Below are 71,751 nucleotides of genomic sequence, written 5' to 3' on the forward strand. Positions count from 1 at the left end.
CGACTCACAGCTTTGGCGACGGATTGCCCAGCTCTGCTGTCTTGTTAAAAACCAATAGCTTCAATGATTTGGTGAAGAGAGCCCCTCAGCCTCCAAGGGAAGTTTGTGTGTACTTCAATGAATGCTATTTAGTGACATCTTTTTTTTTTTAAATTGTACAACTCTTAGATCTTTCCTATTGAGTTTGAAATATCAAGTAACCACAGCTGTTATGTTTGAGTCCCGATTAAAGGCTTTTTTTGGTCACGCTACATGACATGCAGGTAGGTAACCGAAGAACCCAAACTCGAGCTCAGCTTTGTAAGTGAAACTTTCAATAATGAATGGAAAACTGTTATTCTTGAAACCTGATGTGTTTGCTGTTTTCATGAAATATATTTAACTGGAAAGCAGCAAGCAAATTGTGAACCTTCTAAACCATAATTTCAGGATTGCTCCCTCTATACACAGTAGCTGTTACCAAGTGTGAATTGAGTGTTGTCATTCTGATGTGACTGACGACACCTTACAGAGAAGCAAAAACCTTCATGTTTGTCGAGAGTGACAAGGCCACACAAGCTTACATGCAAAGCCAGACACTATAACTACAAAAACCCTTTTAACGTCCTTTCACCTTGTCACCTTCTCAAAAGGGGTTGCCTCATCAGACAGTGTTAACAGTAGGGGAGAAAAATATTATTAATAAGAAGCAAGAGTAAACATGACATTGCAAAAGTGCATTTTTTTGTTTTGTATTCTACATGCTTATTTAAAAGCAAAGCCAAAGTCATGAATAATTCCAGTTTCTGACGCATAGGCGGCATCAAGGCCTTTGCGAGCTGTTAATAGTGCATGCAGCCTCATTTCAGTTCATCTGCAAGAATGTTCCCCGTCACACACAGCAGAGCATTATCAGAGTCCCCTCAAATCAGGTTAGCTTGTCAAATCAGGTTAGCACCTCCTTAGTGGCAAAAACACTTTTAATTTAATGCGGCGCCTCATCCGCATCTGTAGTGTCGGCATCCTTATAGTTGTCAATGCTTCGTTGCTGAGCCGCATCCATCAGGTGTGTGTATGTGCGTGTGACTAAAGAGACATTTTAACAGTCAGTGACAACGTGGCAGTCCTTCACGCTGGCACGTGTGTTTAATGGCACACAGCCCATTGTCGCCCCTGTGACCTGACGCTGTCACAAAGGGTCGAGGATGTGACGAAGTGCTGCTGTTTGTGCAGCGGAGGAGCGCGCTTTGTTGAGTGTGGGTGGGTGGTGGCAAGGACAAGGGTGCTTTGAGAAGAGGATGGTCCTAAGGATGTGTCCAGAGTTCCAGTTACTGTGATGCATGCAACCGCATCGCATACAACCAGTCAATTTAATTTTCCAAACTGACCAGGGTTATAATTACAATCCATAGATATTTTTGCATAGGCTTTATATAGTTTTTGCTCAGGCTAATAACATAACCTAGCTAATGCCTAACTATTTTTTTTTTATTTCCTCATTTTGAAATCTGGTAGAAGTGAATAACTTGACATTTTGACAGACAAAATAAAATTGTTTTGTGTAACAGAAATTCCGATCGTTCATGAAAATTAACAATTTTTTTGTAACATTTGCATTGGATAATCATGAGTTATTGTCACGGTTCGGCATGATGGCGAGCAATGGTGGACCCAAAGGCAGGGAATCGGGAAGCAAGTTGTACTCAAAAATATCGGATTTAATGAAAGGGAGGACCAAAAATCAAAGTAGCAACAGAAGGGTGGCAACCCGAAGGACATGAATGACTAAAGCAGCAGACGGGGGCAGGCTCGAAGAGGGAAACATGAAACTAAGGCGAACAGAGACAAGAACTTAACTAAGCGCCGCGGGGCGGGAAAACTTGGCTATGGGTTCGGATGAGGAGCAAAACGACAATCTGACATGGACAATGACCTGACACGAACTGAAAGCAAACTCAGACTTAAATAGACTAGGGACTCGACAAGGAAACGGGAAAAAGCTGGGGAGAAACAAAAGGCAGAGGAAGATGATTAGGTGGCACAAGAAGGGCGAGTACACAGGTGGAAACAAATCATGCTAACGTGGATTGACACGAGGGGAACCAAATGAGAGCAAGACACAAGAACTAAAAGAACTCACTACTTGAAAAAAACAAAATCCCCAAATCAGAAATCCTAGCCCAAAACCACAATAGAAACATGACACTTATTTTCTGCAAAAATGCGACTGGCACAAAAAAAAATGTTGGATAATTATGTTATTAGCATGATGTTGTTCTTTAATTTGGGGTATTTCTCATGTGCAACATTTATTTAAATGGACAGAAAAAAATGGGTACATAATAAATGGATGATTAGATTAGGACAGGACACAATATAATGATGAATCTAGCACCCATTGATGTTAAAAACATCATAATTGAAGCAAAACAGCCAAACGGCATGGCATGCGTGTGTGCGCAAGTTCCCAATATTTTTAAAAGTTCCCCGAACTAAGCATGTGACTTTTGCTGCAAGCATGTGACATGATGTGAGTCTGCCTTACCTGACACTATGACACCCCAGTTGGAGCTTACTATAAAACTAAAAAAAAAAAAAAAAAAAATATGCAAGACAAAGGATTACACTCATTGCACATTGGAATAAATGAAGCGCTTTGTTTTGAATACATCGCCAGTGATAATGCTAAAGTCTTTGTAAAATCCCATTGACATATTAACTGAAAATTAGCATTGAATTTTTGGAGGGATACTGTCACGTTTGCTGTTCATCATTCATGTGCTTTCTTTTTCTTTGAGGCGGAGCTCTCGCTACCATCCACGAGGGGGCGAAGTCACCAGTCACGCATCTCTTTCCCATCTGTCATTAGGGGACTTCTTAAGTGCGGCCGTAGCAGAATGACACAAGGTTATTCCTCACCATCCATTGCATTGCCTTTACGAGTTTTCCAGACAATGTTTTTCTTAGTTGTATCCTGCTTAATAGATTTTGGTTTATACTTTGATGTTCCGAGTAATTGACCTTGTGGTTTGTGTATTTCAGTTCTTTTCAGTCCGGGAGCACAAACTCTGGGACCACGTTGCGGTCGGGCCATGACCAGCTCGCACTCCAAGAACCCACAATCCCCCACTCTACTTGCTGGGCACAAACTCGGAACGTTCGGACAGTTTATCCACCAATGCACCCTGGTATTTGGCCAGCAGCCGCTAACCTACAGAAATGATCGAACCAGGACAACCTTTATCACAAGGCTGTTGACTGACAAGGCTGCAGCATGGGCAATGGCGTTGAGTGTCTCTAATCTGAACTTTTGAAACTCACTTGCTATATTCCTCCAGGAGTATGAGAATGTGGTGGACCATCTGGTGCAAGGGCAAGAAGTGGGTGACCAACTCCTTGAAATGACGCAGGGACGGACCCGGGAAGTTCACCACAGAACCTGCACTCATCGTTCCAGAGGGGCCAGGCAGAGGTGAGGCAATGCAGCTTGGCGATGGAGTGCTTACGCCCACCAAACGGGAACGTTTCATCATCGACTTCGACCACAAGAACTCGGCATATCTACGCACCGCTCACTGCCCTAACCCAAGAGAAGCCAGGTAGGCCCTAGTCCTTACCCGATTTCACTATATAATAGCTTTCAGACCCAGTTCCAAGTATGTTAAGACTGACGCATTAGCCCGAGCACACAAGGAGGATTCCTCAGAAAACCCCATTGATACCATCATCCCCGAAAACTGATTGGTTGGAGCCCTATGTTGGTCACTGGAGGAGCAAGTAGAGAGGGCGGCCGGACAAGAACAAGGACATGTGAACATTCCTGTAGGAAAATTGTATGTGATTCCACAACTTTGATTGTTACAATGGGCACACAGTTCCAAGCTCGCATGCCATCCTGGTAGAAGCCGGACTGTTTTTCTAGCCAGCCGCCGGTTTTGGTAGCCCAGTTTTTGCCGAGATGTTATAGACTTTGTTTCAGCTTGTCCAGAGTGTGCAAAGGGCAAGGTCCCCATCAACAACTAGCAGGGTATCTTCATCCTCTCCCTGTGCCATCCAGATTATGGTCCCACGTGGCGCTGGACTTTATCACGGGACTCCCTATCTCTAGGCGAAAAACTGTGGTCATGACCATAGTTGATCACATCTCTAAAATGGCCCACTTTGTCCCTCTCAATGGATTGTCATCCGTTCTTGAGACTATCTGACTCATGGTGCAACATGTTTTTCATCTCCATGGCATCCCTTTGTTCATTGTTTCCAAGTGGAGAGCCCAATTCATCCCTAAAGCGTGGAAGGCTTTCGGATGGGCTATGGAGGCCTCTATCAGCCTGGCTACCATCCCCTGTCTGACAGAGAGACCTAAAGAACCAACCAGGCCCTGGAAGCCACACTACATTGCATCTGTCAGCAGAATCCTTCCTTCCTCTTGGGCTTTTCATCTTCCCTGGGTAAAGTGCGTTCATAATGCCAACATCTCTTAGGCTACAGGCAAGTCGCTGTTCCATGTAGTTTTTGGCTACCTACCCCGGGTTTTTCCATCCCAGGAAAGGGAGGTTGCTGTTCCTTCCATCCAATGTCACCAACAAAGGTCCCAGAAGGTCTGGAAAGATACCAGCTGTTACAGTGGGCCCAAACAGTGGAACAGAATCGACAGTTGGTGAAGTGGTGGAGAACCGACGTGCCAGATTATCGCCCCGGTCAGGAGGTAAGGTTATTGACCCGAGACTTACACTTAGCCTGGGCGTCGAAGAAGTTGGACCCATAATCCATTGGCCTGTTTCAAATCCAAGCCATTATCAACCCCGCAGCTGTGACACTTACCCTGCCTCTGCCCACGAATATCCAAGAGTGAGAAGAGGGGTGTACAATAACTGGTCAATTGGGAGGGTTACGGTTCGTGGGTTTCTTGTTCTTGGGTTATAGACCCAACTCAAATGATCAGGCAGTTCCATGTGACTTTTTGACTTGAGGGCCACACAAGGTTCTAAAATTTCACAAAAAGTCCAAGGAGTCGCAGGACGTAGTGTTTTAATAATCCACCTCATAATAGAAACACATGCAGCATATTTAAATAGAAAATTACCTGAGGCATTACAACAGTGGTATTCAAGTCCCATTTATTTAATTATTTCTTGAAATGACTCTTACAACTGAAAATTCAATGAACAAAACGACGCTTTTTCTTGTGCTGACAGTTACTATTTTAAAGCACTAATAGTTTCACTATACTTCAAGATATTTTCATTATTATTCTCCTCCTGACTGATCATTTTTCCAAGTTTGCAGGCCAGATTAAAAAGCTTAAAGGGCCGCATATGGCCCCCGGGCCGTAGTTTGCCCATACATAAGGGGGAGACAGTTTGACATATTATTTCTGTTTCCATTATTTCCTGCGGGAAAAAGTGTCTCTCATCCTGAAACAGATTGCATCCAACGTTAAAGGCTCTGCTTTGTATAGACAAAAAAAAAATCTCTCATGCACTGCGTTTTGTTACATATTCAATAAATGCAGTCTCCTAAGATTCTCTAATAACGTCCCTTCGCCAAAAACATATTGATGTCTTTCCCTGCTCCATTTTTCTGAATTTTGAGGACCAAGCTGATGCACGACGTCCATATGAAACAATTACACTCCTGAGCAAGAAGTGAGAATGAAGGTCATTGTGACTCATATGCATGCTGGGAGGTGGAGTCAGCCAGTCTAAGTGTCTGAGGCTAATAACAGTAGAGTGGGAGGACGAGGTGCACCGAGTTAAAAAGGCTGAAAAGACTTAGGTTAGCTGTAGGTGGATGTCTGTGTGTGTCTAAACAAGTACATACCACTCAATGTAAACTTGGCTCTGACAAATGTGTGGTGTGGTGTGTTCATTGTATGACAGCACTGAAGGTCATTGGAGATCAACTTTCTGTCTGTGTCTCCCCACTTTATTCATCTATATTACTCAACTTGTGAATTAACATCGGAATTAAAACGTGTTTCTTTAAAAAGTGACTGCGGCGGCTATACACAACACCAGAGAGAACCTAGGGTTTATAAATGTTTTTTTTTGTTTGTTTTATTTGTTTCTTTTTAAACCCATTTCTCATTGCTTGCTCGTCTCAAGAATAAAGTCTGGTCTTCTTGGCTGCAACAGTAAGGGAGTAAAACAAAAGTGCTGTTTGTAGTTGACGCCACTACTATTGAAAACACAATCCAGAAAATTGTGCATGAAATGTTTGATGACATTCTCACCGGAGCCACCCTTATTGTCCATTGTCCACACGCGTTCACTGACATCACTGAACAGATGATTAAAGTGGAAGCATAAGAGAAAAATGCATTTCTCCACCTATTTTTGCATTTTATAAAAACAACAAAAAACTACTATTTCACACATATTGATTTTCATGTTTTTTCTGTCAATGTTTCAAGACTTTCCTGTGAAAATGTGATAGTAACAAAGTCAGTTCTTTGGGGTGTCTCAGAATTCCTCTTAAAAGTTATTACCAGACAAATTTAACCCATGTACAGTTTCACTGTGTGAAGATCACCAGGTTTATGAGATTTTCCTTGATACTTTCTTTAATAGACATGATTCAGTCCTTAGCACGATTACAAAATAATGCAGTGTTATAAAAATATTGTTTATGTTTATGTTTAATCATTTAGATCTTTCACTGCTGCCAAACAACAAAATGGTTCCAAATCATATTAGGGCTAGTCCTAAATATGATTGAAAATACAACATAGTGCTACAAATAATGGATTAAAATTCTCAGTCCAGACTCAGTTATGAAAACCAAAAGAAAACATACTCACAATGCCTGATTCATGATTTGAACTAGCTGTTCTATTATAATGTGCAAAACTGCAAAGTGTCAACAAAAATTAACAAATGTACAAAGCACGGTGACACAAACGTGTTACAAAAGTCATTTTTCCACGAGAAGTGATGAGAAACACAGAGCTGGAATCAAATAAAGTGTGCACAATAAGAAGAACAGGCTGAGTATGACGAGGCAGACACAAAATAGAGTGTGTGTTTTTTCGTACAGGAGTTTCTCTGGGATAATTGTCAAGATGAGCTGTTTGCAAGATGACTGACAAAAGCAGAGCAACGGCAGTGAAATCTGTTGCAGAAACATGAAAACGTGTCACACATTCATCACAAAAAGAAATGCAATATTTATGAATCAACCCGGAAAACTCTGTCTTGCTGACACACACGCACGCACACACGCACACGCACACGCGCGCGCGCACACACACACACACACACACACACACACACACACAGATTGTTTAAGTATTCTGAGCCTCTCGTCACAAATCTTTTCCCACATCTTCATGCGTCTCCCTATAGCGTTCCCTCATAAAGAGATTAACATGCAGAAAGGCCCGTTAACATAACAATGATAAAAGTGTTTAAAAATCCATATTTTAAAGTGTGAATGTAATAATCACCGTGTGAAAGTGACTGTACATCACAGTTGCCTGCTCAATAGTGATGATGAGAATCCCGAAATGCCCCCCTCATTTTTTCATGGTTGTCATAGTAAATATAATTTGGATTTGAAAAACACACTTGAATAGCTAATTTTATATGTAGTCGCTAGTTGCAACATTTTGTATGAACAATTTATTAATTACAAGGGTTGTACAAAATATTTGGCCTTTACATGAAAAAAAATTGAAAATAGTGCTCGAATTAATTATGGTAATTTGCTCAGGGGCAGAATTGCACAACATTAGTATAGCTGTTATATAGTTTCCCCTAATGTGTTTCTTTAAAATGGGTTTATTTAAAAAACATGTTTTCTTCACATTGATTAAAACAGTCATGACCTCACAGTTATATGGTGCATTATAAATATTTGTTTATTTAAAAAAATCTCATTTCTCTAATTCTATTTACCACGCAGTCTGAGGAACAACAGCCAATCAGTGACTAAGGGTGTGACTTAAGTTATTTACTGCACACTGACTTAGCAGCAAACACCAAAATTAAAATTGATAACCTTTACAGTAATAACACATTTCTGAGGTGTAGCAAGGTTACAGGTCAGCAAGCTCCAACCTTAGATTCTCTCTTGGAATTTTTAGGCAAACAAAATAGGCACTCCATTAATTATGTATTGATGGTGAATATGAAAAGCAGAAAAAATAAGTAACTAAAATTTTCAAGACCGAATTTCTCCTTTAAGCAATACCATGCTCAAATGTGTCTTTTGCAGGAAATCACAGACATTGTTCTTTTTTTTGACAATTCAGTCTTGAAAAACAAACAGAAAATTCAATGACAATAAAGGCTCCCGTTCTATTGCTATTCTAGTCTAATGGACTGAGGAATTGGTGGGTGAGTGTTTATATAATATTTCGCATTACATATCACACGGACTTAACAAAGACGAGCACCTGTGCTGTCTCTTCTAATTGGAAGGGAACGCCTGAAAGTAAAAAGATATTACACAGTTCGAGCAAGGCTGCGATTAATTGGAACTATCTGTTTGAAAACCTCCTGCTACGGTTAGACAACCACTCCTTCGTCTTGAATCAGGCACACACACACACATGCTCAGAGGGCTACTAAGAAAACAAAGCCCCGCTAATCATTTGAAGCCTGTTCTTTGTAGGTGGGACTCCATCATTATCAGACGGCAGCAGTGTGGGGTTTTGTTGGTTTTAGCTTTGCATCCTCATCAATGGCTCACAGGAAGAGCTTTAATCAGCCTTCTAATGCAGCTGTACAAGAGGTGGGCCGGCCTATTGTCTGGCCCTGAAAGGCCGATCTGGGGGGAGTCCTCTCGCGTTTCTTTACATTCACCTGCTGGGCCCTATTGGCTCTCTTTCGGGGAGAAAAGAACAAGGGGGAATGAATAAAAAAAACACGGCTAAAGTGTGGCTCCGCTCGGTCAGCCTTTGGGCTCATCAAGGAGCGCCTTGTCATCTCCGCAATTTGGTCGGTCGAGCCTCAGCCGTTTCTTTCCCAGGCCGATTCAGATGCTCCGAGGAGCCGGGCGGCGGGCAACAACGGCGAGCCACAACACGGCCATGAGCTAATGATATGCTAATGGAGCAAGTACTGACATTATGTTACATTAACAAATACTAAAATAACACGGAAGCACTTGCTGAAGTCGGCAGAGAACAAATAACACTCAGAGTACTGCATAAAAAAGAAGCTGAGTTGAAAAGTAATTTTTAGGGGCGAAAAACGATGGAAATGATTTATGTTAGTCATTTCCGTGCAGTACTTGGATGCAAGCAGCAGAGGCACTCTTGATACAGTCACAAATAGAACGTAAACTGACAGCTATGCATCATTGAATGTGTTTAAAAAAATCACTACAATCTGTAATAATTGCTACAAATGATTTTCAAATAAGTTTTAAAATTGTTATTGACATTTTATTTGGAAATAAATTAATTCTATTGTAGCTATACCAAATGTTACATGACAACCACAACAATAATAATAATGATTGAATGATTGTTTGACAAAAGAAACATATATGCCCTTTGTATGTTAACCAAACACGCACTGCGATTTCTAAAACTAATAAACTTTTTCAGTTAAATGATCTCACATGGTCCGGGTCAATGCGCATGATGTCCAAGAATCATACCGGTGTGCCAAAAAAAAACAAAAAAACCGAAGCCTATATAGAATGGTCTTGCCCCATCTAGTGAAGAGCGAGAGTAGTTCATTCGTGTGTGTGACTGTGTGCGTGTGCGTGTGAGTGTGCGTGTGCGCGCGCGCGCATGCAGAGTCCGTTAAAGTAATCCTTTGCAATTCATTTCAAATTAAAATAAAATACATAAAGTTGTGGTCAAAATTAATCATCAGGTGGAATTCACAAATATTGTTTAACTTGAAGAGTGCTTAATATTGATTTCCTCGAAACCAGAATGATTTGAAGAATTGGAGAAAACTGTTTAGTTACGCCTAAGAATGATCATTCCGTGTGTTACGACTAAGCATAGTATCACACGAAGATTTAGCAATGTTAATTTCATGGCAGTATCAGTGAACTATTCATAATTGCTATTTATAACATATCACCACGTGTTATCCTTTACCTTATTCTAAATGTACTGTAATGCTCATGACATTTCAGGATTTTACAAATGCATGCAATTTGTGTGGCACACAGAGTGCTTTGGAATTACGAGGGCGCTATAAACGTCACATTTGATAGACACAATGAAAAATAGTAGCGCTATTGGCCGCGACCACCTGACGGGGCTTTTGTGGGGCGTCCACACGAAGTCCACAGGAGGCCCGAGGAGAGCAAAGAGGGAAACAAAGAGTGGGAGGGTGCAAGAGATTACGCAAGAATGAGAGCAGCAACACAATAAATGAATGAGTGTGTTTTCTTTTAAACCCCGATATGTTGTCACGTCTGGTGTTACGTTTTGGAATTACTATTTATAATAGAAAATATATGCTGTATATGAATGCTACTAGCTGGAAAGGAAAATGTGTGTTTCGTTTTATCTGCTGCAGGGTACATATTTAAAACCCATCTTGTGTAATTTTCGGCGGTAGAGTGCGAATTTGACAGCCACTTGCTGGTGAAGGTCAGCTATTCACCTGTAAGTAGCAAAATTACCCCCGTCTAATTCCCGCTGTCCTTCAGGTGATGCCAGACAGCCTGCTTTGCATCTTAATGCCCACAATGATGATTAAATCTCTGAGGTTTTTTTTTTTTTGGTCTGAAAAAAATGATTTGGGTTGCCAGGCAACCAGACTTCATCAAGCAGGTCCCATGCCCCATTGTTGAACAACCTTATTTTATTCTTCTATATTAAAGCATGCTGTTCCTAATTAGAATTGAATGCATACAAATGAACAGTAGAGTTAACTGTTACATGGCACTATTTCATTATGGAAACCCTGGAAAATAAGTAAAAACCAAATGTATTTTTAGAACATAATGGCCAACCAGAATTATGCTACCTGTCTACTTTATATTTACTTGAACGTTAATCCACAAAATGGTTTCTTTTCCTATCGCAGTGTATGCTTTATGACAACAAGTTTCAAGAAATTATTATGTACTTATGTATCTAATGTCAAATTACTTATAAAACAATAAATAGAGTGTTCATGATATCCAACAATAGCTTTGTTTTATTCACATTGTGATATTATCGCATATCTATGAGACTTTAATATGAATGTGAAATGACTTACTATAATTAAGCTGCAGTAACACTAAATTATTTAAAGCAAAAAGTAACACCATTGAATACATATAGAGAATTACACATTCGCACACACAACAAAGGGTGATAAACAAAATGAATGTACGCATTGAGGACAAGCAAGCTGTGCACATCCATTTGACACAACTTTGAGAAAGTGACAGGATTTATAAACCGTATTTGTTCACTCAAAGGGCCGCAAGCATATGAAGTGTGCTCCCAACCCACTTCTTTGCATCCGCAGATGGTCATAGGAAATGACCAAAATGTAAAATCTCACTGACATGTCTTCTGTTTTTTTCATACCAAGAGCAACATCCGCAGCAACTCCTACAACAAGAGAAAACGTCATCATGTCCACAAATGTGCCTCGGGTGAAAATTGTCTTTTTTATTTATTTATTTATTTTCTTACATGAACGGTTGCCATTAAGCAGCCATTGTGCTGTTAAGTGTCTTTGGAGTGTATCAAAAATGCATGGCAATTGTGTTTCCTAAGTAAAACATCATGTGGAGCAGCCTCACTCATGGGTGTCAAACCATGGAAGATCGTAGCACTGACATTACACAAGAATAAACAGATCCTGTCGCTAGGCCCAGCTTGCTGGTATAAATTGAGGTTCGCCAACAACACACAAAATGGAAGACTGAATGTAACATTTCACCTCCATTATATGGTGCCTGCGTGTTATGTCAGAAAGCATGGCTGAATCCTAAGAATCACCGAAGTGCTTTCAAGAACCAACTACAACTACAACTTTGTATATGACGTGGGCAGATGTTGCCCTTTGAAAATAATCTTAGCAACCCTACCTATCATTTTCTAACACAGTCAGTGGAACTCAGATAAGTGTGACACTGTATATTGCAGCATTATATCTGTAATTAAGAAACACATGTAAAATATCTTTGACCTAAATTCACTAACTGCCAAACCCTAGGCCTTTATGAATGAGTGTTCTCAATAAAAGGTTTGACCAAGAAATGGTCTTTGATACACTGTTAAAATTCACAATCCTGCTATTGTATTTTTGAGAGTTTTTTTTAAAGTGACTGGAGAATCTGTCTGGAACTTGAACTCCTGTTTCAATGCCAATCCTATTGCAGAGATCAGTGATTCTCACAGTGTGGTATGGGTACCACATGTGGTACAAGGGCTCCCTCTAATGGTATTTAAAAGGAACTGCGCAAGTACTGTTCATTCAGTTGTGTTTAACTTTTAATTAAACCCAGCGGCACTGCTTATTTTGGAACGTTTGTTTTGGTACTATTTTACGTGCAGTACACCAATAAAATTATTATTTAATATTTCTATTATTATTCCCCCATATTTAACCACAGTGATAATGCTACTAACTGTGATTGCTTGTGTGAAGTACAATAAAATGAAAACCTATGCCTTGTTTTGTTGTTTTTCATTTTTTTATTTTATTTTATTTTTTACATACACAATAGCTTACTGCAAGACTTTTAATTTTGGTCATGATGGTGAAATTGGTGTTTTAAAGTGTGTGTTTCTTTTTTTTGGGTGATATTGGGTATTGAGAACACTTTTACATTTTAATGCTACATGTAAGGCAGGTGTCACACCTGAGACCTTTGCGTGAGTAGTTCATAACCATGTATGATGTTAACTACATTTTCAGTCTTTGCATCTGTTTTTTTTTATCCTAAAGACCCATCCTCGAATCATTTTATTACAGCCACATTAAAATAGTTTGTTGTAGTATTGTGAATCTAACTGAAATTAGGTTTGAAGGTGGGGAACATTTGTTTGTATGAGGGTTATTTCACTATGTGTTTTCTTTTAAAAAGGATTTTTCTATATGTATAACTTGATTTGGTTGACTGAGAATCACAGCGATTGAAAAAAAATAGTTCTTAGCAAACGTATCGGTAGTTTTTGTTTGTGATATTGTAACAGAAATGTAAAAATAACGTAAGCAGTACTAGTAGGTTAATACATTAGATTTCCTAGTGTTTACATTGTAGCATAGTGACTGAATGGAACTTTGATTGTCCTAAACAGTATAAATCCTAAAATTGCTGTCAGCACACATTTTACGACTCCTTCGCATAAACTTGACACGAAACGTTAGGGTGCATGTCTTTTCAGGTTGCTCTGCGTGAATGCATTGATTTGGTTTTGCTGTTCAACTTACAGATGCTTGTTGCATTTCTGGAAACATTGACAGGATGTGTCAGCTCCTTAGTATTCACGTCACGTAAAGTGGGTCTGTGTTCCTCATTTAGTTCCCTACTGTACAGCTGGGGAGCTGTCCGTGGTGCGGCAGTGGTATGCAAATGAGGCTGTGTTTGAATAGAGATGGAGGTAGACACAAAGCTCAATTAGAGGGCGAGGCGGGGGGGCGGGAGGGGATTGTTAAGTGTCTGCAAGGGAGGGGGAAGGGAGACTTAAAAAACAATGCCAACCACAGGAAACCAAATGTAGGGACAAATTCAAACCAATGTACGTGTAGTTCCACACACACACACTGCATGTATTAAATCAACATGCACTTCCTGCTTTGTTTCAAGCACAAACACACACTCCCCTATGCGGCAAAATATATGAGAGGGCGGTGGTGATTGGTGGTCATCTAGGTGTTGATGCCCAGCTTCAGTGCACATAACCCATGTGCCTGTATGAGTGTCCTTGGCGGTTGCTCTGATATCAAGCGCGGTTGCTACGGTAACAGCTGCACAAAAAGGAGTGGGGTGGGGGTACATGTTGTAATAGAGGGAAGCATAATTAATATGCACATCGGGGGATTTAGAATCAGGCTTTAATTGTATTTGTTGGTGCGTGACGATGGGCTGCTTAACAAAAATGAAGACCATCAAATGAGATTTAGTGAGCTCATTGGTCAGAGAAATCATTTGCATGGCTGCCAAGGTTATTTCCAAATGATTTTTCTTTTATAAGAGAGTGGAGCTTCGCACACGTGGGGCTAACTATTGTGTTACACTTCCTCCTCCGAGATGTGTACAGCCAAGGTGACAATGTACCAATCCATCAGTCAGTACTTGGATATCAGGTGACATTGTGTTCATAAATTGTAATCTTTTCACATTTTGTGCATGAAAAGGTTTTTCATATGCGAGCAAAGACACGATTCAAGGTGGAGGCTAACTTGATTAGAGAGCCACTAAAATCAAGTGTATGGCAGCAGGGGCAAGTAAACATAATTTTACCCTGCAAATAATATGTTTCAAAATAACTGTCCTTAATCATTTTTACAACATGGGGAAAAACTGTTGGAGACGATATTTTTAAGGAATAATCTATTGCTATTGGAGAATTTGCATTCCAACCGTATTTCCATTGATGTTCTATTTCACTGTTATGAATCACAGACAGGCCCAGAGTGAGTAATATGGAAGTTCTGGCGAATTCCCGCTGGGCTGGACTGGACTGCAACATACAGTACATTGTTTGGGCATCTGCTCGAGCCCGCCCATTAGATTTTTCCGCACAGGGATCTGTTTTGAAATTAGTAAATACGGTGCATCCAGTACACTTTTAATCCAATTCGATCTCATTGTGGTACAAAAGTACGATATCATACTGTATGTTGGACGAGTTGGTCACTTTTTTCTTTTTAACCAAGTCCCAAAAATTTCACACCAAAAGTACTAGGTAGCACTGCACCTATATTATTATCAAGAGCAAGCAACTAAGGCAGTGGATGTGTGTTTCCAAAAACATATAAAAATCACAATCTGGTCTAAAAAGCCCCAAAACATGAGCCCACAAACACTCATAGCACAGTGATAACAATAAACATTGGTTCAATTTCAATTCCCCCCCATCATTTAGTATGACCCTAAAAAGACTTTTACAACAACTGAAATGGTTCTAAGCCAGGGCTTGAAGATAGTATTATATCATGATAATAATAAAATACAGTACATCATAACTATATTTATCACCTGTGGTATTTTAGGGGTGATGAGATAGGGTTTAAATATGCCTGTGTCTTGCAAAATGATGACCGGCAATCACACACTTTCTCATAAAACATTGGCAAGAGTATAAAACACGCTCGCGAGCACACACACACACACACACACACACACACACACACACGAGGGCAAGCTTGCCATTAAGCAAAAACATGCAGTAGCTTGAGGCCTGAGATTTCCAAGGGCCCGTAAACGTCCCAACAAACCTGATTATTTTCTTTTAAAGCAAGAAATATTGTCCCAGTCTTAATTGACGTACTAAAAAAATGTTTGTTTTCATGATCGTTTTGAGTGCCTACCTTTCCTTTCTCATACAAAGTGTCGTACTTCTCCATCTTTTTACTGCTCAAAGAGCTTTCTTCACAACAAGCAGCAATTTAGCATCCATAACAAACCATACAAAGAAAAACCTTCAAGTTGTTGATCCCCACTCCCAAGCTAATTGTCAAACTAAACAAAAATTAAAGAAATTACCTTCTGCATACTTAAAACAACCACACAGCGTCGTGTTCATGTCTGTTAACTTAATGCTATTGCCTAATAGGAAACCTCAGACGTGGATGAAAGAACAGCATCAATAGTATGTGCAGTGTGTGCTGCAGGTGCTGCATTTACCATTGTCCAGAGCTATAACAAACATGGCCGCCTCCGGAGAAGTGCCACCCCTCATGTAATATAATTGAATGATAACTAGACCTACAATTATACAAAACATACTGTTGGTCATTAAGAACACCTTGGTTTGCAAGTTTTTGAAATATACAATCATTTAATTTATTCCTTTTTTTTTTAAAGGAAAACAGTCTAAATCTTACACACTGTTGCTTTAACACTAGCATGCATGATTTTACAGTACGATGGGGGCATAGGGCAAAATGGTCAACAGCAACAGTTATTTGAACACAAATGGTGCATCAACACATAGAGACACACAGCGTAACAATACTCACAAGCATGATATTGTATGCTTATGTGCTTTTGGATCGATACCCTTTACAAAAAAACAAAAACCAAACAAACAAACAAAAAACTTACATTACTGCCGTTAGATAACCCAATAGCCTAAAGGACTTTGAGGATTTAAGTCAACTCAGAGATGAGGCGTATTTAAAAAAGAAAAAAGCACAACTTTTAAGTTGAACTGATAACAATTATAATGAAAACCTTTACCGTGCAGATGTGGAGGGCCCATTGACTGGGTTCTCCCCATGCTTCACAAACACACCACCACTACACACACACGCACACTAACGCACACGCATGCTCTCTTTCTTTCTTCACTGCGTGCACACACAAACAGACACGCGATGCAATGCTCTCATCAATTTTGCATCTCTCCTTGTGTTTATGCAATAGCAGGATGGAGCAAAGGGTCGACTTGAGGCAAACGCACGCAGTATTGACACAAACAAGCAAATCAGAGACGGACTAAACTTGTAATGGCAGAATACACGCACCATACACACAACAAGGACATACCTGTTCAGGAGCTAGAATTCCTTACTTGTGGTTTATGAAGGCTCGCAGGACAACAATACGGAGGTAGGAAGTCAAACAGTAGCTGTGCTGATATGCAAATAGCGATGCAAATAGCGTCTCCCGCTGAACGCATGTGTATTCATTATTCATAAATGACTCCTGTTTATGCAAATTGCGGTGTAAGGCAACTCCGGGCGGGGTGCTGAGTGGCATCGTTTCAAAGTGCTGCCATGTTGGAAAAATAAATACACATTTTTTGTAAACGGACAAAAGGTACATTGACAATTGTGAACTTTGTGAATTGTGAATGTTGAGTGTTCAAAAAAGTATAACCTATAATTGAGTGATGATTTCAAATCATATAACTATATAACTACTACATCTGACGCTTTTTGTATCTTTATTTGGGTAAATGATTATTAAAAAACGTACAAAAAACCGCAAGAAATCTTCGTGCGCAGTCAAGACAATATTACGGTAAGATCATCAACAAGCGACGACTGTGACGGGCTGACGTCGGCACATGCGACCACTATTTAGTGCAGCCGGCGGACCGTTTTAAGAGAATCGAGCACGTACACCGGGTACTGCAGACAATTTATCTACGGTAATACCCTTTTAAATAACTACTGTTATGTAAATTTACCGGGAAGCGACGTAACTTAACATTAACGTCAATCGTCGTTGAACGCCGTCTCGAACCCATCACATGCCAACGTAATTTACTGAATAACGCAAGAGCTCAGCACAATTTTACCCGTTAAACGCCTCAGTAAGCAGCCGCCAATACATGACTCACTTTCTGTGACGTCTTCTCTTGCAGCAATGTTCCATGACAGTTCACAAAGAAAATATTGGACGTTTAACAGCGAAGACGAGTTGGAACAGTTGAGGCAGGAAGCCAACCAGAAGTTTAGGAAGAAGATCAGAGAAAGTGGAAAGGTCAACGGCAAAAACAATTTTAAAAAAATCAGCTTGTTTCTTACATTTTTTATGTGTGTGTGTCTCCACAGAACGTGGCGAATGAGTCCATATTCCTGGATCGTCATGAAGAAGACGTGCTCTTCAGAAACTACGAGAGGAAGCTGCTGGACTTCTGCAACGTTTTCAAACCTGCAATGCCCAAATCTGTCATCGTATGTATTTTGGGGGTGGGGGTGTATCATCTAAATGAAGTTATTTAAATGTCATCCGCGTACCCCCTGGCATCGCCTTGCCCCCAGGGGGCCTTGTTCCACTCTTTGAGAAACACTGGTCTAAATGAAAATTAACTTGCTTTATTGATTTTTTTTTTCTTCAAAGCACTATTTTTATCTAACTGTAGCTCAAATTTGATAAATTCGATACTAAGATACCAAAAAAAGAAAAAGCTCTAGATTTGTCTAAATAATTCTTAATTCACTTCAGCATAGTCCCTTGGCGTCAAGTACCACAAGATGCCAAAGTCATACTTTTAGTATTTCAGCCAAAGTATAAGAAAGAGCAAATAGTTAGAGGGTATCCCCCCCCCCCCCCACCTCTAATAGGAGAATTTACATATGATGCAAAAATGCAGGAGTGCAACGTACTGTGACTTTCCATGGACATGCTAACGGTAATTAGATGGATGTTGCTGTATTTACAAACCTTCCAACAGCTGCAAGTTTAACAATCACGGTGCAACAGCACTTATGAGCTACATAAGAATCACAGACCTATTCTTCCTCTACACCGCAGAAAGAACACATCTTAAAATGGCAAAAATGTGGTCCATCGTTTTCTTGTCTTTAGTTGCACTGCGTCTCATTGGCAGAGCTTAGTGCGTGTCTCGGCACAAAGTGGTACTACAATGTTGACTTGGCTGTATGCTGTAAAAACCTATTTTTTTAAAAAAGGCATTGTATGTACAGTATATTAAAGATGTATACTGTGATTTAATTCCTGCAGAAATGAGAAAATTGTGTTTTAAGTTGTTTACCTTGTATGCAGGGTACGGCGCTTATGTACTTTAGAAGATTCTACATGAACAATTCGATAATGGAGTACCACCCGAGGATTATCATGTGAGTACAAGCGGTTACTGACGTTGGGGATACCACAGGGCATGCAGAGATTAGCTTGACCTGTTGCGGAAGAATACATACATACATACATCCTTGTATGGCATGTTTCGTTGGACACTGCTGTAGTGATCGCTTTTCTTTGAAAATGCAAATGATGAACCTCAATGTAGTCATGTTCTTCCAGCACCAGGCACTTTAGTTCATAACCTCAAAATGTGACTGGTATAAAAAGAGGACCCCCAATGCAGTTCTAATTTGAATAAAATTGACATTTTGGAAAGCGGTCGGTTTAGTCATTTCTAACTTGCGTGTGCTTGCTCTCTTTTTTCAGGCTGACATGCGCATATCTAGCCTGCAAGGTGGACGAATTTAACGTATCCTGCAGCCAGTTTGTGGGCAACCTCGTGCAAGAGAGTCCGGCCGAACAGGAGCGGGATTCTGAGCAGATTCTGGAGTATGAGCTGCTGCTGGTTCAGCAACTCAACTTCCACTTGGTGGTCCACAACCCTTACAGACCTCTGGAGGGGCTGCTGATAGACCTCAAGGTGGGCTGACTTTCAGATACAAAAAAAAAAAAAATTGAATATTCTCCATATGTGCTCCCATTTGCTGTCAAGGAAAAATGACATAAGTGTCTTAAGAGCTTGGGTTACAACATTCCCTGACATTTTTAGCAAGAATTTTCATAGTAGTCGTAGTTGAGAAATAATACATAGGTACCTTTTTTTTAACTGCTAATTAAGCACACGAACTCAAACTGGGCGTTAAGCTCGCTGTTGGACTCCACTGTTTAAGTGATTAAGTAATCACTTAAATGTACAATCTGTCTCTTGTATGATTTGCCGTTGGTTGGAGACACACTTCAAGTGTACTCTTCACAACTGTCGCCCTCCAGACGAGATATCCAACCCTGGAGAACCCAGAATCCCTGAGGAAGAATGTGGATGACTTTCTGACATATGCGGCCATGACAGATGCTGGGCTGCTTTTTTCGCCCTCACAGATTGCACTCACTGCCATCCTAAGCTGCGCCTCAAGAGCTGGCCTCAATATAGAGAGGTAGGCCATTTTGACACACGGGAGTAGCTTTTGCTTTCTTACTAAATGAGGCAATGGCAGGCAGTATAAATCCAAACACAAGTTCAATGTCGGACGTTGTGAATCACTTTTCAAGCACCCGGAAGTAGCCTGTTGCCTATTGTTTTCAAACATGGGGGAAAAAAAAAATCTGCACGCCATGTTTTGTTCCCTAGCTACCTGACTGGATGCTTGGGATTGAAGGGTGAGCAAGAAACCCTGGCCAAAATGTACGACTGCATGAGACGTGAGTAACCCGCCACAAAACGGCGATGTCCGCTCGTTTCCAAGGCAATGAACCCACACGTTTCCTCTGTCCACTTCAGGGATCAAAAGCCTCCTGAAACGATATGAACTTCCAAAACCTGATGAGGTGAATGCTGGCAAGCAGAAGCTGGGGAGGATCCATGCAGAATTTGGTACATTTTCAAGCAAGTAAGGATCATCATGACTGCCTTGAAACATGGAACATTAGGGACATACACATCATCTCATGGCAGAGTAGAACACACATTACCAAACATCGCCCAGTTTTGAGTGACACTTTTTTGGACTGAAAACCCCTGCCTGTTTTTTTTCCCCCTCCCCCTGAAGTCTTTGTCCTAATATGCTACCTGTGAGTATTGTTCACTATAGTGCTACTATTAGTATCCAGTAGAAATATGTACATTTGACTTTACCCGAAGGTTTTTGATTAAGTTAAACATGTTTGTTGTATCATACTAAGATATATATTTTTATTGTATCGGTTGATAGTGTAATACACAACTGACAGTTGTACATCACAACAATTCCATATCACAAGCAGAATAACAAACATTGTAAAATGAATTCCATTTTGGTGACGTCACTCAAAACTTGGCACATGTTGGATCATATTAGTTGTAAGCCTGTGTACATTTTCTTTGTTTTCAGGCATTGTGCCTGAAAACAGCCGAGTGAACCATTCCATGTTTGCGTCAGGTCACAACAGTTGATTTTATTTTTGCCAGGTTGTCGTATTTAAGATGGAAAAGGGTCAGTTTAAGGTATAAAAATATAAAGGAACACCATATTGAGCGTATGAAACAAGTACAGTACAACACACCAGGTGGCACAGCTGACAGTGATGGACTTATCTCCCATTTATACTTGGTAAGGTTTGTGTTATTGTTACATGCACTTTGAGCTACAGACAGGCACGGAGTCAGACAAGGAGGCCAAAACAGACTACGACCAGCACGTTGTGCTCTGTGTGGAGCTGGGGAATTTTCAACGTCGAAAACTTTGCGCGGGGCTATCAAATGCTCTTGAAATTTATGCAAAATTACCCGCCCATTTTGCTACCCGAGTGTTGCGTGATTACTTGTCTGAAAAACAAAGTCCAAATGTGGTGGTGTGATTCAAGAGACTGTAGTTGAAGCGGTGTACACACATACTGACAATTGTAAAAAATAGTGAACCTAAGTAATGCTCCAAAACTAATTTGAATGGACTGTTATATAGTGCAAATAAGTTAGGGAGAAAAAAAAAAAAAAAAAAAAAAACACCTGTACAGGGATTAGGGTAGTGGGTTTCAAAATGTGATGCAAGTGCACCCTCTAGTGGTCATTAATCCTTAAACGTGTAAAATGCATGTTAGTGGGTCATTTTCCTTTTGACAGCGCAGTGAATTCTTTCAGTTGCATGTTATGTAGTATGTAGCATAATGCAGTAGTTTTGTGCAGTAGATATCTGCCCTGTTTTTAATGGAACTCTTCAGACTATTATGCTAATATAGTATCTTAGTTTTGGCTGTGATGGATTCGAGGGACATCAAAAGAGGTTTGCAGTTCCAGCTGTTTTATCTCCTACAAGCATGCTGAATCTTATTTCGTATTTTTGACAGCTCATTGGCGAGTCTGCATACTATGACACACCTCGCAAAGATATTTTTTTTTCTCCCTCCCTCCCTGTATTAGGTGTTAAGATATTAAAATCAGTATGCGTGTACCCCACTTATTTGAACGCTTTTGATCAAACCACCTTTTTTTTTAGTTGGCAAGAGCAATGTTTATGTCGCAGGATTAACACACGCGCAAAGCCAGGTTACACACACGTCTCCTAAACAAGACTACCTTTCTGCTATTCAGCTACATCATTAACACATTTGGATTTTTCTATGGACAAAGCAGCAAAATAACACGAGAAAAACGTAACAAGTGCTGTGGGGTGGACGGTGTGTAGAAAGGGGATTTAAGGCTTGTGTAGTCTCGTGTTGAAATTCCCTGATGACTACAGATGATGCTACTTCAGTGCTTTGGTGGACCCCCTCCCGACTTTCCACATCCACGTAAGCGAGCTCGTTCAGTTCTGCGGCTTACTGTAGCTCAGGTCCGTCATCAATCGTTCAAACAGTGTGTCTAAAGCATATTCGGGAAAGGCTTTGGAAGGACAATGTTCACTTATGCAGCAAATGTGTTTCCACCCACCCCCGCTCTCACTGGGAGGCAGCCATATTGCATTTGAACTATGGAGATAGTAGGCCACATGCTGAGAAATAATTTGAGGCCTCGCTCTTTCCGGCCGGCACTTTGACTCTCAGGTGTGATTCCACGGAATTCACATGACCTGGATGGCAGCTGCCAGTGACATGATGGTGCATTCTGTCCTGGAAGATAAAGTGGATAACGTTGGGAAAGCTACACACAGTCAATTTGGGGGTGGATTTTAATCGCTAGTGCAGTGTTTCCCAACTGGTGTCACAGCATATTATCCTATTCCATTTCATTGGGTCAAAAATGATTCACTACAAACAACGCGTTATTCAGCTATCTATGCCAGCGTCTTACGCTCTACCATGAGAAGCCACCTTGTACGTTATTAACGTGTGTGTAAAAAAAAACAAACCCATAAGTCAATCAAGGTTGGAAAACACTGCATCTAGTATACAAACTTATTTGGGATGAAATGATGGAATGGAGGGAAAAACTACTAATGAAAACTACTATCTAAAGTTGCATCAATGAAAATGAAGTGTTTCGTCACAAACCGTGAACGTAGAGCTCAACAAGTCCAGCATATTCATTATTAAACAAATGTTAAACTAAATGTTTTGTGTGCCAGCAAACGCAAGCGGGGGTATGAGGAGGAAGGCCACGTAGCAAAAGAGCCACGGATAACGGAGGAGGTGAGGCCATGTTCCACACTCGGGCACCATGATTGGAATCCGGCATTTCGTTATTGAACATGTTTTTGTTACAGGAGTGGACAGATGAAGACCTCCTATGACCATTCTTCCTCAAAGCGACCAATCTGAAGTAGTGACAAACGCATTCAGGAGAAGCTGTTTGCTTTCATTGTGGATTAAAATAAAAAGTATTTTTTTTATAACCCGTCTTCATTATGACAAATAAGCCCATCAACTACTTTACAAAAACTGTTTAATAAGTGCATGCATGTCTGATACAGTCTGTACTGATTTCCCAAATAATCTGCTGCAAACTGTAAAATACTGGGATTTTGGAATTAGGCGTTTTGCCTGGGTTGAAAAGTTTGGAGAGGAAAAAAAATATTTTAACCAAACATTCAAAACAGGTGATACCATCTGATGGAGAATAATTCAGCTCATCTCTTATATACTCATGATTCCAGCAAGAGAATTTATTCTTATATAAAATAACCTCTCTCTCAAGGCTTTGTTTCAATCTATAAAACTGAACAAAACAAACAAAAAAAAAATACACTCATTTCAGCACTTTGCCTATATTTTCACAAACTTGAAAAGACGTCAGTCACTACTTACAGTATAAAAGCATCCTCGCTCACAATCCAGTTACAACAAAAGACATAATTAGCTTCTTCATGTCAGTTTCCTCAATTGAAGCGGGAGGGGGCTACACTTTGGCAATTTGTGCTAGAGAAGCATGGCGGGTACTGAGAAACCTTTCAGAATCCAAATACTCTCCCTTATGTGGAAGGGAACTGAATGTACCCAAAGGTGGACTCATTCACATAATTCAAAAAGGGTGTGTGTTGGGGGGGGTCTTGTGCAGGCAGCTGTCAGTCACTGGTGCCAGTTAAGTACTGCATTGGATGTACTCAGCTGTTGTTGCATAGCTCTCACGGCGAATGGAACAACATGGATGGGTATGGGGATGGGTGGGACTACATTATGACGTGTGCGTGGTGGTGGATGGGGTTGCTATGGAGATGAGGGGAGAACATGCGAGCTCTCCCCAGTTCAGCACCCCCAGTGGAGGAGACTTGTCGTGGGGGGGGGGGGGGGGGGGGGGGGGGTTGTTGGGGATGTGGTACTACCTGTTGCTGTTGGACATGGCATACTGAGCCTGCTTTTGTTGGAGGAGCTCCGTGATGGCCAACAGCTTTTTCAACACATGCTGCATATTAAAAAGAAAAGACAAAAATGACACCAGTTTACATCTGCTTAGTCTCCTGGCTGAATTTCCCATTTAACATGTCCATGTCGCAGAATTCAATTTTCAAATCACAATAATCTTTCATTGTTTATTGCATGGATTAATTTATTACTCGGTTAAAGAATAAAAACATGGTGAGAGGTTCCCAAAAAAAGAATTGCATATTAAATCAAAAATGCAATATTGAGGGGGAAAATAATTTGTAAGTAGATTATTTCTCAAATCTTAGTATCCCTACCTTTATTACAGTGTAGGCAAACGGACACACAACGAGACATCTCTCACCTGCTGAGCCCCCCTCTCGTTACTGAGCGTCCGAAGCTCATCTGAGTGCGCGGCGCAGAGCTCGTGCAATGCAGCCAGGTCTCGGGACAGATCCGTCCTAAAGTGCTCTGTGGTTTCGGGAAGATCGCGAACATTCTGCAAACCAGAGTCCCAATGCAAGCTGTGAAGAGTCTACGGAGTTGTTTGTATGTGGTCTTAGCAGCAGATCTCTCCCACGTCAATGCGGGGGCGAATTATATATAACGGTACTCACCCCCAGCTCATCCAGAAACATGATCATCCTATGCTTATTGTTTTTGATAAAAGGATTCACGCCCTCCATGTAAGGCTCCTGTGAGTGAGCACAAGGGCACGATCTCAGTAGATCACTTAATCACATTCCATGTAGACGTCTCCTACCTTAGCACCAAATTCCACCAGGTTGGCAAGGTTCTGAACAGCCTTTGCCACCAGTGTGAGGGTCCTGCCAGCTGTTGAAGATGGAGGGTCTAAAAGAAGACAGAAACAAAAGAGACGGCGATCACATCTGGCATTTGTTGAACGGGACAAGCAGCCCAAAAGAGAAATTCTAAATAAAAACATGCTCAAGGAGCATGAAGCAAGTGATGGCACATGAACAATCAGATGTGGTGTAAACGCTTCTGACATCACTCACTGGGCTACTGCAGAGATATCAACCTATAGAGTTATTTCCTGAACAATGTCTGCATTTCCATATTTGGAGCAACCTGATTTGCATATCTCAATTTTGTTTTTACAATTATCTTTAATATATGTATATATTTGGGGGGGGGTTGCGTCCTCATTTCCTCAAGTTTTTCATGCAAAATAAACAACAATTTTTGAAGATCTTTCTGGGTTAAAAAAAATCATTTCTAATTAATTGGAGAGCACATTGAATATGGCTTAGGACTTCCTCTCACCAGCTATGATGTTGAACATTCTTGGATTGAGGATTGCAGGACCGATGAGTCTTAGAAAGACAAAACCACTGGAACACAGATTAGATTGAGACGTACATTAGAACCAAAACAAAAGTTTTTTTTTTTTTTTGCTATCAAATGCAAACAATCTGCAAATGTTCTTTATTAGCTACTCAAAAAAGTAATTACAAGGAGACATACGGTTAGTGCCACTGTTAATCAGATTTGTGAAAACGTAGTCCTTAGTGAGGCAAGTATCTTATTTTCAATAATAAAGTAAGAAAACAGTTTGATTTTGTGTTTACCTCACAACCCTGGTCCTCATGGTGGTATTAGCTGGCCATTTCTGCTGCACAGATTTTTGCAAACAGCCATAAATGAATCTTAGCGTCCTGGAACAACAACAATATATTTGCTTGGAATATTGTCGTTATGCTGTTGAAGCTCAGTCATGAAAATGCTGCACTTGAAAAAAGTCATTTGTGCACTTACGGTGGTAAGATCTCAGCAGCCATGAAGATCTTTTCTACCAGTTCTGACAGGATATTGAGGAGGTGAGCCAGGTTCAGGTTGACATCCTCATTCTTTTCCAGTTTGGAAGGGTTCAACTTGAAATTAGACAGATGGACACGAGAAAATGCCATGTCATGCTACACAAATGGCAGAAAAGTCCAGAAATACTGTGTGGATAAACATGTGGGTAAAATACTGTATGAGTTAAATTTGGGTGGTGGTGGGGGCAATTACATTATTTGCTATTATTATTATTATTAATAGTTTCTGAAGTGAATACTTTTTCCAAATAAGGCTCAAAAAACGTTTGCTTAAAATATCGTATCCCAAATTCAAAGTGCCATAGTAGTATCAACTGCAGAAATATATTTGTTGTTAGACACTCCCCAGTGATTTCATTAGGTACACTTGGCACAAGCTAATAGGACAAGCTGCATTCAGAAAAAGGATACTAAAGATCAGTTCATAGATTCTACTAAGAGGGTATTATTCAGTTAATGAATGAATTGTTTATTATTGTGGAGGCAGTTTGCAAAGCAAAACATGCAGATTTTACCTCACAGGACTGTTTGCTCTCCATGATCTTGAGAATGGTGTCCTTCAGAGCATGATGGACGAAGGGCGTAGCTGTGGCCTTCATGTATTGCTCCATCAGCGTGCTGGCCAGAGTGGTCGCCCGAAACAACGTAGTGGCTTCATCTGTTCACAAGCAGAGTAAACTATACAGTGAGTGAGGTGTTAACAATATAATTTGAACAGAATACCAACTTTCCATCCATCCATTTTCTAGAGCAAACAACATCTGACCCTTGCTTTATGCTTGTCCTGAAAAATATTTAGATGCTACTATGTTTTTGTTGTATTTAGTTAATACAATGCTTGACAGTACATTGCGGCATAGTAGCAGAGCATCAGTTACCACCATGCTAACATCTTGAGTAGATTGGGTCACATTTTGGACCTAAATATGTTTTGTCATTTAGAGACTTGACTAGTCAGTGGTATTTTGGTGTATGAGTGTCATAGGGCAATTCGCTAGTTTTTGAAGTGACGGGCCACACTAAGTAATTTTTTGTGTTGACTTACTTATGTAGGAGAGATGCTATGGCTTTTAGCATTGATTGTTGGCATTTAGTTGATTATCTGTGTTTTGTCACTTTTTCATGTTGAGTTTGATGTTAACCTTGAACTGAGAGTCAACAAACAGCTAGAAGCTCTCTTCGCACCACAGTACGAGTATTAGAGTTCAGGGCTAGGTCCCAGAAAGAATTCAACTTGTAAATCAAGGCACCACTGCAACTAATAACACACTACAATCGCAAGGGCGAATGATATACCGTAAATTTTGGACTATAGGTCACTACTTTTTCCCCACGCTTTGAACCCCGCACCTTATTGCCGGTCCAGTGCAGCATAGCTGCTCCTTTTTATTTAATGTATTTTTTTTAAGCTTAGCCACCAGGGGACAATCTCCACTCTATTCTCTGAAAGCAGCCATTAAGAAAGCAAAGTACCAGCTGCAATTACTGGGGTCACAGCAAAATATTGGCAGGTTCTGGACAACAGAATGAATCATAAATGGATTTAATGCAGAGGGTGTAAAGCAAGACGACTGCGCCGAATAACTTCTGACAGGCTTTCAATCAGGGCTGCTACTGTCCAGTATTCAAACAATCAGAGTGTGTCGCTGTAATGTTGAAAGTAGTGAGTTAGTGCTGCTCTTATTTCTAACCGTGCAGGTACGTTTAATCTGTGAAAATTTTCATTTTCTTTTCTTACCCTCCATGCTAATCTCTCGGTCATTGAGAGTCCTGAGAAGAGGGGCTTCAGCCTTTTCGTGTCTGAAGATCCTCAGGAGGAGGCTTGCCAGTAAGGTGCGGTCCTGACCACATACGTGGGCCAGAGCATAGATGACGTGGAACTCTTTCTGCAGAATCATCTGGGAGGAAACACAAACGCACCGTCATTGAGGCCAGTGTATGGACTTATCGGTTTGCATCACAGCGAATCTGACCTCTTTAAATTCGCTGTACTCCTCTTCGGGCATGATCTTCTCCATTGAGTAGCGTGCGCGTACACGTAAGGAGCCCGGCTCGATGCCTTTCAGGGGTACGTGGGAGCTCAGAGGGAACCACTCATCAATCATCTGGCCCTTCTGCAGACGGCTCAGCTGGCAACGCATGAATACTGGCAGCAGGTGAAGCGTTACATTGAGAAAGACAAAGTGTTGGAAAGATGAGGAAAAACAGAATAAGCGGGGCGATTAAAACACAGAGATGCACTTACAGATGTCACTTTCTTTGCTCTTTTTTGTTTTGTTGCTCAAGCTGATCTCAAATCTGTTGATTTCACTTGAGAGATCACTATAAACACACAAAAACAGAATTTTTAATTTAGTAAGCAAAAAGAAATACAAACTCCAATGTGGCACATTGGCTCACTCAAAAATGAATTCCTCTGTGAAGACAGGGTTTGGTCCCTCCCTTGGGTGTGTTTTGGCCACCTGGACATTGTTCAGGTAGATGTTGCAATAAGGGTTGGTGAAATACTTCACCGGCAGCTTATGGGCCTCCTCCACGTAGAGCACCAGACTGCTCACCTAAACAGAAGGGACCAGTTCGTGCTTAATACATACAATAAAATACATAAGATTTAAAAAAAAAATTTTGACAAAAAAAAAAAAAAAACATTCATGCCTACCTGTCTCAACCGTTTGTTGGAGGTGGGCTGAGTTGTCTTTCTTAAATTACTACAGAATGTTTGAAGGCATTTCATCCAATCCTGGAAAGAAAGAGTAAGAAAAAAGACGTGAAACAACTCAGAAACATTTTCTCTTATAAAGTATTAGACTATTTTAGCACCGCAAGTCCTTGAGATATGGACGGCTTGAGTTTTATGTCACAGCCTTTTATTACCTGCGCCTGCTCCGGAGCCTCCCCGGCAAAGTAGAAAATGTATTGTTCCTCACTAAAGTGCTGGACAACAATCTGGAAACAATTTGGCCTGAAAATGAGCAATAAAAATAAGAAAATTGAACCACTGTATAACCTGTTACCGTCTCCAAACAGCCTCACTAAATCATACCAGAGAATAATACGCTGACACCTTACCTGCCAAAAAGGCTGTCGTGAACACCATACACGGAGCAAACACTTAAGTCAATCAACCCTTTAGGTTTGGTGGCTCTTTTCTCACTCTCAAAGTAGATTAACTGGGCATCGTTACCCTCCAAAATGAAGTACAGATTCTTCCACCGTTTGCCTTTACCTGAAAGAATTTCAATTAATCTCAACAACAGGGAGCTTGTGTCATTAAAACACTATTCGTGTGACACACCTTTGTTGAAAAGGAGGTAGCCTTTCTTGACAATGTTCTTGTAGAAAGCATCTTTTGGTTTTCTTCTGATGGTGTTGTAAATTTCTCTCCCATCCACCGTGTCAGTGATGACTTGTTCTTGGTGCTAATTAAACACAAGACGCACCATGAAAAACAGACGACCACAATATAAACATACGAAACATACATACATATATATAGTTACCTACATCTTAAATAAAAATGGTTATTACTCAGTATACAAAGCAATGCAAAGATCATTGTTCAAATAATATATAATTAAGCAAAGGACATAATTGTTCAAACCTTTCTAAATCCATGTATCTACCTGTACAGAAACGGGATCTTTCAGGTTGTAACCCTCGACAATCTGCTCTTTCTTGTAATGGTCGATGATGTCGTCAACACTACCAAATGAGAGCACACCTTTACAGACAAACATTTACAAATGATGATTGTGAGCACATGTCAAAACAAACCTGTTATAATACCTCCCTCCCATCATGTACTGGTTGTTGGGGGTGGGAGAGATCTTAAACCTTTGGATGTTTTCATTGGTGCGGAAAAAGAGGGAGTAGTCCCCAGGTGTGTTGTCTGAAGGCCGCACGAGGAAACTGCACACCTGGCCAACTGGATGAGTGGGAGAGAAGCGATGTTTAGAATTAAGATCTACCATCATGTAATAATCTCAACATTGATTATACTACAGTGACACTTTGTTAAATAAATAACTTTGCCTCAGAGTAAAAGAAGTGTGCTACCAGTCATCAGAAGGTTGTAGGCCTCTTGTTTAGTGATCTTTCCATGATACCAGCTATGGAGGATGCAACAAGAATAGCATTAAGTCTTTTTTTTTTTTTTTTAACATTCAGCCATAAATGCAAACTATAAAAGTAATTAAAAATCACCTACATTTTTCCCTCATGTGGATCCTCTTCCCGACACTAGAAATGTATTTGTACAAAGTTATCAAGACGATAACGATTTGAAACCCTAATTTGTATGCAACTGTAACATTATATCCGTTTTAAACAGCCACCACCATCAAAATAAATTTGCTGGAAGTTTAAGCCTCATGGTTGTTGTGCTCTATACCTAGATATACGTGATAAAACTAATATTTAGAATAGAATAAACCAGTAATTCTCACAAGGTGGTAAAAAGAATACCAGTTGTTGTAAGCATGTTTTTGTAGTAGCATGTAAAATATTCCCAATTAAAAACAAATACAAAGTACGCTTAAATAATTAATAATTAGCCACATCTAGTGATGAAAAAAAAAATTAAAATCACACTGTAAAATTAAATAACGGGCAAATAAATGTATTCTATCACATCAACATGATTTTTTAAATTTTTTTCAAATAGGTTTTGTAATTGTTAATTATTTTCATGGGGCGTGTCACTCAGACAACTTGATGCCTAAATACTAATTACTTAAATTACTAATTAATTATATTTCACTGAATACTGCTCATTGTTCCTTTAGTTACTTTTTATATATTGAAGCTCAGTGATAGCTCACTGTTACAGTGACCTTGAAAAAAAAAAACCTAAAGAAAAAAAATTGCACCTATTTCTTGTGTTAATGAACACTTAAGCCAGGGATGTCCAAACCCAGCTGTCGAGGGCCAATATGCTGCATGTTTTTGAGATTTCTGTCCTCCAAGACACCTGATTCAAACAATCAGGATCGTTACCAGACATCTACTGAGCTTGCTGATGATTTGAATCATGTGTGATGGGAGAAGGTGGGGTTAGGGTTAGTTTGGACACCAGTGCCTTAAGCCTACTTATGTCACTGCATTTAATGTTGGTCAAAATGGTCATGTGAGAATTTATGTCTTAGTGTAAAAGGTTTGACAAATGCCAGAATGGATGATTTTATTTTATTTTTTTTTTACTGTTGAAATGAAATATGGTATAGTAGTTCAATATAGAAACCCCTTACCACCTCCTCCACCAGATCCTCCACGATGAGGCCCTGCTCCTCCGTACGAACGTTAGTCACCCACATCCAGCCGTCATCCAGTTCATTGTGAACGATGAACATGTCTCCTTTCAGAAAGCTGGAGACGCATTTGTTCAACATAGTTTAATGTTGTATGATAGACTGGAAGAAAACTTATTATCATTTTTTTTTAAACAATCATCCTACGTAACCACATTATTTTGTGGTATTTCTGATGTGCCATGAACTAACCACTAGGGGTCGGGCTTCAGTTACATTTGAGATTTGTATGGCTCAGTCATCGAACTACTTCACGTGTTTATGCTCCATGAGCAAATTAAATATGAATGCTTACCTGATCTCATCAGTATCTGGCACTTTGGTGTATGGCAGTATGGCCCTTACTCTCCTCCTGTCTTCTACAGGCTAAGCAAACGGACGAAATGGATGTACAGTAATTATGAAAATGAATGTACAGTCATCACATTCTGAACATGAATTTTACAGTATGTTAGTTTTATCTTAACCTTTATGCAGATCATGATTATGATCAGATTATGAATGTTACAGTTTTATCTTAATCTTTATGCAGATCACGCGTATTATTCAACTGGACATGAAATGTCCAAACTTAATTTAGCTCAAATGACCTCTTCTGACAATCTTGCACAATGGCAACCATATTTAGTGATAAACAATTGTCTAACCTCTGGAGGGGCCACAGGGCACTGCAGCTTTTCTCCTTTGAGCAGGCAAGACACGTAGCTGTAGTAACCAATTAGGTCTGATAAGGAAGAGAACCGCCTCCCGCCTATGTAATAGTCTCCACACATGGCAATTATCCTGTAACAAGAGGACAAAAAAAAAGACTAGTGTAGACTATACAGCATTTTACCATCAAAATATAGAAGCAATGTTTACTATTTACATCAGAAATGTAACAAATAAATACTATGATCTACGATATACCACAGTGGATGGTTATAATGGCATATGCAGTATATTAAAATGAAAAGCTAAAAACCTATTCCATTAAAGAACAGCTACTGTAATCGTTTGATAATTTAAAGCATACAGTGCTTCAGATTTGCAATTAGCGGTTTGATTCATGTGGAATCCAAGCACATCTGTCAGTTGAAACGCAAGTGTCATGCAATTAACCTGACGTCCATAATTCCTTTAGAGGGGGGCTTGTTACAACATGACATCACAGGACTGCGAAAAGTGAAATGCATCCAGCCACTGATACTTAATTAGAAGAGCACAGATTCTCTAAAGCACTAACTAGTGTCATTAAGGTGTGAAAATTGGCATTTACAAATTAGTTTGTGGGAACCCATCCTCCACTAGACTGGGAAAACAAAAAAACACACCTTTTTTCTCAGTTTCGGCAACATAGCCTTGTCAAATAGGGGAAACGGTGCTTTTTTACCATCTATAGAGACTTTTTTTTTTTTTTTTTAACAATTTGTGTCATGGCTTGGTCATTATCCCCCACGAATAGTCGACTTTTATTGTGAATAAAAGCTCATGGAGGAATGCCTATAGAAGTTCACATGTATCAAAGGAAGGAAGTTGCTTGAAGGATGTTACTTTTAAATAAGTGAAAAGGCTTTGTTGGAAGTTTACAATACCTACAGTATATAATTATAAGAAAGCAACACAAGCGGTTTTCTTCACATATCAGATTGGGCTGATACTGGAGAGCTACACAGGGACTGTTCATTCTGCATGAGCGGAAACTCACCTGAAATGGTTGACCACATTGGTCATGCTGAGGAAAGACAGGACAAAGGAACCGGGTCGGCGGTCACTCTCCCTGATGAGGTAGCTGCCATGAGTCCGGGCTTGGCGCAGCCGCTCCTCAGCAATGGTTCGGTCTAGCTTGCCATGGTACCACCTAACACACAACGACAAACACACAACGAAATACAGTGATTTACGGGTGACAGTTGAAATTATATGTTTATGTCCAGTCCAACCCTTACATACATTTGAACTACGTGCTTACACATATTGCACAAAGATAACATCATAACACACATTGTAAGATGAAAAGGGATTCCATTAAATTTGACCTGAATTTGAATTAATATGAATGAATACAGTTCAAATCTTTTGATTAACACATTTGAAACAGTGACACAGCAAGAGGAAAATTGAGCAGACAATGTCTAAAATAACGGTTCCACTGTTAACCCATTACAATATTGACAATTGTGATGCAAATACCAAATAAAGGAAAGTCAAAGCATGTGGTGAAAATGTAAATATTGTAATTGTAATCATCCATATGAATTCGTATCAACTATTTCAAACAGCTACAAATTTGCAGAGGATAAACATTTCTCCGAATTACTTAATTGTTGCACTGACTCATGCTGATCGGTCACCAAGCATCACACCTAATCTAGAACTCGTGCAATAGTCAAAAACGTACATATACTTGCAAACTTTTACTGTAAAAGAAGCTAATTAATTTGCATTAATATAATGCACACAAAAAAGTACACAAGTGAAAGCAGCCCAGTGAAAGTAAGTCTGGAGGCAAAATAATTACCCCATACAAAAGACATTCTAACACAAAAAGGCCTCACTCCATTCACTTTCAATTGATCTGTTGTCGCTGCGGTTTGGTAGCTCTAAATGGTCTTGTACAACACTTGCTTTTCTGTGTTTTGCTGATACAGAGGGCTGCCTGCTATTAAGTAATTTTTGGTATTTCAAAAGAAAATGAGAATCAAGTACTGAGCATTTGGACAGAAAAAAAATTTGCTTGGGGAAAAACAGTTATAAACACAGAAGACCAAATAACACATTTCCTCTTAATTATGAATGTAATGATGAATATTATTACAATGTCATTATGAATATTAGGTATTGATGAAAATGAAGGCTTTCAAAAGGCTACTTGTTCTCTCGCGCACTTATTTTCAGAAATCTTATTAAAATTTTCAGCAGTCTGAATATTGTATAGTCATTTCCCTACTAAAGTAAAAAATTAACACATTTTATCCAAATTTAGGCCGCAAGTGCTTCAAAAGGCAGCCGCGTTTGTGTGTAAGTGTGTGTGTTGGGGGGGGGGGGGGGGGGGGGGGTACTGCAGTACTACTTGTAACAGGAGAGCTAAAAGGGCTCCCGTGTAGTTATGAACTAGCAAGTCTCTTTTTGGAAAGAAAGTGTGATGAAGCCAAGTCTGCTACCATGGGGAGCTTGCAGAGAGAGAGAGGAAGCCAGGAGCAGGAAAGTGAAGTGTCTGTGAAGAGGGCTTTGGATGGATTTGTGTGCTAAGAGCATTGAAGAGGGCGATTGAGCGCAACTGGAGAGTTAGGCCAAGCCGCATCAAGGAGCCAAGACAACGGTGGGAAATAATGCTCAAGGAAGATATACGAGTGAAGAGGGAAAGACAAAAACAAAGTGTCAGAAAGCAGAGCTCAGCACATCATTTTAGAATCCAAAGTAGTTTGGCTCCATTTATGACCGCATTACGAGGTTGAGCACTTGCCATCCTAGAGTTGCGCACACACTGCCCAGTTACCACTTTTAATTATACATACAATATCAAATTTAAAGAGGACAAATTATACACAGTGTATGCGAGGCTCATTAAAAGATACAAATACATTGCGAAGTAAAAATTGTCAACAATCATGCATCGTAAAAACTTGTCCAGCAACGCACTAAAATGTAAATTTACTGCAGAGAGGTGGCAGTGCATCTTGCAGCAGTTTTCAATTCTTTCTTCAAAAACATGACACTCATGAGCTTTAAAACTGTCATTTCAAAACAAGCCAATAGAGAACGCAGCATAAGCCAATGTCAAAATCTCATTACTTCTGTTCAAAATTGCCAATCATTGTAAAACGTCCACCATGACAGCTAAATGTGTAATCGACTACATGTGTTAAATGATTAATCTGCAGGTGAGCTTTGTTGTTGTGGGTAACTGTAACTGTCTGCCCCCGGCCCGCAGCACAGAGGAATATGGCTTTAACAGGCTGTACTGGACAATTGTGAACAAATTACAGTCTGCAACTCACACTCGTGGCGACTAACCCTCACGCACCTTTCAGTCACTTGCTGCAAGAGGGAAGCAATGTTTCATGGGCACAGTATATAATATTTTATTTTGTTCACTTTGCCACAAATAGGACAAGCTTGTCAAGAAAAAAGCAATTTACCAGATGATTGTTTGAAGTAATGGAAGCAAATTGGATTGCATTACTTGGCTGCAACCATTAGAGGTGCCACTGATTTAGCTTGTGGCATGAAGATTCACATGACCGAAGGCCAATGTTCACACAGACTTCTGCAATGACACAACTCCTCAGCAGGTTATGATACAGCTCAAAGTGGTATTGGCATTCAGCCAGGCCAGAGGCGAGCATGTGAGTATATACTGTATGTGAAGCATTATTTGCAAGACTGTGATCATTTTGTCCAACGCATATGCATAGGTTACTCCCGTCCTCAAGGGCCGGTGTCCTGCATGTTTTCCTGTTTTTTACTCCAACACAACTGTTTCAAATGATCAACTCATCAGCAAGCTCTGCAGAAGCCTGATAACAATCCTGATCATTTCAGGGAAAGAAACCTGGAAAACATGCAGGACAACGGCCCTTCAGGACTGAGTTTGGACCCCCCTGTTACAGAGTAATTAAGAGTTCTATCGTTGGCAAAACAAGTTACGTGTATGTTGTTTAACTTTATAAATAAACTCCAAACTCAATCTGCTATATGGTAGAATAGATCAGGCAAGCACATCGGCCATGGTAGTGGTTATAGGAATAGACGCTACTATCAACTTGAGGAATGCCCTGTCATGTCTAAACATGTACAGCAAGCAGCACAGGGATGTCCTGTTTCTCTCTGTGATTGATACCCCGCTCACAGGAAGGTACTCATATTCTGCATTTTCCTTCACTCGCCTAACAAATGCCCAATACATTTTTGACAATATCAGAATTAGGTCATGTATACGCCCGAGGAATACAATCCTAACATTCAGTCAGACTAAAATATGTGGAATGGCCCACAGTGTCATGTTATCAAGAGCCATGATGAAAAGGCAGATAATTTTAGTGTTTCCAATGAGCAAGTTTGTCTGAATGACGGCTGTCAACTAATGTATCACTCAAGATTGTTGAGGATTGTTGAAACTAGCCTCAGCCCCGATTGAGCAGGTTCTGCTACCTAGAGATTTAGGGATGCAAAATACTGACAGAGATGTGATGTGATCCCTCATTGGGAAGTCTAAGGCAGCTCAAAATGAATTAATAATAACAATTTCTTGGAAAAACTGTATGCACATATATGTGACCTAGAAAATGTTAAAATGTGTCACAATTTCAATGTTTTAAGTATTATTCTAATTTAAAAATAGAATAAGAAAACCTGGCCCATCCGAAACGTGCCACTTTGTTGCCCTGTAAAGTAATTGAAAAATTCTATTATAATACAATTGGCAATTTGCACTGTGTGACTTTATTAAATCTGCACACCACTCATGTATTTTAGGGATTAGTGACAAGTTGTATCCTACCCTTAAAAGTGATTATGCAATTGTCAATAAATGGATTGACTGAAAATGGAATAGTCTTCCAACAAAATTAAACAAACCAAAGCCAATCAAAATAAACTATGACTACCTTATGAGTCAAATTTCACACAAAGGAGCAGAGACAGACCTCATCAACATCAAAACACCATGAATGACTGCATCATTTGACATTAGTGCTTCCTCACTGGAGTTGCCAAAATTCAATAGGGGGATGGGTGGCGCACGAAACACAGAAGAAATAATTTTTACACAAATCATAATACGAACTGAAGTACAAAAACTATATTAGGTCAAAACATAGAATGCAGTGCACACACATCATAGCTAATCGTTCCAAATTAAATTTGAACCCGAACCAGAACAGCAGGCGCTGCCAGACAGCTACATAGCAATTGAGGTACGGGTTGTTGATTCAACGGACGCCCCACTTACGACGAGTTCACCCTCTGCTGCATCTCCCTCCACTGTATGTTGTGGTCTCCCGAGCTATACCGGCTCCAATGATGCTACTACCGCGTGGTCAACTGTTCGCTTTGATGAGGGAAGCTGAGCCCAGACAGCTTGAAATCCAAACAAGCCATGATGATGAGATGTCGCTGTCGCCTTGGTGCATTCATCCCCGTCAACATCCACAGAAATAGGACGAGTGCGCACAGATTCAGACGAAAGCTGCTCAAGCATTTATTTTTACTAACGATGTCTGTAACCCATTAGTGGCATCATGGGGTTCATCGTTCTTATGAAAGAAAGTGAGGTAGTAGGAAGTGTAGCCTCACTGTTGTTGCTCAGATTTCTCCTCCTCTGACTTTCTGCCTACTTCTCTTCCCTTGTCCTCCCTCATAAAAAACATGAGCATGCAGCCGATTGGTTTCTGACTCAGTGGAACAGAAACAGTAGGGAGCGGCAATTTTACACTCAAACATCTGTATGAATACACAGTTAGCTGCACGTGCAAATACTCATCATTCTGTGACATGCATGGCTCTAAAGACAGTAATTAATATAAGCCTGGCCCCAGCCTTGCTCCAGCCATCTAAAAACGGTGCTGTTAAAATTCAAATGACAGTGACTACTGACCACATACTTTGATTATAGTCTGAATGAATGGCTTGTAAATGGGAGCTGCTTATGTTATCTCTCTGGTTTCCGTTACAAGAGTTTTGTTCCAAAAACAGTTTAATAGGACCGTATTTTTGGACCAGATTATAAGGCGCGCCTTCAATTAATGGCCCACTTTAAAATAAATAAACTCGTATATAAGGCGCAACGGATTATAAGGCGCACATAGAACATTATGCATTATGCATCCACTAGATGGAGTTGCGTTATGCATCCACTAAATGCTACTGCACTGAAAGGAATGCAACCAAAAACCTTATCATATATTGTTTTGTTGATTTGAAAATGGCTATTTGTGATTGGTATGGTGTTGTTGAGTTTACAAACACACAGATTAGTTTATTTGTTTATAAGCATCCGTTGTCAGCTTTATTTTGGCGGTACAGCCAGGAAGTCGCTGTGTGTTGTGACTTGTGTAAGGTGTCCCAAAGCTTTCCATGCAACGGGAAGGGAACGCAGAACAAATATATTCCTTTGGGAGGTAACCAGCAGACACCCATCTATTTTTCAACTCCCTCCAAATAATCTCGCCGTCTCCTGTCGCCCCCCCTGACGTCATCACTCCCGGACACTTCCCTACAATCCAGCGGTTACAATAGCATGAAGGCCATGCTCATTCAGATGACTCCCCCATTCGGGACTCTACTGAAAGCAATTATTGTAAGTCTGTGTTTTTATGTGTTTTGGAAATTGTTGTTGCCACAAGCTGTTGACACTTAAGCATCATATGCTTGCCAAAATTCCAATTAGCATATGAAAAGATAGCGACCAATAGCTAATGTTAGCATCGATGCACATCCCTTCACACGGGTTATTTGTGACGCATTGTTTGTCTAGTAATGGATAATGCTTATTTCGTCTTGACTTTTAGTATGACTGTATGTTCATAAAGCTCACTCCACCAAATTGAGATAAAGTAGCAAGACGCTCCTCCTTCATGGCTTGAGAGACATTGCATTGGGCTTGCTGTTGACCAGCGCGCACATACTTGTATCCAACAAGTTGCAATATCAGTACCGTTATACAGTATATATCATTTGATATCATCAATATATTAGGCGCATCAGATAAGGCGCACTGTCAGCTTAAATTCACTAAAAAGTTCATCAAAACTTTATAAAAGTTGGGGATTCATATTTAAGTGGAAATGTGTAGATTGATCTGTGTTTATAATAGGTTTCTAACCAAGCAAAAAATATGTATTTTTAATTTTAATCCAAATACTCAATATTCAGTTCAAATTACCTGTTGTGTTCTTTGAAACATAGTTTTTGAGGCTAATGAAACAGTGGTTGGAGTTCTTACTCTACCCCAGTGAGAAGTCATTCAAATAGTCTGTCAAATGCAACTGAATCTCCGCTGAGGCTCCTGTTTAGGTTACAATGAATGTCTCAGAAGTGTTGAAAAACAGGATGCTGGAGAGACAAGGCAGAGCAGTGTGGGTATTGGAAGAGCATGACAGGACGTTGCATAATGCAATGAAAATGTATGGAAATTATAGGTTTGTTCTTCATCAATGTGTGGCGCAAAGATTTGAATATGGTATAGGTGTTACAAGCTTGCAATATAGGAAATGTTTAGAAACATGAAACATTTCTCAAAGGAAGACAGGAGGGTCAGTATATAAATGTCACAATCTATGATGATGAATTAATCCGTAATTTAAAAACTTTAGCACTCTTTTGAACTATGTTAGGAATAGTGTATGCGATACAGTGAGCCTCTGCAATCTTGTGATCCAATCCGACAGTGTGCTTGAGACTTTTAGGAGTCCCATTGTCTAAGTCACACGAAGCAATGGGCACGCACGTATGCAACTATGCATTGAACATTTCCATTAACAGCTAGAAAATCAGGTAACTCATTTACACGGTGGCAATCATCTTCAAAGCTTCCACCCCCACCTCTCAACAACTCTGGGAAACCCTGTCTGATTTAGCCAGTCTCTAATCTTTGTGGAAACTTCAAAATTTACAACTCATTTCCCAGAGTTGTTTGTTTAAGCTCAGGCATTAAGCTTGCACTTTCTCCAGGCAGAAGCAATGAACTCGTGTTGCCAATTGTATCTTGACTTTGCTAACCATCAGTGTGACACACTTATTGCATCCACTTAGTTTATGAATGGAACGTCAGTAGCAGAAGATGTTTATGAATGTTTCTCCTGCTCTCGGTGGCTCATATTTTCACAAGGGGCACTCTGTCCAATGAGCCGAGTTCAGTTTTCACGGTCAGTGTGCAACACGCAGCGAAGACCACTTTTGTCAGGGTAAACATTTTCCACTGGCCACTCATATAAAATACACTTCACAAGCTGCTAACTCAAAAGAATTGAATATCAGTCTTTGTCCCATGCAGTGAAGAAATACAGTCAACGATAAGAAAGGGTGCTAGAATAAGGTTAAGAGAACAATTCTATGCAGCCTGTTGTGAGTGTAAAATGAACAATAAATATACTTGTAATGTGTATATAGTCGTGGTTGAAACATACCAAATTTCATCACAGCAATCTGGTTTAATCCAACTAATTATTCCCTTTGTTTGTGTCACATTGTTAGTGTCACTGTAATAACAAGACAAGTGTGTCACTAACCTGTTTCTGGGTTTGGTCACCTCATGTTTCATATAAAGCGGATCATACTAAGAAGTTGGGCTGCATGTTTTTGGCCAAAATAATGATCACTATTATTCAATACTGGTCAATATTGAAATCATAATTATTAATCACGTTTATTTATCATGTTTGGTCAAACATGTCTCCTTATTGACCTTCTTTTAAGAAGCAGTATACAAACAAGGCTTCAAGGCTCGATACTTCCAAATAGTAATAATAAACTAAAATAAATAAAGTAAATAATTAAAAAGCTTACCCACGGCATGGCAAGAAATTAGCACACAAGGCAACACAGCTAACATACGTGCTCAGTGAAAACCAATGGAAAAAAGCCTACTTAGAACCAATCACATTATTTACTTTAAAGCAGATTTTAATCAATTCGCAGTCAAAATGTCATTTTCCGTCATCTGATTTTTCAAAATGGGTTTCAATAGACCACTAACATGGTATATATTAGGAATCAGGCGAGAAACCCATCGTCATTTCACACTGGTAAATAATATATCAGGGTTAGAAAAGCAGAAGCTTTTGTCATGCAAACATTGCCATCTAAAGGCTTTTAAAGTGGAATTGAAAGCGCGCCATGAAGCCAACTTCAGTGTCGTCATCACGTTCCACTCTCAATTGAGGCTGCTGCTAAGTCTTGGCTTGACAATAACAGAGGTAGAGAATTCTAGTAGATTCAAACAATTGAAACCCTTCCAAGCTTTTTTTTAAGAGACTCTCCACCTTTACCCGGTGTGCGTGCTCGCCAGGAGTTGTTTACGGTATTTAGGTCTTGTAGTCCTTTCAGCCGAATTAAGTGTTTGTACCAGCGATTTTCCATAAGCAACAGTCCGCCCGCCATGTTTTCCCCGCGGTAAAGAAATTCCGTAAGGTACGCGTTGCGGAAAATCTGGCCCACGCGGGCGCCGCATGGAGGGGCTTGGTTGCCAAAATGACGTTATTTGACGTGTAGAGCCGCACAGAGCCCGCATAAACCAAGCCTTGCTGTTTGAGCGCAGTGACTTACTTTCTAGATTTTGCAGAAAAATCAAAACCATTTCAAGCTTGAACTGCTTGCCTTTATAACCTAAAATAAAAGGTGAATGAATCCACATTTTACATGTCTCATAGGACAAGGGCCAGAAATTATGAGGTGTTGCACTTTGCTAATTAGAGTATAACAAATATCTGTGTTGTATGAGCATTATAACATCATCTCTGAGCCTACAGTCAGGGTGTGGCAATGTTTTGGTTCTGACATTACTGCAACACAGGTGTGAATAATTCTAAAATGAGTCACAAATGCCAAAAATATTGATAAGGTAATCTTAATAAGACAATGATGACAACAAAGTGCAATGTGTCATAAAAAGCTATTTCAATTACAAGCATCAACAAAATGACTTTGTATATGTTGTCATCTGTTGATGACCACTTAGAAACTGAGCAGTTCTGAAGTGGCGCTAGCAATGATTACAAAAGATGAAGCATAAAACAAATTAAGGGGAGTACAATTTAACAATTTAAGTGCCTTCTGTCAAGGCTTAAAATCCTCATGTACTGATATATAAAACTAATGCAAAAACCAATCCTATAGTGTGACAACAAATGCAATTTTTTTACGGTTTTTCCTTTGAATTTGATAAGAATTTGATTATAAGTTTGAATAATAATAGTAATGGTGCATCATTTGAACAAAAAGAAACTCAAGTACCACTTTGTTCCCTTTAGGAAATAACTACAAAAGCAGTCATTATCTTTAGGAATATGATGGCTACCACTGGTTGTTGCATTAAATACTTGCAGGGATGATGTCTTTAAAGCTCAAGTTCATGTTGGAGTTTAGCAATAAAGTGTGTGTCAGACAAAGTCTGCTAAACAATTTAAAATGGACCAAAAAATAACTTATGATCTGAAATATATAAACTGGATCTTTCTCTAAAAGAGTCCTTCTCAATGCCTGGGAGGGCGCGAAGCAATGCCAGGGGCTGTGATAAAACAAGGATTGGCATCTTTTTTTTCTGGCACTTTGGTACACTTGGCTAAGTTTCTGCATATAAAAAACTTTAAATGCTGTTAAAAAAAAAGAAAAAGAAGTTAACAGTTGTTGAAAGTTGGTTTAAATTGCTCGTTCCTTTTGTCAGTTAAAAAGGATACAGTTTTAGATATATTTATACAATTTTTATAGATAATAATCTTATTTCTGGTCGGTGTGGCAAGTGTGTGTGTTTGTGTGTGTGGGGGGTGCAAAATGTTATCTCTATGGGGGGGTTGCAAAATATAATTAAGAAGCACTGCTCTAAATCATCATGGATTCAGTGTTGCCCTACTGCATGCTTTTCTCCAATAATGCAGCAGAATACTTAATTTCAGCCTCTAATAACCTCAGGATTTGACAACAAAAACCATATTTAATCAATATTTATCGCTTGTTTCATTTCAAGTTAAAACACGTAACTTAGTGTGATCTGTGTTTGCTGGGTTGCAAAGGGGTGGTACATTTTTGTAAGTATCCACTGAATTTAATTGGAAAGTTATCTTGAATTTTGGAAATATTACTGGAAACATTGCATTTGAATTTACTGCGAATTGAGTGTAGGTAACATATTCAAACAGTAATTAACAAGTATTTCATGAATAGCAAACAATGCTGTGTTTCAGATTGATTATCAAATTAATTTATACGCAGTGCGGTTCAATTTTGTGTAATCCAAGATTATCCCCATGGAAAGTTTCCATTTTTTGAAACTACCCGAAAATTTCTGACCCCATTTCTACCAACCATAACTGTGTTGGTTCGCACGCATCACTTGGTAAAGCATGACCGCCAGTGTTATGGTACTCACTGGTTTGTCGGGGGCGCAGAGAGGGGGAACACCACCTCTTCCTCCTCATATTCCGGCCCATCTTGCAGGTCGCTTTCGTCCATCGTTCCACCACTACCTGGAGGAGGAGGGGGAGGGGGAGGAGGCGGCGGAAGTGGGGGGAATTCAGCCACCCCGTCCGGGACTGAAGATGTGGGTGAAATCCGAGAGGTTGGTGCCTCTGAAGTGGGGGAGCCGCACATGCCGCCCACGTTCCCTGAGCTCGTTCCTTGGAAAACTGGATGTCCACCTCCGCCACTCCCCGCGGTGGACATTGCTGATCCGCTTATATCCCCACTTGACAAAGGATAGATGGTACTCGTGTCCGGGGGCGAGTCCGGATATGCGTTCGAGTTCTGACGAGGTCCCAAATCAGCCATCCTCACTCTGCTTGACCTGGCATAGCAAGGGAACGGGGCCGTCTCCGGGCCTCCTCCGCCTGTCCCCGCCGTGACCGAGCCAGTCTCCTCATTACTGACCTCCGCTGCCATCGTTCCGGGGAAATGTGTAGAGGGGAACAAGTCCAGAAGGGAGCCCGCCCTTCCCCTCTTTTGATAGGACACTCCGTCAGCGTTTGAGCTCCAGGGAAACAAGAGCAAAAGTTGACCAAAACGTGTTTGAGCCTGCCAGCTAGCGTTAGCCCACAAGCTAACTCCGCTTATGGGCTGCAACTAGCACGCGTTAGCTTTAGCTCGCATTAGCTCACAAGCTGGATGGCTAGCAGGTCCAAGACACTTGATGACTTCTTTCTTCGCTACCTCTTCATTGTTTCCTGATATTAAAGTTCACACCGGAAAAGCACATGTTGAAAAAGCCGAACAGAATAGCAAGTCTCGATGCTGAAGCTTTCTATGCTCGGAGCTCACCTTCGGCAATATCGTTGTTTTATTGCCACTGCTGTTTGCAATCCTCGTCTTTTTTTCTTTCCTTTTTTAACCTCTGTTGTTGTTTTCTTGCGTACAGAATCTGGTCGTCGCGAGCGATGTCCACAAACGACCCGCTCCTGTCGCCTAAACCCACGGCGTGGTGAGTTATTGGGCGACCCCGATCATATCACTATGTCAAAGTCGACATTTCTTGCGTGCTGGGAGCTAAGTTTACGTTGATTTCTAGGTTTGTGGGCTGCTGTCTTGCCCCAGCTCTCTCCCTCTCTCCTCCCGAGCCCACTGAGCAGACCAAACTAAGCGAGCACAGAGCGGCACCGTTCACGTTTCATTCATGCCTCTCTACAACGCGATCAACCGCAAGTAGAAGATACGGTACTAGTCAAAAGTTTTAAAACACTCTTATTCAGTGACACTGAGTCCTCCTTTTCCACGTACATACAGGATTATCAGATAGATTATCAGCTAATCTCTTATTTCAACAATCTTATTTTCATACAATACACTATGATTGCTTTGAAGCCTTTTGGTTGCTGGAACATGAAAGAAATATAAATTAAGTTGTTTGGTATGAAAACAAAATATGTTTCATCCATTGACCCATTTTCTAGAGCCACTTATTCTCACAGTGGTTGCAGGCTTGCTGGTGCCTATCCCAGCTGACTTCGGGCAGTAGGTGGGGGACACCCAGAAATGGTAATAATAATCAAATGTATTTCTTCAATAGGCCAGAAACCAGCTTTGCCTATCTTAGTATTTTCTTAGTCAGCTTTATGATGTGGATGATGCTTTATGCTTTCTATTCACTTCTGTGCGTTACCGTGAGTTAAAAGCTTGAATTTCTTGCCCTCTTAATTTGTTTGAAATCACAGGAATTTGCTGGTGTTTCCACTCAAGCGCAAACACAAACTCTTCATTCTCCACACATTCTTGGAACTATTTTTTCCTCACAACCTTCGGCTATGTTGTCATGAACACTCTTGTTTTATTTGCATTGTTGTTTTTATATTCTTTCCGATACAACAAGTGAATACAGTAGCCTTTTAATAACTACATTGTTCTTCAATTGATCCTCAATTCTTATTTTTAGGTATTTGCATCCTTGAGGGAGTTCAACAGCGAAACAGAACCCTGTAAGTCTGTCTTGTATTTCAAGATCCAAAACATCATTTAAATGTTAGTCACGGCTGCTGCACGTGGTCATGTGGGCCACTGTCCATCTCCACCCACCAACTCCAGTAAAGGCCCGAGGGCATTGCAGTTACTATTTTTCAAGCATGCTCATACAATCGTACAACAACTGGAATACATGGCTCCTTGCTCATTTGAATATCTCTTTTAGATATTTCTTACATTAAGCATGGACTCTCCATTCTCTGTCTTTTCTGAAAAAACAAAAAAAAAAACAAACAAAAAAACCTGTCACTCCAAATCTGTGTGTTCAAACCTGTACTGTTTTGCTCAGAGTCAATGTTAATCTATGAACCATTATGCAATGACTCGAAATGTGTGACATGACAAAAGAGGACAGGCCTGAATGTGGAAAAAAAGTTTTGTTTTTTTCCCCAATGAATTGCATACACTCACCATGTACTTACACTGGGCAGAATAGTTTCCATGATACAAACAAACAAGCTACATTGCTGCTTGGCCTGTTAGTCACCATGACTAAATGTGACAGTGTGCTGTGGATCCTCAAACTGAAAGTAATAAGATTTTGGGACAGGATGCAGTTAATTGGTTTTCCCTGACTGACCAAAGAATCTTGAGGGTGAGCTTGATATGAGAAGAAAAATATGAAAAAGGGCAGTGTCTGACTCAGTTCCCATAACAGAATACATCCGTGAAAAAAAATGCATTTATTAACTATAATTTTGGAAATTACTGTATTTCCCAGCTAATCTAATTCATGTTGACGCCAAATGTTTTATTCTTGGATAGCTTTTTCTTGCAGTCACACAATCTGCTATTCCAATTGACTCTTGTTGCCCTTTATTTGACTGGATGCTTGAAGACTTTGGAAACCAGGCGTGTCGACCATTTTACTGTTTACCCATACTTCTTTTACAAACGGTCAGGTGCCTTAGTATTGCATTGAGGAACTGCAGCTAAGGTGCAAGGTAGCTTCTACTTATGCTGGTCGTCAACCTGGTCATAAACTGCTGTCTAATCACATTCTATTCAGTCCTCAATCAGGAGTCATGGTAAATTACCCAACGCGGTTGTCTTGCTCACCGTAGCGCAAACAGCATACCCTGGCTTATTCCATGACTGTTCAGTTGGGTGTAGGTCAGGCTTGCTGAGTGGCATTCTTTCTATTCCCAAATCCTGGCAGTATTCTCAATAAACACCATTGTGTGCATCTTTGCTGTATTTGTGTCTCGGCAAGCGTGCTCGAATAAGGAGCCAGGTTTTCGGTTGAATAACTGCCAAGGAATTAAAAATATGTTAAGGCGAACAACTGTCCAGCTTTGTTTTGGTCTGTTTCAACATAACTGAGACCAAATGTAATTGTTTTTTTTGTCTTTTTTTCCAATTTAAATACTCTCTTGTTCCTGTCCTCACTTTAAATCGTTATACTGTCTGACTAACTAACCATATTCTGTTTAGAGCTGTCAAGGCATTAAAAAAAGAAGGAATTAATTAATATCCCTAATTAATTGATCTAATTAATATCCTTAAGAAAAAAAACGACGCAAGAATTTTTTTTAAGCATTCATTGTGTTATGGCAGATGAAACAATTGAATTACGACAACAAAATGGTGTTTTTTTGTTCCGTTTTTATGATACACCTTTGTTTTCCAACACAAAAAGTTGACTCATGAGTCGACTTGGCCACCAAGCAATCAAAGGATACTTACGGTCACATCAGGTGTTTGAGTGAATAATTCACAGCATTGGCATGAAAGTTGAAAAAACACAGTGACACAGACGCATGAAGAGCGTGAGCAAAGGTCCTTGGGATTTGGGGTGTGCTTTTCCAACATGGGATTTATGAAATGATGATGATTTATGCTTTATGATTTATGCCATGCACTAAACAATGTAAACAGGTGGTTAAAATTTAATGTGTCATTTGGAATTGTTCAAATGAGACACATCATTTAATGCAATCCTCTCAAAAACACAATTAGCTTGAATGATGTAATTTTTTGAGCCATGAAAGCAGTATTTTTGTTAATACACATATGGAATCATTAAAATGAGACACACCATTTAAAATAATCCTTTAGAAAATACAATTACTGTATCTTGAAAGACATAGTACCAACAGTTTGAATCATGAACTGACTATTTTCATTAATACACAGATTTCAGTAATAAACATGATTTCAGGTCCAGCAGCATTGTATAGGCCATTATTTATACCAAATATGACTGGGGGGTTGCTTGCTGCTATTTGTAAATACAGTATACTCAAATATTAAGATTTTTCTTCTTGCAGCTTTTTAGTATATTTTCGATACACACAGGTTCCTCATTTTATCCTGGAGGAAATTTTGCGGTTCATTATAATCTTGCATAAGGCTTCAGCTGCTTACAATAATATTACATATCTTTTTGTGGGAGAAAACTTCTATCTTGTGCAAGATGAATCCCTGGACTGACTACACTACCATCTGTGTTTATAATATTGGACATGATGGTGGTACTTGGGGACCTGTTTTTTTTTTTTTTGGTGAACTATTGTTTATGGGTGTGAGACAGGTTAACGTTTTATACAACAGGCACTTTTTTTTATATCTACTTTGTTTTTTCGAGGGGCAAATAAGAAAGTTTGCAGCTGCCACTTCAGTGCATGTTAGGGTAAAGTGTTAGTGTAGTAATTGGGGGTGGGGTATTGGCCAAACACATGTCCTGCTCAGTCACACTTGAAGAGTGATCGTGGCAGCTTGGCCCAAACATAACTTTGTCAAAGGAGAGTGCCTTGGCACTGGAGGCTGCAAGGAATCAGTCGGGGGATTGGTTCAACTGTACAGTTGTGTACGACACTGTTGTTGCTTCCCATTTTGGCCACAGTTTTTTTTTTTGCAACATTTACAAAGGTGTCTAAATGTCATTGTGGTGTCTGTCACTGCTGATAAAGACAAGTATACATTTGCACTTGCGTCAGATGTTGAAATAATGAATGACACTGTAATTATATTAAATGTCAAATATCATCTTGCCTTCCCACGACTAGAATTCTTCTGACCAATATCTAGTTTTTTTTCATAAATCGCTTAATAGTTTCAAAGGAACCTAATATTACACCGTTATCTTGTATATACAGTGGTTTGTATTGCCATGCCACTGCTAACAGGGAAATTTTATTTGGTAATATAAAGCTTGAGTCTGTATTTTCACATTTGTGCTTTGTCATACTGCTCGGAAAGAGTCTCCTCCATATGGGCTCCTGGGGGGGTTTAAGCACACTCGAATATACGTAGATGGACAAGTGATACTCCGAAGAGCTACTACAATTTCAGCTAATGGACAACATCGATAAGACAAGCTCTGTTAAGCTTCACGTATTTTCCTATTGAAAAGCCTGATTTCCTTTTGGATCTTTAATGCAAAATTAAAGATAAATTCCCATTTTATAAGACAAACTAAATTCACCCAGCCTGTGAATCAATATTTGAAGGGAAAAAAAAATCCTGATTGTTTGACTAGAAAGTCTAGGATACGGTTTTTCCTCCATATGAAAATGTACTGTGTGGCTCAGTGCCCATGCTTTAGGTACGCTATTGGATGATATCACCCTGGCACCAACAGTCTGGGCGGTTCCGTTGCCATCAGTGATGTCAAGTAAAAATGCTCTCCAAGGGCCATTAAATAGGCTGGGCATTAGAAGCAATTCTTGTAAAAGTTACACTCAAACATCATAAAATATAAAAATGGTGTGTGTGCATTTGTGAGTGGAAGAAAATAAATACCCATAAACTGGCAGCCACCTGACTGATCTTTGCATGCCATGCTTGGTTTCATCAATGACACCAGACTAGGATTTGGTACAATGCACCAATCATATATATATATATATATATATATATATATATATATATATATATATATATATATATATATATATATATATATATATATATATATATATATATATATATATATATATAATATACACATAGACATCGTATGTTTGATAAATACTCTCACATTTATGAAATATCTGCACTGGTGTATATACTCAGAGCGGAGAAAAAAAGTCAGCATCCATCAAATTGCATGTGACCTCAATATCCATTAGTCAAATTGTATTACTTCACTCATACAAGGGATGTGCTTTTTCCTCTCTTTTTTTATGGGCTTCAGCATTTGATGCATGAGTGAGTGTCTAAATGAGGTTATCCCATCCATCCCGTCTGAGCATGCTGGATGACACCAGAAGCCGCTCGTGGCCGTCCTATTTGAGCAACAGCTGAGACATCACACTCCCCGCTGACTGTCCGCTCTCAATGTATGACATCATCTTTGCTGCTGTGTTTTATGTGCATCAGGAAGGGATTAATGTCTCTGCGGCTAAATTAAGGCTGCTGTTGCTGGTTCGTCCATTACTCTTCCCTGTCTGAATCATTGTAGCCTCTTAATAGCATTCCTTCTACAGTATGTTACAGTATGCTGCTTTACCGCACGTCTTACCCATCCCCCCAAACCATTTCTTTTATATCCTCTGACTATCGTACTTATTTTCCAAAAGGTTTTTTTTTTTTTTCCACAGCTCTCTCATCTTCCTCCTGTCCCTACATCCCTTCCTTCCTGCCTCACCTCCCTTTAGCCCCTCAAGCCGTGCAATATGCGCGTTGCAGTCTGCAGCCCCGCTTCTTTGCTGTCTCTGCCAGACCTTGCCATCACCGGGTACCTTCCCCCTCTTGCGCTTTTAGGCCCCTCTGTTTAATTTATGAGCTTCCTGTAGCTCCTGTCATGTCTCATCGGGGTCACAGGAAGACACAGTGTAAATAATGGATCGTCCCCAAAGACGTGCTGACAGTCACAGCTGCACCATGTGCTCCCATGGAGAGGACATGTACCTCTATGTTGCCTTACTTACCTTCACACATATGTCATGCTCAAAACATGATCTCATGTGAGACCCACAAAGCACTGCTAAGGTTGTTATCTATAAATAGTATTCACTAACATAATTCTCTGACTGCAGGAATTATTGATTAGTCATTACTTTTGGACTTTTTATCTGTACCATTCACAGCACAGGTTGAATCAATGACATCCCTCTCTAAATCCCCAACTCGATAGATTGCTACAAGTATTGATGTTGCTGTGAGACAAATATGGGAAATGGAGGCAGGCGCAAGAAAGTTTGTGTGACTCTTGAGCGTTTTTGCATGGCTTATATTTACAATAAAAAAGTATTGAGAGAATTATAAAGTCAAATTTTACAAGCATGTAGACAAATAAATGTTTTTTCCTCATTATAAACAATAACTAACCCCGCCACCAATAGATATAGAAAATAGACATTGTATTATGGTTAACAACCAAGTTATTGCAGTAATTTTCCGCAAACAATTGTTGTTGATGACTACAATCTTTTGTGTTTGGTAATAAGTCCCAATATATCATGTCCATGTTGTGCATGCCAGCAAAGAAATGATTTGGGTGAGAGAATAAAGACATGTAATTTGCTATGCTATATGTACTGTATCTACTGCAATATAAGCATTAATAAAAATAATATGATTTTTTTTTTCAAACATTATATTTTTCTGTCCCTGGGTTTTATTAAATTACTGTTTGATAAGGCTACAACTCGAGACTATGAATATCCTTTAGGAACAATAGCAACATTTTATGTTTTAAGTGTCCATGTCTATACGTGTTTGATGATTAACACTCCTTGGGGAGAAACTACCCGTTCAACAGAGCTTAATGTCTATTGATCAGTGGAAGCTTTTAGCAAATCCATCCTCTTGGTTGACTGTGTTTCACAATCACCTGTGCAATTCCCCACTGTTCAACTCTGCTGTCTATGTTGCTGTTTAACACATGATATGGCCCCTGTTGATTTTGAATTGTTGCAGCACATTTGGCTATGCATAATGTGTTTTTCCTACACCTTCTCAGACAGACATTGCAGAAATTGATATTTGTGTTGCAGACTTTTCATTTTTTTGTTTTTTTGCTACATTTGGCATTCCAATTTGTTGAGTGATTTAGTGCAATGTGCAGATAATAATGAAATGTAGCAAAGAAAAAAATAAGTCGAGGATGAGATCATATCTTGTTTTTCAGTTAAATTAAAAAAAAACAACCTCATTTTGCAGCCAGTTCATTTGCAGACACTACTTTGGTGGGATAGGAATCACCCAAAGTAGGTCAGAGACCAAATAACAACCTAAGCTGTTGCTGACTCCTTTATCATTCCAGATACATTGTATTCAAAATGTGATATTGTTGTCTATTGCACAGTTCATATTATTGTGTTAATAAGTAACAGATTGTGGTGAAGTCAGATGCCAAAATTACATTATACAGCTCGATTAAAAATCAGTACACTGCTTGATGGCTGTTTGGCTCTTATTTTATTTATTCCAATTCTTTGAATGAAAATTTAAAGATTAACAATAGAAGTTGAAGTAGGTTCATACTGAGCAGCACACTTGAGCTGTAAAGCATCACCCTGGGGGGCTTTAGTTTTGCATTATGTTTGGAGGAACAATGGTGGATGTGAGTGAAAAAGAAGGTCACAGCAGGTAAAGATATGTATGCTGTGTTCTTCAAATGAAGAATGACACCTATATTTTTATGCACAGAATTATTCTTAGACTATCTCCAGAAGAAGATTTGAATTGAACCGATTGATGCCAATGACTATTTCCGAGCTCTGTTTTCATTTTTCTTCATGTTGGATTTCACATCTGTGCGGAACATATGACACGATGATTCGATAACGACGAAGGCAGACAGTTGTAATAAACTAAAATCCGAACAACTTCACTGTACTTACCATAATTTGCTTTTAAATCCTTAAAATATCTTTCTCCTCTCTCAGCAACAGGCAATCCACACCCAAAACAAACAAACAAACAGACAAACTTCTTCATAAGGAATATAATGAAAAGTAAATCTATTCTTCATTAAGCCAGTACCTGTATGTCTCAGAGATTTCTGAGGATTTTTTTAAATGTTCCGGTCGTTTCAGTGGAGGAGTGGTTTGCATGTCTGCTTTATAGTTGAGGAACCCAAGTTCTAATCCAGCTCACTCTGGACTTGCTGTGTGGAGTTTGCATGTTCTCCTCGAGACCATGTGGGTTCTTTCTGGGCACACCGGCTTCCTCCCACATTCCAAAAACATGCATGGCAGGTGAATTGGACACTCTAAATTGTCCTCATGTATGCATGGGCGCGTTGATGGTTGTTCATCCTGGTGTGCAATACAATTGGCTGGCAACCAGTTTAGAGTGTTTCCTGGCTACTGCACGATCAGCTGGGATAGGCACCAGCAAGCCTGTAACCCTTGTGAGGATAAGCAGCTCTGCAGAATTGATGTATGTTTCATGTACCATCTCTTTCATAATATTTTTTAAGTGCACCTACATCACTGTCAACAGCTAAAAAAAAGAGCTCCAATAAGGATACATTTGAGCTAAAAAAATGTCCAAAGAGAATAATTCCAGATGTGGTTCTCATTAATAATATAGTCCAAACAATACAACTGGCACTTGAGACGATAACTGTACCGGCATTGCTGAACAACACATGGATTCTTGTGAAATTCAGAGTTGGGAAAATCAGAAAGTGGTATTGATAGATACTTTGATTATTAATTTTAAAAAATGGTTATAAGTCCTTACTTGAAATGATTTCAGTTTCTCTAAAAGAACCCTTGAAGAAAATTAGATGAGGAAAACAAAATGTGAGTCACATCTTGGGAAAACTGGAGACAAAGCGTCCTCTTCTGGACACATTTGGCAAACATACTTTGCGGTATACTGTGCAGCACAATACTAGAGGTAAAGTATACACTACATTTCCCCCATTCCCACCCTAATGACTCCATAACAATGAAATACAATAAATGTTATCTTAATCTAATTTCATCAAATAATTTTTAGTTTATAATTTGATCATCTATGAGTGTACATATTTAAAACCACAAGACAAATAAATTATGTTTTATTTATGTTTTATTTTAACAAATTTAACCAATGGTGTTGAACTGACTTAAAAACACGGAAAGTAATTTTAAAAAAATGAATAAAAATAAATTAAATTAAATTGTCCAGCAGACGGCACTGCTGCAGCACTGATGATGCCATTATCTCATGCTGCAATGTCAAGATGGCGTACAGTAGTGAAACACATTACTACATTCCATTATAAGGCAACCAGAAACATCATTTCTTACATTAGGGGAGCAAATTGGTTGATAATAAAAATATACAGAATACTATTAAGTTTAATTCATCATTCTTTGTAGGCTTTCTGTGTATCCAAAACAGAAATGAGTTTCCACAGCATATATTATCATGAATCAGATTGGGATTACGCCCCATAAATGTAAATTGTGATTTAGCCAGTCAGTTTTATTCACCCTCCAATTTTGTTCTTATGTTTTCAGAACAAGAAAAACACAATGGAATAAACAACTTCTCCAATTTGCTCACACTGTGACGGTTTCTCTCATTGTCTAATGTTGTGCAGCTGGAAATAAAGATAGTTTTGCAAAACCTTAATTATATGGCATAAATAATTTGTATAGTGTCTGATTTAGTGAGCCATAAATCGTGGGACTTCCCACCTTCTCTTTTCACACAATGTCACACTATAACCAACAACATTATTTAATACATTTTATGAGGGCTGAGGGTATTTGTGTGTTAATCCGTTATGACAAGGGATCATGACCTTGTGACCGTGCAAGAAGTCCCAGAACCTGCTGAGCAAATGTAGAAGGCAATTTATGCTGTATAGCATTGTTCAGTAAAACAGTTCTTGTTTTGATGAACATATGATCTACATTTCAGCATTTTCTCCACTCAGCACCTCTAATGATTTAGTGAAATTAGATGATAGATTAGAGTGTTGTTTAAGGACCATTACTACACTGATTAGGCTTCAATTTTTAATGAAAAGTGCTATAACAATCGAAAGTTTCTATCCTGTGAGTTCATGCAGTACTGTTTTGCATCATTAGCGACTCTCACAGAGACAAATTGGTTGCATTACCAGCTGTCTGATGTTGCTTCGTTATTTGTCATAATAAGGTGCAGAATATTTGTACTTGTCTGAGAATTTGATTATGTGTTCGGGAACATCCACATTGTTCATCTATGTGTGAAGCAGTTACTTCTGGTGTCTTTGTGATGGTGCCCATTACAGATAATCTAGTTACTCAGCACAGTGGATATGTTACTTTTTTTTAAGTGTAAAAGATAAAACATATATATGAGTGGACATGACAAGTATTGGATGTGTCTCTTGTAGCATCTAGTTTTCAAGCTTTTTTTCTAGCTGTGGTTCTTCAAATTTTCACCATCCTGTTTGAACACTGACACTAGGAAAATTAAGTTCTTGAATATTGACACCAATAAAATGTCTTGCACATCAAGGTTGAGTATAAATTGCACCTAAACACGTGTATAAAAACAAACAACAGGTCAATATAGAACAATAGGTCAATATAAAAAAAATATTCAGTGCTCATTTTAGCTTGAAAACTGTAGGGTCCCCAGAACTCGCAATATAAAAAAAACTATAGGTTCTGACAGAAATGTTTGGAGTACCAAAACTTCCGCAGTTAAAAAGAAAAACTAAGTCCAAAGTTCAATCTGCATTTACAAAATATGAGATGATAGGGATTTTTTTTTTCCTCCTGAAGTAAACTATTTGAGAACCACTGCACCTTAAGGAGCAGGAGTTAAGAGCTAGCTAGTGTGTTTGCAGACATCTTCAACCTGTCCCTTGCACAAGTTTCTGACCCCACCTGCTTCGAGGACACGACTCACATCAAAAAGACCAATCCCCTAACCCCTTACAGTTTGCATATTGTCAGAACAGGTCCACCGATGATGCAGTCAACACTGTCGTCCACACAGCCCTCATGCACTTAGAGGGCAAGGACACGTATGCAAGAATGCTCTTCATCGATTACAGCTCAGCATTCAACACAGTCATCCCTCACAAACTGACAGATAAACTCCTTACACTTGGTCCGGCACTTCGCTTCTGCAATTGGGTGCTGAAGTTACTCATAGGCAGACCCCAATTAGGCGACATCCTAATTCTGGATGTGTCCAGAATCAGAACTGTAAGCACAGGGACACCCCAGGACTGTGTGGTCAGCCCCTCGCTTACACACTCTTCACTTATGACAATAAAACGCTTGGACCTTTGTGTTCTGCGGCTCGGTGGAGCAGTGGTTAGCAAGTCCGCGTCATAGTTAAGAGACCTGAGTTCAAATCCACCTCCTATGTGGAGTTTGCATGTTCTCCCTGAACCCACATGGTCTCTCTGGGTACCCCGGCTTCCTTCCGCACTCCAACAACATGCATGGCAGTTGTATTGAACGTACTAAATTGAGGGTTTGATTTGCTTAGGTTTGATTTGCTGCGTGAACAGTTCACCTTTATGTTCCCTGCATTTGGCAGGCAGGGTGTCCCCCGCCTACTGCCCGAAGTCAGCTAGGATAGGCACCAGCAAGCCTGCAACCCTTGTGAAGATAGGCAGCTCTAGAAAATGGATGCATAGAGATTCGGTATTCTCTTCAAAATATATTTTTAACACCTCACTCACAACATGACATATCGGTGAAACTAAATAGTGAAACAGTGATAGTTTTAAAGTGTGCTTTAATAAATAACGCTTGATTTAGCCTATCCAGAAAAGTATCCAAAAAATTACTGGTCATGTAAAAGTCTGAATAATTTAGATGCAGAATAAGTACTGCTAATTAATCTTTGTCTTTCTGTCCTATAATAGCTTGGGGTAAGAAGTAGTCAGGGAAAGCCAAAACAATGTAGTTCAGAGTTCAACGCACACAATAGTGAGTACAAACGGTAACCAGTCCATCCTCTTTACTATTGCAGATGAAAACTCTCCAACATGGCTTGCACATCACTGCGGGCTATATCTCACATGCACTATGTGGCAGAAAAAAAGTGCAATGAGAGCTTTTGAATCAAGGGGGGTGGATGGTGCAGGGAATTAAAGTGTAAATTTAATGAGGGCACGTAAAGTGGAAATCGCTGCATTGGAAAATCTCAATGCACTGCTGGCTGGGGGAGAAAAAGTGCAGCCCAAAGCAAAGAAGCTGGAACAAATCTTTAAACTGATTCACGCATTCTTGGTGAGCCGAGGCATCCTGGTTCCTTTTTAAGAGGGAAAATAAATGAATTCCAACATAATCGCCAAAGCTCTAAGACTAAGAGATACAACATGTACAAGAACGGAACTCCATAGGGGTGATGAGGCCTACATCCTTCCCTGGCTTATCTTCCTCAGCATTCTGTTCACTTCAGTTGGAAAACCCTCAATTTTAAGACCTGCTCAGCTTCCCCTTGCAGTGGATTATGGCTGTATGTCGCTATTTTCTCAAAGGTCAAGAGAGGCGATTAGTCTCTCTCTCACGCTGAATCCCAGTAGTGTCTGAGCAAGAATGATAGAGCAGTCTGTTCCTCCACTTCCTTGGATTGTGTCATTTAATTTCTCTTTATCCAAATTATGTCAAGTCATAAAGCAAAAATATATGTAATTGTATGTATATTTTGTTTGAATATGCTCTCAAAATGATGTGTTTTAAGCCCGTGTTTCTTTTGTTGCATTAGCCCTGGAAAGGAGCCAGCGTTTGTCTGAGTCTTTTTTTTTTCTTTCACTATACGAGAGAAAGTTTACTCCTCTACTTGCACTATTCTTTTATTTGCTTTGCTCCCTAGCCACCATATTTCTTTTTGTTGTTTGCAGCTGCTGCCGCAGATTGGATTGAGCATTTGCAGGGTTTCAAAATTCCCAAATGCTCAACCTTCCCTGCTTCCTTCAAACATGGCAGCTGAAAAGAAGCCAAAAGCAGGGAATCTTTGGAGGGTTGCATCCTCTGCTGTAGTAAGTACTGTACTTGCAACACAAGACATTCCTCATGGCTTTGTATCCTCTTTACCCGATTGTGGCTGTCGTCCTTTCCAGAGCAAGGACACACTATTGGTACACTTCAGACAAGTCATATCAGATGGCGACTGTAATCGTGAGGCAAAGCCAACCATGTCATACCTACCATTCAGCCAATCAAAAAGTACTGTAATGCCAATAATGGAAATCTTACACTTCAAATAACTACTGTCAAAGAAAAGTATTCAGCAGGTATTCCATATATATGCGCATGTGCTTTGAAAGTATGTGTGCATAAATGGGCTTTCAAACATCACTATAAGCTTTTTTTAAGCAGTATTTGGACAGTCATGAGGCAATCAGCATTTGACGTTGCAGTTCTTCTAAGCACATAATTCCCTTGCCCATGGCTTGCCAATTGACATTGGAGCAGCGTTGCAAAATTGCTTCCTGCCAAGAAGCCTTTCTATCGCTGACAGTTTCGAGACAGTTCGAGAAGCTTTAAGGCCGCCGCGCTGCCGGAATGCATTGTACAATTCACTATCCATGTGAAGTTTCTCAAAAAGGGATCAGCTTTTGACAAATCATGCAGCCTAAGGCTTTCTATTACCACCACTGATAATAATATTAAACTCCTAGAGCAGGCATTTGCTCAAAGCCAGGAATATTCAAGATTCAGTGTTTCTCACGTTTCTCCGTATAATTAAGGTCTGACTTTGCTGTCCACATGAATGTTGCTAAAAAGTACCAAGTTAAGACAAAAAAAACAAACAAAATAAAACAAAACAAAATCAAGGCATAAACATAAGAGGCTGAGCACAAGTATGAACCGTGAGTGGGTAGGTTATGTACAAATATCGACAATAACGTGCACATCTGCATGGTTGATCAAATAAGGAGTCGATCTGGGGGTTGCAACGGCTCTTCGTACCAACAAAGCTTGATTCAACCTAAAGTTGATATGGGTAAATCTTTGTCACTCTCACTTAACAAGTGAGTTGATTTAAAAATTGACGTGGTGGAAACTCAGACATAGATAACATGATCAATGATCGGGTGTCGAGGTGCTTGACCTTACTTTTGTCATATTAAAGACTCGTTCCCACGACATGGCATTCTATACTTTTCATGCTAGTGTTGCTAGTGACGTAATTGAAACGAAGTCTAGCTTTGTGGAACCTAAGCAAAATGTCCCATAGATTGAGAAAGACCTATCTCATTTCACTCTTTAATGTTATAATGGCGCTTATACATGAGTTTTGGTAGCACAAGATCAATTCATGAAAGAAACCTAAAGAATAGCCTCTCTATATAGCAGTGAGAATTAATTTCGCCTTGCAGCAAAGGTATTTGACAACAGGGCAGCTGAAGAGCAAATACGCATGGTCCCATAAATGCCCATTATGTACCGCTGAACAACACCCGCTGAGAAATAAATTAACATGAGGATAGACATTAAGAACAAAGACACTTCAGACCAAAATTGCATTTAGAGTCAAAGAACTTTGTTTAATTGCATTAGCTCAACTTTGAAGCATAGGTGAAATCCAATTTCAAAGTCTAAAAGAGCAAAGCTGCATCAAATTAAGTCTGCTCACTTGCTTCAATGTATTCCGGTGAAAATGACACCAAAGTACTGAAACACTTTTGATACAGGCAGTCGGAGAGCTTTTGAAGAATGGATGAAAACAATTACAACCATTAAAGGGACTCCACTGTATGATGAGATTGCGTTGAGATAATCCGGCCACTAAAAATGATGAAATCATCATGTAATTCGTGTAACATTGGGCAGAATCCTTATTCCAAGGAATATTTTGCTGCCTGACCTCATCTATTAAACTGCAATCAGTGTAAATCAGAGAGTATGGGCAGATGGTGGCCTTGCCAGCTAATAGCTGAATTAGGTTTCTCTTGTGAAGGGTCTATCATCATGTATCATTCACTAGTTCCAAGCGAATGCCATAATTGTGTTTAACCTAAGCAGTTCTCTGTTGGTGCAGGCAAAAAAATAAATAAAATATTGAAAATGACGCTCAATTTGAAAGACTTAACCAATAATGTTTTATTTAAAGTCCCTGTTAGGTGAAAACTCACACTGAATCTTATGAGTGTAACTGGGTGCAATTCTATCCGTGCTAAGTCAGTAGAACAGAATGGTAAAAAATGGTGTGTTTAGATTTTACGCCATCCATTCTTCAAGTGCCTAATCTTGTCTGAAGTGATAACATTTTTCTCCTTCATATTTTTGTTTTTTGTGGCCTATCACAATCACGGATTAAAATTAACTGATCACCCATCAGATCACAAGATAGTGCATTATGTCCCTTTATAGAAGTGTCTTTAAATAACTTGTTTATTTAGTGCATATACTTGTATACTTTTTTTTTTAGAGAATAACAAAAAGTTTTTGTAGAGTATTTCTAAAACAAAGCATTTTTGGCATGCTTTAAAAATCTTTGCCATAGCTAAAGCTTACAGAGATGCAGCATCAGTGCCCTCTAGAAGGCATTAAAAAACTGGCCAGACATCACATCAAAGTTCAGTCAGCTAAAACAAAACGAAATGAAACGAAACGAAACGAAACATATATAAATAATGGATGCAAAACTGATGGGAATTAAGCAACTATATTGTCATTCAATGATTTGACATCACCAAATAATTACTGCAAATAAAGGAACTGCTGCCACAGCAAACCTTCCTAAAACTCTGGAAAATGAACAGTCACAATAGTGCAAATAAAAAGTGTAATGTTGCTCCTCAAAAAATTTATACAACAATACATTGATCGCTTTGCAAATTGTGACATTACAGCATAAAATGGAAAATATCAGCCGATCATCATCAAGACAATATGACAGTATGCTAATCAGTCATAGACTAGTTCTATAGCCACAATTCAACACAGTGTACGGTAGCTCTCAATCTTCACAATTTAGTTTTTTAGCAAATATCTTCAAACATGTCTTGTCAATTCTCTGGGTCTAACAATATGGCCATCATTTTGATGTGGAATTATACTGCAACACAATGAAGAAAAAATTCAAATAAGGACCTTGCTCAAATACCTAAATATGTCAACTCGTCAATGTATCCCCATCTAATCGTTGTTAAGCCATAAATGATTACACAATGTTTACATTTGGATTTAATTCTATTGTGCATGTGTACCTAGTGTTGTGCCTGGTCTTTGTAAGTCATCACATGTTTATCTAAACTGTGAATAAATTAAAACACAGACATGATCTAGCTTGTGACCGACAGAATGACTGTGTTGTGACGTCGTGCAATGAAATTCAAAATAGCACGCTAAACCTAATTCCAGAAAATCCAAGATCATGTCATTGAGGATTGAGTTAGTTTTGCGCTTTTGTTTTCTAGCATCACTCTTACTTGGAGTGATCTAAGCGCTCCCATTACAAATTCAGCAGATGTTTCTCTTCACTCAGCTTCCTCATTTGCCATGCAAGCTGAGCTGTCAGGAGGAGGCCCACAATCTTTCCTTCAGTCCTTATCGTGCTTCCTCTCATCCATCCCTTTCTCTTTGCTTCACTTTTCCCTGAGTGGCTGCCCACCCCTGCCATGACTTTGTTCACCAAATTAACTTGGGCACCTACTGTGATTGGGATCAGCCAGTGGAAAGTCAACTTTAACCTTGCTTATTAATTGGATATCACAACCTCTTCTATGAGTATAAAGAGTGTTTCAAGCAGATAGCGTTCACGCGCACAAACACACACGCAGTATAAAGAACCTCACTGACATTATGACCATCACAAACAACCCTGTGACACGCTTTGAACAAATTCTATACCATCCCTGACATCAATTCCCAAACTGCTATTTCATCTTGTGGACCACAAAACAAGGCTGTAGACTTTTAAATGGAAATGCAGTATTAGCAACAGAAACATCTTTATCTGGAACCTCATCTCATCTATAGCTGCTGCGAGAAATCCAGGTAACCTTTAATACTGATATGAAGGTTTTAACGGTGAAAAAATTGTCTCGGCAAATGGCTTTTTCTGCCTCCTTTAATTTGTTTTTATGCCCAATTGCGTTTTGTATTCATTGAATGAAAAATACTCGTGGTTCACACCTTTGTATCAAAATTCTGAGATTCAAACATTAAATGCGTTCTGATGTACAATACTTTCCATGAGGGTCTGTCTCAGCACTTTTGCAAAAAAATATACATGCCCGTTTTATTGCAGACCTCATTGTCCATACAAGTGAGCAATTGTGTATGTGCTGCTTAGGAAAAAAGAAACAACACAGAAATGACACCTCTGTCCTAGGCTATGTGACACTATGTGTCAAGCTTGGTTTAGTGACTTCACATAGCGTTTGCGGTTGTGTTTCTTCAAATGGAACAATTACTGTCATGTCCCACATCCTCTCAACAAACATTGTGGCAACCTCCATCAAAACGGTGCTTGTGTAAACACTGCCCCGAAATGATTTCATTAATATGGAAGAGGGACAATCAATTAAGCGCATATTTTGAAGCTCTGACGTTTCTCATCTTATAAGGACACATTTTCCCAAGTCGCTCTGAATTCATTACATGTGCTGTACATAAATAAAATTGTCCGATTGGAGGCGCTGTTGAGCTGTTCAACAGAACTAAATGGAGGCTTTTAACTGCTGTGGCTCCTGAGACACCTCGGTTGAGCTCTACTCAAGATTCCGAAAAGGCAAACACAATTGCAACAATCTCAAAAGTGCTGACTTCCACACTTCACAATAATTGGCTCAAATAAGGGGCAATGACACTGTACTTCAGTGAATTTTTCTTGTACTTGTCTTTGTTTTTTTCTGACCACTTTTACTTGACTTTTTTGGCTATCTTGACCAATGTCCAACCAATCTGGGAAAATAAATAACGTTCCTCAGATATGCAAGAAACCACCATGCCTGAAGAAAAAACAAACAATCTGAGACTGAACGCCTAAATGATGAAGTGTCCGTCTTTTTTGTGTGTGTACAGGCACACACATTTGGCACATGCTGCCTGCCTGGTTCTGACTTGTTACCTGAGATTCAGAAGCTTTCCTGAAACTCTGGTCTACCGTCCTGAAAATACTTGTAAAATGCAATTAAACATTGGAGACGGCAGAGGGATATCTGGCAGCTGAAAGGATTCGGAAACAAATCACAGTCAACATTTGTACCAAACATGTAAAATTATCACCTCTTTTAGTCACTTGAACATTAAAAAAAAAAAACAAAAAAAAAAAACAACCAAATACCTCATAGCGATAAAATGTTGTGCTATGTAATACTCCATGATGAAAAACCATGGTACCAATGCAGCAGTCTTGGCGAACAGTCCTGATGTTAACTTAACTATTATTGCTTGAGCTTAATTCTTTGTGAATTTGAGAACTGCATTCATACTAGTCAAAGATTTGGGGCGGTGAAGTGACCTTATCTTCAAACCTTGGGAGCACTTTAAATACTGCAAACGCTCCCTTGAGGAGCAGAGTGCAAGTCGTTTTGCCACCTTTGCAATATGGCACCTGTGCACCACAGGCAAATGCGCATTGCTGACAACAACTGAATGAGTCTATTTAATTTATGCAATAATGCAGAAATGCACAAACACACAGCTTTGGCATATATGTGACAGATTATAGCGGGCTGCCAGTCTGTTTATTTCAGCACAGAAAACACAAACTGTTTGAGTGGCGTGCTTGTGGATGTACTTGAGCAGTGTTTGTACATCTGTTTGTGGGGCTTAAATATGGGCAAACACAGATGTGAACGGGAGGTGTGTGGCAGCAAGCTCTCGTTGAGCTCAACAACACTGGGCTCCAGTAACGAGGGAGCCATAACATTGGACAGACAGACACTTCCTGGAAAATCTTCAAATATTTTCTCTCTAAATGCCGGTAAAACGAAATGTGTGGCAGTGAAAACAATAACAACTGTTCAGTTTTTCTGCCTTTTATTCTCGCTCTCCATCTGGTGTGGCCTCACATTGTTAGACCTCATTCGCACACTGCATGCATGCTGTTCGAGCATATCTGAAAGTGTCTGAAGGGATGGTTCACTTGAGAAAATGATATCATTCACTGTTGGGTTTTTCTAGTCTATGCAAGACGTGTGGAAACAGAACATCACTTTCTTGGTGGGTTTTTTTTTTTTTAACACACATCCAGTTTACTCCCATAGACTGTCTGTCCAAAATTATGTTCAGATATGTTCATTAGAACTATATGTTTTTATGAAATGAAACAGTGATTGACTTATATATTTGTTGTATAATTAGATTATAAGAATAATTAAAATGAGATATATAAGAATAATTTGACATGATTACAACAATCGAAATGACCACTCTTTCACTAAGCAATGCTGAATACATTCACATATATTACAAACTAAAGTGACACATACTCTTTTTGTACCATAGCTATGCTTACTCTGAGTGTGAAGTACCTAATCTTGTCTGACGTGATAACATTTGTCTTCTTAATATTTTAAATAAGATAAGATTTACCTACCCCCTAATCTTAATCTTCAACTCAATAAAAGTGCTGCTCTCAAATCCACAGTGAAATACTGGCATCTTCAAGGATCTGTTGCAGTGTTTTACAAAAGATGAATTTTACAGATAAACTGGGTGAGATTCTCTTCCATGCCTACCTATTAAAAACAAAGAAAAGAAAAAAAAGACGTCATTTATGGACAAGTTTTTGTCAGGAGACAGTTGATTTCCAGCTGACCAATATAAACGTCCATAAGTGAATGAGTTTAATTCCAATACTTTGAGGTTTATAAACTACTATTTTACCCCATGCTTTAAATTATGCAGTCGTAAATGTGATGCGGTGTATTTATGCATTTATATTGACGAGATTCAAGCCACCAATTGATTTACGCATAGTCTCTTTGCATCTGATCGGTGCAATTACGAAACACGTTGCAGTGCGTGGCTGTGTAGGAGCAATTGAAAGGAAAAGGGAGCATCTTGAGTTGAATTTAATGAGCATAGGGAATGAGGGCCATAAATGAAGACATTTCTGCAGTGCGCCCACCCGTCTCTGTTGTTTGTTTGGCTACCGGACTCCCACCATTATTCGCAACATATTGCAACTACGGCATGGTAACACATGGGTTTCCAAGGACTGCTTTACTGCTAGATTAAAAAAAAAAAAGCACTTGTGTTCATTTCATTTTATTTTATATTGTACTGTGAAAATATTCTCGACTCTTCAATAAAGCAAGCAATTCAACCAGTTTTAATGTATTTGTAAAAATGTAATAATTTGGAAATTTGTCAAAATGCGGTTTGTGTCGACAATCGCTTGCTAACTAACGATGAAGCCAGCAAAGCTATAGCGGCATTTTATTTTATAATGCTATTTTGGACTAAATAATTGGCAGCAAAGTGTTTGGGGGAAACTGACCCAGTTTGTTATGCAAGTTTCAATTTTTATATTGTAAACGTCAGTATACTGTGGCTGAAAGGTAACAAATATACTTGTCAAATTGAATCTGTTGATTGATAAAAAAGGAACTTATATTCGGTTTAATTAGATATGGAAGCCCGGGGCTAATAAAGCAAAGAGGCAAATATATGTATGGATTGGTGGCTGAATTTAGCAACATCGTGCTAGATTAGAATTTCAAGCAAAGTTATTTGGTTTTCTTGTGTTTCAGCAAACTGGACACACAATTACAGTGACTTACAACAAAATGGATTAAAACATCACATTTTTTGATGTACACTTAGCCCTAATTGCTATTCTATTTGAATATTGGGAGATGATGATGCTACCTAGAAGGTTAAGCTCAGTAAGTACAGTATTTTACTGTCCAAAATGTTTGAGAACCACTGATTCAGACCACGAAACATTATGTGACCAAGGGCACATTTTCCAAAGCAGTATCTTGATGTACTTTGGCAGTGAAGTGAGTTTCTGCATGGCTGAGGCTTCTCTGCCAAAGTGGAAGGTGCAGGTAGCTTCATCTTTCTGCTTGGGCAGTTCCTCACTTCCCCATGAGTCAGCATCTTTGAGCTCAAGCGTGGTAAACAGACAGTAGCGGAAAAGTGGATGTGATTAGCAGGAAACTTGAGTGTGTCCTTGAAACTCGGAAGGAGTCTTGCGAGGCTGCTGTTCCAACACTGCAGCTGTCTTCCACCAAGCAGAAGGCAGCCGGTCCTTTCGTAAACCAACACAATCAACTGGCTCGATTGCTGTGCAAGATGACAACAAATTGCCTGTTAGAGCTCATCTGAGCCACACATAAGAGTAAAATTCACCTGTGGCGTATTTATCAGACACCCATTTTCATTTAGACTAATGTCAATGATAATACCTTCAGTCACAAACATCACAGACTCTCAATGTTCCAGCTGCACGAGAGGAAAAGAATGGTAAAATATTGAGTCTTTCCACAAGATGGCTGCTACAAGCCAAGCTGTGTATATTCTGCTCTGAAGTGCAAATGAGTCCTATAATTAGATTCCACGTGTGTGATGTGGAAGAGACTAGTATTGAACACTCCACAGAGGCCGGAATAAATGGCCGCAGATGCTGCAAATTTGGTGACTTATCAGGGAGGAGACATAAAACAGCATTTAGCTACTTGGACAAAGTCTCGAAGTAATTGCTGCAACAGAGATTACCATGTGAAGACCTACCTTTTTAGTTGCTGCATTAATGAGGATTAACCTACTTATTTTATTAGCCTGCATGACATTAAGCAATCTCTGAATGATTATAAACTGGCATGGAATTGATCTTTAATGGCTACACTTTGTTTTAATTAGAGGCTATACGCCCTGGAATACAAAGCATTCGGCACAACAATTACAATAATGTGTTTACGTGCTTTAATGAAGATGCAAATGCTGGCGTAGCCAGGCAAAATTGACATAAACGCACAACAGCATATTCCCTTACACAGGCATACCGAACGTACCATGACAAACTCCTGCAATAGACTTGGCATGCTGGTGTCATCCTCCTGTATGGTACTCTGCTTTCCCCTCCCCCCAGCTTCTCCATGGCGGGGAGATATGACGAGCTTGGCTGAAATGTGTCATGTGGGCTATTGTGAGCATAGGAATCCCTGCTGCAACATGCCCTCCTCTGGCACGGACTTTTGCTAAGTCGCCTGAAATGCACTGCAGTTTGGCCTTCGTATATAGCGGATAACACCACTGTGTCTAATTTGTCCACACTGATGGAGTGGGGCATCACCTAGGGTTCTTAAAAGCCCTGCTCACAAGCTTAATGGTAGATAATAGATCAAACATTTATACCATAAATGCCCAAAGAGTGCACTTTTCTCTCCGAGACGGCCAAATAATGTGATTTTCCACTCCATTTAATCCAAAATTTGTACTTTCTCGAGGCACAAATCCACATGCAGTGTCAGTATTCAGGCAACGGGTGTCCAAATATAGAAACACTTTTGAATCTCTTAAACACAGTCAAATACAATAAATTTCACGACAATGGGTGACTAGGTCAAAATATTGCATCGTAAAATTTTACAATGTTTTAGTAAATGTCTCAATCTCATATGACCTAGTGATAATAATACTTTGTAAAAGATTGTGTTCACAAATACTGTGGTGCATTGAAACACAAGGTTATTCTTGGGGGGGGGTCTGAATTTTCTCTATGTCTATAATGTATATATTATAAATACACATTTGATGATGGCACAAGAATTCTATCAAAAGTAAGCTAGGGTAAAATTTTAAATACGCCTGTGCCTGTGGTATGTCTATGAGTGTTGTTCAATCTTTTGTTTTTCACATCGCAACATTGATGTATTTGCGTGGCAGTAAATGTAATGTAACAATAAACTGTTCCATTGTCTCCAAATAAAAACACACACACCTGGAGAATTACGTACTTAGAAAAGCTATGTTTTTAAACATGGTATCCGTACATATCCTAAAAAAATAAAGTAAAATAAATGTAATCAGGGGCACTGCTAGAATTTTCTTTTCACTTAACCGACGGGTAATAATGCATGGAAAAATGGTAGAAAAATCAGATATAATGGGGGTAGCTATGTTCACCATGTAGCTCCGATACTTAAATTGATAATTCCAGGAGTGTAAAGGTTTAGCCTGAGTCTTGAACAAGGTGCATGTGACCAGTGTGCAAATCAGTTGGCTTCCATTCAATGCGTTTTAAAAGGTTAATTATTCCTTTAACTGATCGATTGTACTTACGGCCAATCGAGGACATTGAGTTAAATGCCAAAGAAAATGCGAAGACAAGCATAGCTGCTGGTAGTTTTGGTCTTTCACCTGTGAAAGACTATAGTGTCAAAGTCCGGAGAACAAAATTTCATCTTTGCAAAAGTGGACGGTAAAAATCTACACGCTGCCGTGTTTCTTGTCTGACAAATGGCATCGTGAAAAGCCACATATTCACAGCCTCTTGTGCAGTACTCAGAAGAGGGCGCCGGTATGAAACATCACTTCTGAGACACGTATTTGTCTCTGATGCCTCGAGAGCTCTTAAGAGGTGTCTGCAAAAAGAATGAGCGACATGAAGGATGGCTCATTACAGGCTGATATGAGGGAACATTCTGAAAAGAGATTGTTGTTGGCGACTGCGGCGGCGACGGGCTCAGCGCTGTCGTCTGTATAAGCAGAGAAAGATATGGCAAGATCACAGAACAGAATTTCAATGTCATGCATTATGCAGTGTTGACAATTTCTCATGAGACGCTGATGTTGTTTCCTCACGTGTGGAGACAGGAAAAATTAAAGGTTGCTACAAGAGTTAAATATGGCCGTAAGTTAAAAGTCTTTGGAGGTTTAGAATGCTGCAACGATGTACATTAAGACCACATCCTCTCTCCCCTTGAGCTATACACAAAGGACAATCTATTCTAAGCGAAACATGGAAAACGTTCTCTACTTGTTGACCCCATTACATGTGTGATATTTAATTAGAGCCAAAAATCCGCGCAAAATAAAAAATGACATATTGCAGACACACGTACAAGTACCTGGCAGGCTTACAAGTCACTATTACGGATGTGTTTGTGAGACACTAAAAGGTCTGTCAGCTTGTTTTTCACGCGGGCTGTCTCGTGTGGTTGTGCCAGCTCGGGCACAGTGCACGCTGAACAAAAATTTCACATTACCGCCTACCGTTTGAATATTTTGTCCTTGGATAATTATCGCCATGAGCGCAAGGTTAATAGAATGGAAATAAGTTACTAGGAGTTCAACTAAATTGAGCCTTAGCCATCATGAGGCAAGCAGACTAAAATTCCCAACACGGCTTACGTTTTTAATGTTTAAAGGTAGTTTGGAGCAGTACTTGATTAATGCAGATTCTAGGTCAAAAGATAACGAAGTGCATGAAGTTTGGAGGCAAATTAACTGTATACTGGCAGTCTATAGACAAAAGATCACATCACAGAGAGCGGTGAAGGCAACAAAAAAATTCTTCATATGCGGTTTAGAAAGGCGACTTAACCTAACTTGCATGCTTTCCGAATGTGGAAAAAATAAACCCAGGAACGTACCAGGACAGGCACATCCATATCCATATCATGAACCTCAGAAGAGACAGACGAGCAAACTATGAGACGGTTGTGCTGTTACAAACAGCAACAATGAAATCTTTAACACTTAAGATCTTTTTCTGCACTCACATATTTGCTTAAACCACACAGGACACAACAGCCGTGTCCTATTTTAAAAATATCACCTTTTGCCTTTGTGAAAAGTGGCATCAGGTCAAGGAAATGAGAACAATTCCTACATGAGTTAAAAACAAATGATTTAATGTCATCGTATAAGGGCTGGCAGTCTGTCAAAGATCTCATGCGTAATTACCATTTTAAGAGCGGAATATAGAAAGGTTAGAATCATAGGATTTAAAGCGTGATCCAATGCCCCAAGTAGTCTAGCTTAAATGTGAAGTGTATATTTTGTATAGTGATGGGGCAAAATGTGGCATGTTTAAGGAAGTGGGTCAATGGTTTGGCAGGCTAAATTAAAATCATTTCGCAAGTATCATCCACTGTTGCAGTGGACCTGTGTGGAAAAGGAGAATTTTCCTTGTTTGTGTAGGTTTTGATTTGATTGATAAGGTAAGTGAAAAAAATGCAAACACTTATTAATCCATCCATCCAGTTCGGATCATGAGGGCAGCAGCTTCAACATGGAAAACCATACTTCCTTTTTCCCCAGCCACTTCAACCAGTTCTTTTGGGAGGATCCCCAGGCTAAATGAGAAACATAGTCTCACCAGCATGTCCTGGGGTTGTGCCCAGGGCCTTCTCCTGGTGGATCATGCCCAGAACACCTCACCAGTGAGGGATCCAGGAGGCATCTGAACAAGGTGCCTTGTCAGCAAGATCCCTGTCGCAATTAGCAAGCTAAACTAACCCTAATATTCACTGTACAATTGCTATTAAAAGAGTCTACAATGGGTATCAGATGAATCATATAAAACTCATGTTAAAAAGTACGTTAGAAACACCTTAACAATGATGTTGGCGAGCTGCTAACGTTAGCCACACTGAAACCATCTATTTTTTTAAACATCTGTCCCTAACCTAGCCAACTGAACTTGAATTTGATTACAAAATTAACACTGACATTGTGAAATGTTTTTGAACTGAACGGTTTCTGCCTAAATCATAAACAATGCATCACTATGCTGAGAAGCTAATAAAGCGATTAAAATAAAAAATAAAAAAAATGGTATCTTGTCTTTAACAGATTACAATACAATACATATTTAAGTATTTGTACCTTTGACTGAATGTGTAATGAGCTTAATGAGCTATAGTACATTTAGATTGGCAAATGCATATTTCCAGTTATGGTGATGAGAGTAATATAAAAGTAATGCAATAGCAGTGAAATGCATTACATTTCAAATACAGTAATATTGTAATTTAAGTAATTACTTTGAAATGACAGCAAAAAGTAATAAGTCACCCAACACTGGTCATATTTGATGGAATTTTATTTACAAAGACTTAAGAGAGCTCCACTGTTCTACACATATAGAAGTCTGATGAAATATGTTCCTGCTGATGGCCTGCAAAAAGAAGAAGAAAAAAACAACAACATGAGCTTACGTGGAAATAAATAGGGTTTTGATGCACTTTTTAAAAATTTGTGAGCTCACAACCAGCTCAAAGAAAACAATGATTTCATAAAAAGAATAATTGATGATAATAAATACCTGGGAAGGCAGTTTACTTTTTCAGGATCTGATGTCTGACCACAAGAAAGGGGAATGCAAAGCCGCTGCCAAAGAACACCACCATCATGCCCAGGAGGCGCCACTTGTTGTCCACTGAAAATGGAAGGTTCTATAAAAACACAAGTGTATTAGAAGTCAATTCACATGTTGGCAATGAATGACACACATGGACTAAATACATCATACATTTGGATATTAAGCTGAGTCGACAAAAAAAAAAAAAATAGCAAATCTTACTCGGTTAAAAAAATAAACGGCAATAAATATCTGTACTGCAAACTACTTAGGTTACAACTAGGGGGATAGGCATGTCCTTTGCTGCACAGTTCGCGATTGCAAAGTGAGCTAATTATTGTAGTGATTAGTTATATAGACCACATAGCACGCATGGAATAACGTTTCCAAAAGGGATTGTTGAGCCTACTCTATGAGAATGACATTATCAGTAGACTGTGCCAAACGACAAACCGGGTTGGCCACGAAGCTAATGCTAAGCTAAATGCTGTCAAGATCAATCGTTTACCGCTTCCATGATGACTTAGGATATTACGTTACGACTTGAACGGACAGCAATAGTTATTTACGAGATATGTTGTAGTTTATTTGGTTATAAGAAACACCGTAACCATAAAGTTGAGAAGTTGCTGGTGTGACCTCCAGGTTACCTTAACTACTATGGCTTGAACATAACACCAGGCCGCGACTTAAAAAGGACTACAATGAATAATCTACTACTGCTTTGAACATGTGATTATTTTTTTACCTTTCCCGGTCCTTCGGCATAATGCGAAGAACGAACAGCAGACGTTGTGAATCGCCTCACAGCTTGTCCAAACATGGTGAAGAATTGTTTTCGCTACACCGGTAACCGCGACCTTCTTTCTGTGGGAGATCGAGAGCGCTTGCGTGCCGCAAAGAATGCTGGGAAACACTGCAACTCATGGGAAATGTAGTAGAAAGATAGAAGGATATAGGTTCTTCCCTTTGAGTACCTGCGATTGGAAAAAACAAAACAAAAACATTGATACTTACTTGAGTTGCGAGCAAAAAATACCAGCATCAGTCCGGAACAAAGTAAAATAAATAAATAAATAAATATAAAGAAAAGAGCCCGGTGAAATGCTTGCTTCCACCTGTTTATCACTGCTCCCAGTCGAAGTCGACTGGAATGCTAATAATAAAACAGAGAATTGCACATTGTATTTTTAATCAACCGTCAGCTCAGTTTTATTCATTGAGCACGTCAAAGTAGCTCAAACAATGTAATGTACCAACATAAATACAAAAAAAAAAACAAGACTGCTGAGAAA

General features: G+C 39.5%; 4 protein-coding genes across 11 annotated transcripts; 2 read left to right on the top strand and 2 right to left on the bottom strand.

Annotated features, from left to right (window-relative positions):
* The first annotated feature begins 16,411 nt into the window (after positions 1–16,411).
* Positions 16,412–23,081, top strand: ccnh (cyclin H). Of its 3 annotated transcripts, none has more exons than XM_088407771.1 (10): positions 16,412–16,674; positions 17,435–17,553; positions 17,625–17,747; positions 18,580–18,653; positions 18,985–19,198; positions 19,549–19,712; positions 19,907–19,977; positions 20,057–20,165; positions 22,815–22,878; positions 22,953–23,081. In XM_088407771.1, the coding sequence occupies exons 2-10, from the start codon at positions 17,437–17,439 to the stop codon at positions 22,977–22,979; spliced, it is 963 nt and encodes a 320-aa protein (XP_088263897.1). In that variant the 5' UTR covers positions 16,412–16,674; positions 17,435–17,436; the 3' UTR covers positions 22,980–23,081. The 3 variants fall into 3 exon arrangements, with proteins under 3 accessions (XP_088263897.1, XP_088263888.1, XP_088263904.1); XM_088407762.1 differs by lacking the exon at positions 16,412–16,674 and adding an exon at positions 17,111–17,218; XM_088407778.1 differs by lacking the exon at positions 16,412–16,674 and adding an exon at positions 17,164–17,328.
* On the bottom strand, positions 20,690–44,460 carry rasa1a (RAS p21 protein activator (GTPase activating protein) 1a). 3 transcript variants are annotated; one of them, XM_088407741.1, is made up of 27 exons: positions 44,144–44,460; positions 43,260–44,049; positions 32,883–33,035; positions 31,843–31,978; positions 31,491–31,561; positions 31,139–31,253; positions 30,097–30,128; positions 29,946–29,998; positions 29,664–29,814; positions 29,513–29,591; positions 29,185–29,308; positions 28,959–29,115; positions 28,764–28,851; positions 28,549–28,629; positions 28,290–28,447; positions 28,135–28,211; positions 27,863–28,035; positions 27,628–27,787; positions 26,405–26,547; positions 25,828–25,943; positions 25,641–25,727; positions 25,336–25,403; positions 24,812–24,900; positions 24,666–24,743; positions 24,413–24,547; positions 24,009–24,088; positions 20,690–22,359 (listed from the first exon to the last, which is right to left on the bottom strand). In XM_088407741.1, the coding sequence occupies exons 2-27, from the start codon at positions 43,766–43,768 to the stop codon at positions 22,311–22,313; spliced, it is 3,162 nt and encodes a 1,053-aa protein (XP_088263867.1). In that variant the 5' UTR covers positions 43,769–44,049; positions 44,144–44,460; the 3' UTR covers positions 20,690–22,310. The 3 variants fall into 3 exon arrangements, with proteins under 3 accessions (XP_088263867.1, XP_088263858.1, XP_088263877.1); XM_088407732.1 differs by having other exon boundaries at positions 31,136–31,253; positions 44,144–44,458; XM_088407751.1 differs by lacking the exons at positions 43,260–44,049; positions 44,144–44,460 and adding an exon at positions 37,128–37,256 and having other exon boundaries at positions 31,136–31,253.
* LOC148429463 (uncharacterized) lies at positions 43,246–50,880 on the top strand. 4 transcript variants are annotated; one of them, XR_015864760.1, is made up of 5 exons: positions 43,246–44,303; positions 44,391–44,536; positions 44,773–44,857; positions 45,252–45,294; positions 49,476–50,880. XR_015864760.1 is itself a non-coding variant. In XM_088407790.1 (5 exons), exons 1-5 carry the CDS (start codon positions 43,991–43,993, stop codon positions 50,042–50,044), a joined length of 426 nt encoding a protein of 141 aa, XP_088263916.1. In that variant the 5' UTR covers positions 43,246–43,990; the 3' UTR covers positions 50,045–50,880. The 4 variants fall into 4 exon arrangements, 1 of the variants encoding a protein (XP_088263916.1); XR_015864758.1 differs by lacking the exon at positions 44,773–44,857 and having other exon boundaries at positions 49,476–49,620; positions 49,882–50,880; XM_088407790.1 differs by lacking the exon at positions 44,773–44,857 and having other exon boundaries at positions 43,246–44,001; positions 44,241–44,303; positions 49,882–50,880.
* A 19,300-nt stretch (positions 50,881–70,180) lies between these two features.
* cox7c (cytochrome c oxidase subunit 7C) lies at positions 70,181–71,370 on the bottom strand. Its single transcript, XM_088423644.1, has 3 exons — positions 71,205–71,370; positions 70,421–70,550; positions 70,181–70,273 (listed from the first exon to the last, which is right to left on the bottom strand). Exons 1-2 carry the CDS (start codon positions 71,277–71,279, stop codon positions 70,434–70,436), a joined length of 192 nt encoding a protein of 63 aa, XP_088279770.1. The 5' UTR covers positions 71,280–71,370; the 3' UTR covers positions 70,181–70,273; positions 70,421–70,433.
* Between the last annotated feature and the right edge of the window lie 381 nt (positions 71,371–71,751).

This window comes from Hippichthys cyanospilos, chromosome 1 (assembly GCF_059441005.1).
Source record: "Hippichthys cyanospilos isolate Australia breed blue-spotted pipefish chromosome 1, RoL_Hcya_1.0, whole genome shotgun sequence".
Lineage (NCBI taxonomy): Eukaryota > Metazoa > Chordata > Actinopteri > Syngnathiformes > Syngnathidae > Hippichthys > Hippichthys cyanospilos.

Bases quoted from the DNA above. Each gene is read 5' to 3' on its own strand.
- ccnh (XM_088407771.1), top strand. From the start codon at position 17,437: ATGTTCCATGACAGTTCACAAAGAAAATATTGGACGTTTAACAGCGAA. The intron at 17,554-17,624 runs GTCAACGGCAAA...GTGTCTCCACAG, and splicing joins AGATCAGAGAAAGTGGAAAG to AACGTGGCGAATGAGTCCAT. The intron at 20,166-22,814 runs GTAAGGATCATC...TTTGTGTGCCAG, and splicing joins TTTGGTACATTTTCAAGCAA to CAAACGCAAGCGGGGGTATG.
- cox7c (XM_088423644.1), bottom strand. From the start codon at position 71,279: ATGTTTGGACAAGCTGTGAGGCGATTCACAACGTCTGCTGTTCGTTCT. The intron at 70,551-71,204 runs GTAAAAAAATAA...GTGTTTTTATAG, and splicing joins ATGCCGAAGGACCGGGAAAG to AACCTTCCATTTTCAGTGGA.
- rasa1a (XM_088407732.1), bottom strand. From the start codon at position 43,768: ATGGCAGCGGAGGTCAGTAATGAGGAGACTGGCTCGGTCACGGCGGGG. The intron at 28,036-28,134 runs GTAAGTGCATCT...ACCTGCTGCCAG, and splicing joins GAGCAAAGAAAGTGACATCT to TATTCATGCGTTGCCAGCTG. The intron at 25,728-25,827 runs GTAAGTGCACAA...TTGTTGTTCCAG, and splicing joins GCTGCTGAGATCTTACCACC to GACGCTAAGATTCATTTATG.
- LOC148429463 (XM_088407790.1), top strand. The intron at 44,537-45,251 runs GTACTAGTCAAA...TCTTATTTTTAG, and splicing joins AACCGCAAGTAGAAGATACG to GTATTTGCATCCTTGAGGGA. The intron at 45,295-49,881 runs GTAAGTCTGTCT...TTTTTTCCACAG, and splicing joins CAACAGCGAAACAGAACCCT to CTCTCTCATCTTCCTCCTGT.